The sequence below is a fragment of the Leiobunum rupestre genome, chromosome 10, assembly GCF_980474605.1.
Source record: "Leiobunum rupestre chromosome 10, qqLeiRupe1.1.hap1, whole genome shotgun sequence".
NCBI lineage: Eukaryota > Metazoa > Arthropoda > Arachnida > Opiliones > Sclerosomatidae > Leiobunum > Leiobunum rupestre.
The window spans coordinates 10,735,159-10,807,067 of NC_143393.1; the positions used below are offsets into that span (position 1 = coordinate 10,735,159).

General features: G+C 38.8%; 5 protein-coding genes across 5 annotated transcripts in view; 3 read left to right on the forward strand and 2 right to left on the reverse strand.

The window, feature by feature from the left end:
- Positions 1-3,583, forward strand: part of LOC149923635 (uncharacterized) — a 150,567-nt gene extending 146,984 nt beyond the window's left edge. Inside the window, exons 8-9 of the mRNA XM_090161012.1 lie at positions 52-155; positions 2,605-3,583. Coding sequence (XP_090017138.1) covers positions 52-155; positions 2,605-2,982 — 482 coding nt within the window. The 3' untranslated portion in view covers positions 2,983-3,583. The remainder of the gene's footprint in view (positions 1-51; positions 156-2,604) is intronic.
- A 4,824-nt stretch (positions 3,584-8,407) lies between these two features.
- On the reverse strand, positions 8,408-9,480 carry LOC149923636 (uncharacterized). Its single transcript, XM_090160684.1, has 5 exons — positions 9,299-9,480; positions 9,158-9,213; positions 9,019-9,081; positions 8,909-8,956; positions 8,408-8,838 (listed from the first exon to the last, which is right to left on the reverse strand). Exons 1-5 carry the CDS (start codon positions 9,354-9,356, stop codon positions 8,491-8,493), a joined length of 573 nt encoding a protein of 190 aa, XP_090016810.1. The 5' UTR covers positions 9,357-9,480; the 3' UTR covers positions 8,408-8,490.
- Positions 9,481-28,053: 18,573 nt separating this feature from the next.
- Positions 28,054-29,065, forward strand: LOC149923637 (uncharacterized). The gene is made up of 5 exons (XM_090161024.1): positions 28,054-28,178; positions 28,264-28,319; positions 28,396-28,458; positions 28,521-28,568; positions 28,639-29,065. Exons 1-5 carry the CDS (start codon positions 28,121-28,123, stop codon positions 28,984-28,986), a joined length of 573 nt encoding a protein of 190 aa, XP_090017150.1. The 5' UTR covers positions 28,054-28,120; the 3' UTR covers positions 28,987-29,065.
- Positions 29,066-46,217: 17,152 nt separating this feature from the next.
- Positions 46,218-47,215, forward strand: LOC149923638 (uncharacterized). The gene is made up of 5 exons (XM_090160611.1): positions 46,218-46,318; positions 46,404-46,459; positions 46,536-46,598; positions 46,662-46,709; positions 46,780-47,215. The coding sequence occupies exons 1-5, from the start codon at positions 46,261-46,263 to the stop codon at positions 47,125-47,127; spliced, it is 573 nt and encodes a 190-aa protein (XP_090016737.1). The 5' UTR covers positions 46,218-46,260; the 3' UTR covers positions 47,128-47,215.
- A 10,447-nt stretch (positions 47,216-57,662) lies between these two features.
- Positions 57,663-58,698, reverse strand: LOC149923639 (uncharacterized). Its single transcript, XM_090161026.1, has 5 exons — positions 58,548-58,698; positions 58,347-58,462; positions 58,208-58,270; positions 58,098-58,145; positions 57,663-58,027 (listed from the first exon to the last, which is right to left on the reverse strand). The coding sequence occupies exons 1-5, from the start codon at positions 58,603-58,605 to the stop codon at positions 57,680-57,682; spliced, it is 633 nt and encodes a 210-aa protein (XP_090017152.1). The 5' UTR covers positions 58,606-58,698; the 3' UTR covers positions 57,663-57,679.
- Between the last annotated feature and the right edge of the window lie 13,211 nt (positions 58,699-71,909).

Below are 71,909 nucleotides of genomic sequence, written 5' to 3' on the forward strand. Positions count from 1 at the left end.
CTCTTATTATGTGTCGGTTGATGAGATAAATATTAACGTATTATCTCTTAGTCACGTGCGTCTCGAATCCACATGCCAGCCGATCATCCCATTGCACCCCCGGAGCGGACAACATCTACTCGGACAGCAGTTTATCCTATTCTCCACATTCTGAAGTAGGATCATTATTTTTATCATCTTTTGATTGCGCCTCGTTTTTGACATATGGCACCTTAACGAGCTCTGTCGTGACATACTTTATTTAGACAATGTCGTCTTTTGTTCGCTAAGTCATACACGTCACTTTTCGTCACTTACAATTTGCCACGTTTATGACCTTCATATGTCTTTTGGTATTTTCCAAATAATTTGCTTTTTTATTGCTTGGTGATTTCTTTACTAACAATCGTTCGGATAAGTGTGTTAAATTTTCACCGAGAGCCATTTCTAGATTGCCCACCCATGTTTTTGGTGGTCTTTGAACCAGAGTTGGGAAAAAACCAGGTTTTTAAAAAATTAAAAAAATCCAGAATGTATAAAACCTGTTGTAAGCGGTGGTTTAAACCCAGGCCCGGACTGGCTCCTTTGGGGGCCCTCGGGTGGTGTAGGGGTATGGAATAAAAAATGCTCAAATTGCTTATATCTAGCCCTCATTATTTCTAAAATGCTCAAATTGCCCGATTTCAAAATTACGTTTTTGCACGTGACAGTACCTTTATATTGTGAGGTATAGCAGGCTCATTTACCCGCTTTGATACCCTAACATGGCGGCGTATTTTTACGCGTAAAATGAATTTTAAGATCCCCAATTGCTTATATCTAGCTCTCATTTTTTTAATAAAAAAAGTGGTTTTAACCATAACTTAAATGATAATCGTGAAATGAATTACTCTGTCCATCTTAGTTGTCTTGCACCTAAAAAAATCGGGGAAATAACCGTGGTAAAACCTGGAAATATCAGGGAAATCGGCTGTATGAACCCTGTCAAGGATTGTCAACCTTCCCTTCCGTCAATACTTACTCGTGACCTACAGTCTAGATCGTAGTAGAAAATTCCAGATTCCCATCCTGCTGCGAGGTTTATAGAAGCATCTATGCGAAGTATACACCAGCAGCAGGATTTTCCAACTACGTTCCCGACTGTCGCGCCAGGAGTGAGTATTGAAGGAAGCTTGGCCTTTCCTGTTATAGTAATACTCCCTTTAAGGTAATTTTTATTTTGCAGTTTGATTTTTAATGTAATTAATGGGTTTTGGTATTTGCTTATGCCTGTGGTTGGATGTGGTATTTACTTTAGAATGCTTTAAAAATCCTTTTAGCCGAAGACTAGGGTACCTTTCCCCCCACTTGGGGAAATTTGAACCGTGACATAGATTAATCGACGTCGCTTTATTTGACAGAACTGTTCAGTAAAGTATGTAAACTTAGAGCGCGTTTAGTTGACAATAACGAATTGGAAAACGGTCAACACATTTAGCGTTTCAAGTTTAATTTCGCGTTTGTTTGAAATGACGTCACCAAACGATAAGAACGTTTTCGAAGAATATTGAATGCACCGTGCAGTTACTGCAGTAACTGCCTGGCAGACTCTCATTCCACGTTGAGTTTGAAAATTAATTCCCCATCGGTTAAAGTATAATAATAATCAGCTAGGCTAATACCCAAGGCACCACCGTAGACCTAAGTCAACAAGCGACTTTTGAAGCCTTTAATTCAGGTGGCCGGGTTACAATGCGTAGGTTTCTCATTTCCAGAAAAACTTACGGAGGTCTTAACGCGATAGTTGGTGTAGGGGTTAGCTTTGTTAGGGAATCATTATTATAGTTCAATTTTAGTGAAGCTGCTTTCCTGACATCTAGGAGCAACAAACACACAAGGAGAACGCAGCTAGCCTTTAAAGGGAATATAACCTCAGGTATTTGGTGTGGAACACCAACGCTTGCAGCTCTGGCCGCTATTGCCTTTGGCTTTAAAAATGTTTGGCGCCACTGTACAGGGACATTTGAAAAATTGAAGGGGTCTTCCGTAAAGATTGCTTTGCAGGTTATATTCCCTTTAAACATGCTAACGCAGAGTTGTGTACAAATTTCATTGGACGAACCTTTACGCTGCACGTTTTCCCGAAGGGGGAAGACAATTTCCGAATTTTTCCCTTCCGACGGCAGCAGGCGCTAAAGCGTCTAACCAATGAAAATTGTACACAAGAAAATGCACGACTTTTGACGGGTTGCGTTCTCCTTGTGTGGGGTGCTGTGTTTGTTGCTCCTAGCTGACATTTAGCCATAAACATCTTGGTCGCGGTATAGTTGACCCAACTTGACTGTCGGTTACCTCTTCAATTTAGAAACGGGTTGAGCGTTCTTTTTGCGTTTCATTTGGTGAAGTAGAGAATGTAACAAAGGTAATTGCATGACGGTGATATTTTTGCATGAAGTATTTTCCGGCATCATTCCATGACACTTGCTAATGCCAAGATCGACTTGTCGCGGTTGCCAAAGTGCTAGCCCATAGAATTTAACATGTGCGATTCTAGCAAAGCAAACTATGCCAACGGGCCCTTAGAAGCCATTGGTTAGATAGTACAGGACATTGATCCAAAACTAAACGACGAATCTGAATTTTCAGATAAATCCTTTACTGGGCTGCCAGCCCTCATCGTTACTGCCGCATCACTCCTTGCAGCAGAATCATCAACCCAACTCGCACCACCATCCCCAACATCACCAACATCCGACAACTCAACAACATCACTCTCTACAACAACAACAACAACAAACGCAGCAGCATCACCAACAACAACATCACCATCAACAACCTCATCATTCCCACCATTCCGGAAGTATGACGCAGCCCTCTTCGCCAGTAATTTCCAGCGTCAATACTTCGGCTACGGCGGCCGTTGTGGGCGCCGCCCTAGCGGTAGACCACGTCCCCGAAGAAGAGGACGAATTAGACGAAGAAGAACGGTTGCAGGACGCCTTTAACTGGGACAAAATCATTTAATGGTGGCTATAGTGTTTAGGATGATTTTAGAAGAGAAGATAAATTAACAAATTGAAATATTTTTGTCCGTAACGACGACAAATCTACGATGGGACATTCCTCTTCGACAAAACGAAAGAGACGACTTAAAACAAATAAAAAGAATAATTGAAAAGTTTGCTAATGTGTATAAATATTGTTGTGATAATAATTTTGTGGGTTTTTATAGAAAAAAAGAATTTTATTCTAAAAAAACCACATTTAAGAAGATAAAAACTTATAATATATATATATTCTATTAAAAAAAAACTGGCATCAAAGCAAAAATGTTTTTTGCACGTTGTTATATAAAAAATTAACGGTTTGAGTTTCCGAAAATGGTGGAAAATAAACTGTTTTTACCGCGTCGTTAACAAATTGAATTTTGCTGCCGCGAGTGACACGAAAGTAACCAAATGGGAAAGTAGTCTTGACTGTTTATTTTCTCCGACATAGTATTCAGCGTGTTATTAGGAATTTGACTTTCGAAGTTTTTGCAAAAAACAAATGAGAAAAAATATATTTACACTATCCATTTTTTCCTATTTCGAATCATCTCTTGTCGCATGTGTTTTTAAGAAAACATTTTCATTTTTTTATCCATCAGTTCAAAAATAATTTTTAAAACAAATCTGTATTAAATAATCAAATTACGCTACTACTACTATTATTACTAATAACGATAATTAAAATGTCTACGAAAATTCTGATTGTAAATTGTGGTATATGATTTTACACTAACTATGGCGTAGACAAAAATGTATTAATTAATTGACCTTGCATAAATTTATTAAGTGTCTGCTACAATTACAATTGTCTGCTATTTCCTCGATTAAATTTCTTTCTTGAATATCAAGATTTGTTAATATATTTCTCGAACATTTTACACTTTACCGAAAAATTATCGCGATTTATTTAAATTAATTTCAAATACCACATTTTATGAATCAGTTTTTCAATCGTTTTCAAAATACGTTGATCTCCTAAGTATAATTTAAATTTGAATTTTCCAAATTTAAAAAAGAAACATTTTAGCCCGGCAGTCTATTTAAAAATTATTAGATGTTTTTGAAATTTTTAATACAATATTAAAAGAAATAAATGTTTGTACAGAATTTAAAAATCAATAACCAAGCAAATTACTAAGTTAGGTTGAGCGCGCGATTTTAGGTAAAAATATTGTAAGGGCTGTAAATTTAGTTTTTAACTATTACAAGTTGAATAATAGTTAAGGGGTTTTGTAAAAACTCTGATGATAAAAAACCTAATGCCTTAATTATATATAAAAAGTTGGTGATTTTTCTGTGATTTTTTCTAAAACAATGGTTTTTAAGAAGAGTTTTTTTCGGTGCAGTGCGGTTATTTATTTTGCACAATCGTGGTTCCTTATTTGCATTATGAAATCTAAGTGCAAAAATTCTCGAAAAATTATTTTCGTGGTTTTTACAAATTTTTTAATAACGTGAATTTTATTTAATTTGAAAAAGAAAAGAAAATATAATTTAGCTGTAAAATTTAGACGGAACGATTTTGAAATTAATTCTATTTATTTAATTTTTTTAATTTATTTAACTCCCCAAAATTTCTCAAATTTGAAACAAACAATTTAAGTACGAATAACTTGTATTCTAATTTTCACTGCCATAATTCAGCTGTTTTTTTTTCCTGTTTATTTTATATGAAAAAATGTTTCACCAACCAAAAATCTCATTTGTTAAGATAGGGATTTGACTCAAAGTACATAATATAGGCTGTATAAAGAATTTAAAAAAAGCATTTTTCGCCTTTTTTCATCGTGAAAAAGTAAATAAATAAAACACTTGCTAAAGCTTCTGTCTAAATACGAGAGAAAGCTGGCTAGTCAATGCTTTTTACATAAGCCGTCCATAATTATTATATTAAAAAGATATGAATAAAATTTGACATCTGAAGACCCTGTCTGCAGTGTGTTTAAACCACGTGAACGGTCGATTTCTATTCTCCAAATGATTATTCCACAGTTAAAACCCGTGAATAAAATTATAATTTGTAAATTTAGAAATAGATTTATCCCGAACATTTCACCTTTTATTTTCGCCAATAACTTTCACGATAAATTTGGTCAAGATGGCCGCTATGGCTCAAAGGCAAGCGTTATGGTGGAAAAGTGATTAACACTATTCTTTCACTATTGAGAGGATAACGTGACGCGAAAGTTACGTATTTCAAATAGTACGAGCGGGGAATTATATACGTAAACACTGGGAATGTATAAGGATCCTTTGGCACCATGTTACCAATGCGCCTGGAGAAATGGTCGGACTTAAAAATCATTGACAGAATATCATTATGACCACCGTAGCTTAGACATTAAAAGTGTAAACGTATGTAATTTCCTGGTAATGGAAAATTTGTAAAAAACAAATTGTTGTCTCCTACCATACTGAAAGCGCCGTCTAGTGGGTCAAATCAGTATTACAGTAAGCGATTTAAAGCAATTGTCGGCTCCTATTTTAAGGTTAGTATCATTGGCGAGCGAGAGATGTCACTAACGTAGAGTTTAGTCAAAATTCAAACAAGTTGAGCGAGTAAATTATTCCCTCAAAAGTAGGTGCCTCGACGTACCCCTTCCTTTGATTGGCTTTGCGGCATCACGTGCGCAGTCAACTTAGCTCGGATTGGCTTCTCCGCAATCACGTGTTTCAATCACGTAATCGTCGACTTTCAAATAAATGGCAATACGTTTCTGAAAGTCGATAATAGATGGAAGCACCTTCCCGGCGATCTAAGCAATCATAGCCATCTTCGTTACATAGACCCTATCAAAAATACAGAGGGCAACGATGGAGCCGACACTTGCTTTAATGAATCAATAATTTTCCAAATAGTCATTTGCGAAAGTAAAAATCGTCCTATTTTTCGGTGAAGAGAAAAAAAATTGATGACGTGATATAAGTAAATAAAATCATTGAGATCTTTGTTACTGTTTTACCCCTTTAAGAAACAAATTAAGAAAAATTTGATGTTGTCGGAACTGTGATAGTCGTGGTAAAATTGTTATTATTATATAAATGTAAAACTAAGGCTAAGAAACTTTATATATTATACAAAAAAAAATATTTGCCAATTCTATCGTCTTTTTTAAAAAGAGACTTACTCTGAAATTAGTTTACTTTTTCTTTTAAAGAAAAATGAAATCACTGTATGTGAAAATTAACTTTCCTTTCCGTTATAGTTTGCATGATTTTTTTTGGTATACGCGAAATGGAAAAAACGAAGAATATTTTGGGGTCGATATTGTTACGTTTCTGACACTGAACAGGGTATTATAAGCACTTTATCAGGCCTGATAATTAAATATTATATAAAAAATGACCGATACAAAAATTCACCATTTTTCCCTCCTTTTTTCTGTATAAAAAATAAAATGAAAAAGTTAATACGAAAGTTTATGATTTTTGATTAGCGTCGTTGCAACCGTTCTCAGATTATACCACGTTTTAAGGCAAATAAGTTGAACCATCAAACCAGTGGTGTAGTCCTAAAATAAAAAGATCCGGGGTGCTACCTGGGTACAGCCAACTTCGCTTACGCGCGAAATCGAAGTTGGCTGTACCGGCCGCTATAAATGTACGCCCAACTTCGATTTTTAGCGTGATCGAAGCTGGCCGTAACTAGGTAACGATTTGAAATTGTTATGGTATTTTTCTGCGGGCAAAATTTATCATAAATTCACACACCCTTTATTCCAGAAAAATTATATACGAAATAGAAGCAAGGCGCGCCCTGGCAAGTTGAAAAAAAGAGGCAGTAGCTAGGTCCATAATAAATATCTACAGGCATCTAATCAACTTCAATAACACAATGTTTCCAGTAGTGTCTTATTTAAAATGGCTACGAATAATTTCAGCGTTTCAACAGTTATAATTTAACCTAATAAACCCGATCGTCTAGACAATCTACGACCGCAAAAGGTACATAAAGTCTTATCTTCCATTTAAAAGCAATTTAAAACTATAGTCAGTTGCAGGCTAAGAAAGACAAAATATATAGTACAATCGGCGCAAGGATGCCTCAGATCGTTTCCGGTCATTCCACCGCGAAATTTGAATTTGGCCATTTTACGGTCAAATTCGAATTTTGCTCTTTTCGTCGTCTTTTAGCGCCATCTAGAGACCAAAATTTGAATCTTTATTTGTTAATTTCATAATTGTGGTGGCGAGCAAATTTAAAAGATAAGGCATTCCTATCAGTCTTAAATTTAAAATAGTATGTATAATTATTTAATTTTGTAAATTTATTTCTACGTCTTACCAGTTAAATCAGCAGTTTCTTTTAAAATAGTTACCACGCTTTCTTGGGGGTAACGTTGTCTTAAAAGGAATATAACCTCAGGTTTTTTGGTGTGGAACACCAACACTTCGACCATTTCCCGCTCCCTCCTATGGCTTCAGATATTTTTGGCGCTGGTTAGTGATTTCCCGCCAAAATTGTTAACATAAAAAACATAAAAAACCCTTAAAAAAGACTTATTCCCTTTAATGAGCTATAGACGTTTAAAATTATGTTTTTCTCTTTACTTGTTAACAATAAACCTTTATCATGCTTTTTATAGTAACCTCTTGGGCTATTTAAAATATTTGGAGCTTCCATTATCGAACCTTCTTTAGCAAAATAATTCGGCTGTATTCAGTAATTCAACTCATGACAACATGAAATTAAATAACCCCTCCTAGGGGACTTTGTCCCCTCGGAGAGGTAAAAATAGATTCCAATTTCGGTTCCTAGATGGCGTGAAAATACGATGAAAATCACGAAATTTGAAAATGACCGTAAAGTGGTCGAATTCAAATTTCGCGCGGTTGACTGGCTGGAAATGGTCTGAGGTATCCTTGCGCCGACTGTACTATATATTGTGTCTTTCTTAGCCTGCAACTGACTATAGACGCGAGAGATGCCAAAATTAGTTAAGATTTGCAATACCACTGATATCTCAATAAGTAGAAGCTCGAACTCCCCACGGCCAGATGGCACCACCGTCGGTGATATAAAAGCGTTGCTGGAAAGTATAGCACGTTTCGCATTTCTTCTAGTGTAGCCTCTCCCAGGAAAGTTTGAAATTCAGACATTGGGCTTGAAAAATAAAGTAGTGGGATCTGCAGAGCAGCTATCCCCCAGGGGAGGAGATCCCTGAATTTCCAAAAAAAAATATCTGTGGCTATTTAACTCGAGATTAAATTTAAATATTTTTACCAAAAACTAGTTTTTAAAAGTACATTAAATTGGGAAATTTGTGCACTTTGAAATTTATTTTTCCAAAAATTGTTTTCGTCGCGAAGTGTTCAAATTTTACTAAATCTAGTTCAGTTCAGTTTTATGGAAAAATGTTCTACTAATTGATAAAAATAACTTGGGACAACACTGACAATTAGCCTATAATATCTTTATTGTTTTTAACGTATTTATATAAATATATATTCGATATCCGTCTGAGAGATAGTATCGGTGTGATTACGAACGTTTGGTGAAACGTCCGAAAATATCCTTGGCGATTTTGGAGGCTTCGTCGACGGCGTCCTTGGCAGTGTTGGCGGCTTTGTGGGCCATGTCTCCGGCGGTGTTGACAGCGTCGTTGGCGATCTGTCCGGCGCTGTTGATGGCGTCATTGGCGATCTGCCCGGCGGCGATGGCGGCGTCATTGGCGATCTTACCAGCCTTGGCGGCGGCTTCGAAGGCGACGTCCATGGCGGCATTGACCACCTTTTGGGCGGTGCTGCCGGCAACGCGGGCGGCATCTCCGGCGGTGGCGGCTACCTTCTTGATGATGTCGTAAGCGGTTTGCAGGGCCTTCTTGTCGCACTGTCACGGTCAAAATTAAATTATAACGCTTCACTCGGGTGAACCAAATGACTCAATTCTTTCTACTTACGTCGGCGAAGTCAATGTGGCATTTCTTGATGAGACTTTCCAAACCACCCTACAGAGAAATAGTACTCCAATTAGCATTGTCCGTATTAGCGATTATCAACGACAACTTACGTCGAGGGCCAATTTGCTGGCGGAGCTGTATTGCCAGTAGCAAGCTCTCAAGTTGTTGTAGCACTGTAATGACACGCCAGACAAACGAGGATTATTTGTTGGCCAGCAGCCGCACACTTTAAATACCGTCTGTACTTACGGTGGTGACGTCCAGGTTCTTGATAGTTTCCTTAGTTTCTTCATTGATTGTTTGACCTAAACACGATCGAAGCTCAATTTCTAACGGGTTACTTTCGCGAGAGGTGTCCTTAAACTAAGACACAGTTTCAGTCACACTTACCGAAAGCTCGGTTGATGGTGAGGGCCATCAGGCAAAGGGCGGCGACCAAGTACTTCATGCTGGAGAGGTTGAGGGTCTAGCTGGCAGACAACTGTTGAGAGAGCGAAGAGTGATTTTGCTCTGGTCGGGAACTCTCTTTTATACCCCGAATCGAAGACACTCGGGCGCTTCAATTTGACTTTAATTGATTGATCAAATTGTTCACTAACTATTTTGCGTTCTTTCGTTTTGAAAAGTATTTCATCTTAATCACTTGGACTTTTTCTTTGTGCCATTTTCACCGCTTATTATATTTCCGCAGCAGGTGGTTAAGATTGAGATATTTGTTAAATGATTGCTCTAGAGCGGATTATTCGGTTTTTACGTTAAATTTCCAAAAGAGTTCAAGGTGGATACCATCCAACGATGCACCAATTTATATGAAATATCAAACAATCGCTACCGCAGTATCGACTACTGGTGGTTTTATTTTGGCAAATAAGATTTTTCGCTGACAGTCAAATGCTTTGCCCCAAAAATTGGTATTGTAAATTAGGATGACCTTGATCTATATTTTCAAGGTCATTCAAAAATTATCTCGATCAGCGTAAAATGGACATAACTTGATGGCAAACAACGTTTTATTTATAACCGAGAGTGAAAACATCCCGTTCTTAAAGGTCACTCAAAGGTTACCCAAAATTGCCTGTCGCAGTGTCCTTTTTTTTTAAGGAATGTCTCCTGAAAAGTTCAACTTTCGGCCCGAGTATTTTCTTAATTATTTTCCCTCTGTGCCTATTTATTTTGTAAGAGACGTTGATGACCCACGTATACCGTGCCGGATTTAGGCACTCGCGCTTCAAAGTAGGTAGTCTGTGGCCTACTCATTAAAAATTTCGAAACAAGTTGTGTAGCAACAAAGACCACCTACGCGAAGAGGGACATGTATTGCTGGTTGTAATTTAAATTTTTTATGTCTGTTTGCTATAAAAAAAAGCCGCATCATTTTTGAGACACCTTTTTTCCGAGGTTCATGCGAGTCCTTCTTGGGGTAGGTGGTCTTTGGTAGCAACGGAAAGCCAATAGTTTTGGCCGAATCGGTTGTTTGGCTAAACACGTTTCTAATCAGTTTTTACAAGACGATTCTTTAAGCTAGAAGGTATAAATAAACCGTATCCGGCAAAGGGTAAGAAAGAACGACTTCATCTTGGAGAGGTATGTATACAATGTTGTTGAAACGTGGTTAAAATTGAACGGTCAAATTGAGAACCCTTTATGTTTCAATTCCGCACCATGTTTCAACTCCAAAAAGCGAAATTCTGAAACCTATAAAAATTGGATTATATGCTTTACGGATTTACGGGCTTATTTTTGACCTTCTGTGGTTAAAAATTCGCCTACCCGAACATAAATATATGAACTTTATCGATAAATAAGAATTTAAATAACATATTAAATAACATAATAAATTGTTTCAATTTTATTTTGTTAGACCGGACCTTTTCACGGTTTTGCTCGTCTAAATTCCGTGACGTGGAAATCAGATTTTAATACTTCTACAATGTGTTACTGAAATCTTAAATGGTATTCTCAAACAGGGGACATCCGGATCATCGTGTAATTTCTGGAGTTCAGGTCAAATTACGGGAAACGTTAGAGATCAAGGTTTGGACGAGTCCTCACACGGTCGCTTGGAATAACTTACACGCCCTATTGCACCATTACCATTATCAAAGAGTTCTACAATCGCGACTACGGGTACGGGACTTTCCACGACGAGGGGCCTAAGCCATAAATGTATTTCCAAACATTGGAAATGCATTTAAAAAGGTTTTTCGAATATTATATAAGGTGCTTCAGTAATGTTTCACTGATGACAATGATCCTAGCTTTCTTGGTAACGGTTGTAAATTTACTCGGTATGTATGTACTCTGCACTAGTCGTCATCGACGAACTCAGACTATTGCTACGCGGTTCAAAACCACTCTTTTAAGCTACTCCCTAAAGTTCCGGCATAGGTCGATTTCTTACCGTAAACGTTGCTACTATAGCGAGTAAACCAAGGAGCGGAATCACTATTTATAAGGCATTGTTATTTAGTATCAGCAAGAACCCATAGACGTACTAAGAACACGTAATCATAGCTTTAGCCCGTCGTGGAGCCTCCTAATCTATATTTTCAAAATAAGCCCCGCCTTTTTATATTTTCCGCCTGTAGTAACTTAAGTAACCAAAAAAATAAGCGGTCTAAGAACTACTTAAACTAACTAAAAACCTACTTAAAAACCACTCTAATTTCGCTTAATGGAGGACGCTTAGAGCCAACTTAAAGCCAACTTAGAGCCAACATAAAGCCAACTTAGATCAACTTGAAACTTAATAACGACAACTTAAAGCCAACTTGAAGCCAACTTGAAACCAACTTAAAAATAATACGTAATTTTCTGTATATGTAAGGGTTCGCGCCTTCTGCTTAGAAAGTAACAATAGTGGAAGAAGACTCAATAGCTCCGCCTCTTTAAAAAAAAATCGATTAGGAGGCGATCCAGAAAAATTTCCTTTCCTATGTTCTTGGTACGTCTATGGGTTCTTGGTATCAGGCATAGCTCTTTTTGTCGAGATTCGTAGGGATAGAATACATTCCACGCCCGACTTTACCTGGTGCGTAAGGCTTGGTGCTGTCCTCTAGGTTGCGTTATAGATGGCCCATACCATTTTTTAGTATGGGGCGAGTCCGGCGAATCCAAACGACCATGTTTCTCGTTGGTTGAGTTTAGGGAGCTATGCCAGAGAATTCATATATAAAGATACATAATACGAAAAGTTATTTCAGAGCAATGCCGACCTGCAAAAAGAGCTATGCCTGATACAAAACAACAACGCCTTATAAATAGTGATTCCGCTCCTTGGTTTACTTGCTATAGTAGCAACGTTTACGGTAGAAAATCAACCTATGGACTGTGAGAAGGATGATAAAATACGCGAAAAAGTCCATAATTAAAAGGGATAATATAGCTAAATCCTAAACAAATTTGAAGAAATTAAAAAACTTACTAATATCTCGTACCAATAGGTCTTCGAGCAAACAAAAAACGCGAAACTCGGATCAAATAGATCTTCGAGCAATAAACTAAATTAAAAATAAGTAAAATAACCAGAAATTCCAACGGTAGACCGGTTTCGTTCTATTTGGAACTCATCAGTACCGTGCGGGATATCTGGCTGGCGACTGTCAAATCTAAAAGAGAAACTAAGCCTAAACATTAAGCAACGGAAAGCCGAAAAGGGGGGAGTGTGGTGGAACTATGCCAACTATGCATTTTAGGGAGTATCCTATTTGAACAACATTTCCCGTCCGTCCAAACAGTTGCTTTTGAAGTTTGAAGAGGCGCTTTCATCGACGTTTTATCCCCCTTTATTTGTGAAGCAAACTCGGAAATATGCTTTCGCATTAAACCGTATATATTACTAAGAATATCGCTTGATGACTTAGACCTAAGGTGGTGCCTTGGGTATTAGCCAAGCTGATATATTATTAATATATTTTCTTGTTTCAAATGCTCATCCGACCTCGTACTCTAGCCTCATATTGTAGTCCGATTTATTATCCCAGGTAACCGATCTAAGTCGATTAGGGCTGGGCGATTACTCGATTATCATCAAGTACCCGACTTTTTTTAGAAGTCGGGTACCCGAACTCGAATAAGAAATTTGAAAATACTCTTAAGCCACGCTCACACTAGAGCTAAAAACCCAGTTTAGGTCGGTTTGAAGGCCAGTTTTGACCGCCGACGATAATTCTTGGTTCACACGTGCGAAATCGCTTCACCCCGGTTCGCTTATAGCCAAGGCTTATGACTATAATTTTGAAAATAATAAAATATATTCCAAAACAATTAGTTAATCATGTTTACTATACAAACAGCAATATTATTTGACATTATTTAGAATTTTATTCCCATTATTTTGGAAAATACGAGCAATTTTACTTTCCCGCCTTGTCGTTTTGAAAGCGATTCAAAGCGAACCAACTTGGACTAGTTGCTTCCCGAACCAACACGAAGCGATTTCTCACGCTGGTTTTGAAAACTAGTTCTCTAAAACGAAGCGATTTTAGGGGTTAGTGTGAACCTGGCTTTAGAGTATCGAAAAATCGCTTACTGGATTAAGCAGCATGCTGACCTCGTCGACAAATTATTTGCCACTTCTGTACTCGTCGGGTACTCGACTACTCATATATATTCGGAAGTCGAAGCAGATCGCCTATCGACATGCTCTAGGAAAAGAAGTAATGAAAATGATTAAATGTGATAGAAGTTGCAAGTGGAAACTATTAAGGCTGAATTAAAAATAAATGCATGTATAATAATAATCAGCTAAGCTAATACAGAAGGCAGCACCTTAGTCCCAAGTCATCGAGCGACTTTTAATGCCTTTAAACAGATGGCTGGGTTACGATGCATAGGAGGGTGGTGGCCAGCCCTTCATGCCACGCGAGCCAATAGCTCCCTACACTCACTATTACCGTTAACCTCTACGAGTTTTTATGGAAAGGGAAAACCGAAGAACTCTGGGGAAAACTCCTTAACCAGTGGGGGAGAGAACTTGCAAACTCAACGCGGAAGGAGTTGTTCCGAGTTTTCACCCAGTGCCACAAGCTGCGATCGAACCCGGCTCCTCTTGCTGCGAGGCAAAAGTACGGGTGGTAATATCATAACTTGATCTGAAGAATATCAGTTATAATTTTGAACAAGTGACTATGTATATCAATAAACATTTATATTTTTATAATATGATATTGATTATCACTCTATCAATAAATACTTATAATTAATTACTAGAATAAGCATAATTTATTAGTAAAGTATTCGGGTGTTTTCTTAACTAATCGATTAGTACAAAATACCCTAGAAAGAGTGGACGAACGTTTTTGTAAAAAACTCAATTACGCGAATAACGAAATAAATTTTAATACTCGATCCGCTGTAAATCAAAATAAATAGTAATTAGACCCTTATATTAAGACCCTTATATTTTTAAATATATTATTTTTGTGCACTATTGAGTCTCGTTATCCCATAATTTTTATTTAGTATGGTTAGTAAAAACCTTTTTAAATATTTTATGTAATATCTAGTATATTTATAATTTATAATGTATAATATTTTATTATGTTATGTATAACATATTTATAAAAATTTATATTTTAAAAAATAGATAAAATTAATCTTGGGAATTATTTTTGCAGTGTGTGGAAATTTTATCTTTACAATTTAATTTAATTTATTTATTTCAATACATCCTGTTCACTTTTATGAATTCGCCCCTAGTACCTCTTGATGATTGCTTTCTATCCGAATAAATTTGCCCTTGGTACCTTTCGTTACCACAGATCTTTCAATCTATCTTGATGAATTTATTTCTGGTACATCTCAAGGGTTTGTCACACGTCAGGGAAAAGTCAGTGTATTTAAAAATGGGCTTAATAAGTCAGGGAATTTTAAGCATTTGTAGAAAGTCAAGGAATTCAATTTTATCTTGACACTTTTTGAAGGTAATTTTACTTTACATCTATGACAAATTGTGTAATTATTATTTAGTTCTTTGAAAAATTTGCTAATTTTTTTAACGTTGCAATATCTTTTGTACTGAAATAAAAGTTGTCTAAATGTATTAACTTCTGATAAAAGTCAATAGGTGATTCCGAAAAAGATCGGTGGTCACGTGATTTGGTTACTTTCTGTTGTATGGTTAAAGTATTTGAGCGCGCGCTTTATTTTTCATTTTCAACGCGCGTGCACAATCGCGCGAGCCACAATCTACTAATAAATCAAGAGCGCGCGCCCATAAAATTAACTCTTTTGTACATGTATTTGTCGATATTATATTTCAGAATCAACTATTATAAAGCTCAAAATTATCGAATTTTGACCTTAAAAAGTCAGGGAAAATTATCAGGGAAAAGTCAGGGATTTCGAATCTGAAAATATGGTGGCAACCCTGATCTCGCTACGTCCAATTTACCTTCATATATTGCAGCAGGATATAAATTCATTTTAAAATGCAACGTTTCGGAAGAACAGTTCCTCTTTCTTCAGAGCCGGTACTTGTCTGTCGATTCAGTGGTAATACATTGCAACGATGCCTTTAAAAGATTGAACATAGCTACGTGGGTTTGACCTTTCTCTCGAAGACGTTCCGAGGGTCGGAGTGCTAGAGTATTTCTTTTGGAAGAGAGCGAACCTGGAGGCCTATTCTACAGAAATCGGTCAGCGAGCGATAAAATTTTTGTCGACGGACTGAGCGACCACTACCTAACTACAATCGTTCTGAATTTTGGAAATGGGTATTCTACTCCTCTTATTCGGCGATGTAGTTACTAGATCAGTCGTTCAATGGTATGAACGACGGAGATTTTAAACCAAAAATTCCTCCTATGAATTTAGCCGATCACGACGTCCGTTGCAAAGGGTTTAGCAATCAGCTGCTGCCGGTCAGCTGGGGGAAAAACCCAAACAGCACACTCCGCGTCACACGTGGTTATTGCTGGCTTCATATTGTCGTGTTTTAGGGTTAATTTCATAATTTAAATTAAAATGGCAACTAACAATGGGAAATGGTCGGGGAAAATATCGGATATACAAAGAGAAATAATGGTGAATTAAATTAGTATAGTAATCCGGAGTTTTTATCATCAAAACAATCGCAAACGTTCACAAAAAAAGGCTTAATGTGGGAAACATTAGCTAACATGCTAAACAGTGATGGAAGTGGTCCACAAAAAAGTGTCATTTAATTCGAAAGCTTGTGATTCAACTTCAACTTCAACTTCAACTTTTTTTTTTATTTCAGATATAAAATTTTTTTTCAAATACATTTATTGTAGTAAGCCGAGGCTAAGTTAGCTTGCGACTTGTAAGCCTCGCAACTTATATTATTAACACATATTTAAAACATTCAATCAAATTTGTTTGAGATAAAACATTAAAACAAAAAAATAATTGAAACATATCGAAAGGTACTATCAGTTACTACAGATCTAAAGAATTAGCATTTTAACATGTCAAATACCGTATAATTTATATCTACAACTATACATAAGTTTTTTAACCATATCTTAAGAGCTTTCTAAAATTTATACAAATTCACATTAAAAAAAACCAAAAAAAAACCTAATCTATATATATCCTATCGCTTTAGTTTGTACATATCACTTCAGTAGTTAAAAGGAGGTTAATACAGAAATAAATAAAAATCACATTGGATAAAATCATATTTTTCCCAGCCTAATTTATTTTCTTATAAATTTTTTAAACTGCTGGAAACTTTCAAATTTTATTTTAGTTGTATCTAGCAAATTATATATCTTAGCACCGTAGTAAAAAATTTAATTAAGTTTTTTAGTTGTTTTGCATCTAGGTAAGTCTAAGGTGCTTGTAGTTCGCAGCCTTTTGGATAAGATATTTTTTAGTTTAAACATTGGATGATGGGCTTTTAAGTCTTTACATATATATTGCAACGATTTAAATTTATATAACTCTTCAACCCTTAGAACATTACCTCTCTCAAATAACTCCGCGGTATTGCTTCGAAATGGTTTGTTAAAAATGATTCGTAACGCCCTCTTTTGTAATACCAATAGCTTATTCAGGTTTTGATGAGAAGTGTTACCCCATATCTCAATTCCATACGATATCACGGAGTTAAAGAGAGAGTTGTAGATTTCAAGAAGAATATTTCTAGGAATAGTGTTTTTGCAATGATAAATTATGCCACACACTCTTATATTTATAAGAGGAAACTTCTTTAAGTTCAAACCCATCCACTTCTACTTTAATTTTAATTTTCTTCGCATTAGTGTTAGAGAATATTATATATTGTGATTTGTCTACATTCAGGGTCAGTCCATTTGTTTTCAACCACTTACTAACATTTGACAATAGATAGTTAATATTTTTAGCTAATTCTATTAAATTTTTGGCCGCGCATATAATTATTGCATCATCAGCGAACATAAAAAGTAGCCCTTCCGGTACGACATTTAAAATGTCATTTATGTAGAGGTTGAACAGAAGGGGTGAAATGACCGACCCCTGAGGAACCCCTGCAGTTAGATTCTTTGGAGATGAGATTTTATCATTTAACTTGGTTCTACAGGATCTATTTTCCAAGTAGCTTTTAAGCCAATCTCCCGCTATCCCTCTTATACCTACACGCGCTAATTTTTTCGTTCAGCGAGTGTCTTCTTATATCTCGACGACAGCTAATCTTAATATTTGCAATTCGATTACTGCTTCCGCCATTTATTGAGAATATTGGTCGGTGAGATCTTAACTACACCATCAGACCATGTCGTTCACTGAATGATAAATTCTGGTAGTTACCTAACGAGAAAAAATTTAACGACCGAGTAGAATTCCATTTTTATCTTTTAGCGGCAAATTTTTTTTAAACGATTTTTTTTTTTGGGCGTTCAAAAGCTTAACGAGTCGAGTAGAATAGGCCTCGGTGCGGGGTCGTACGGGAGCCATATAAATATTTAAAATATACTCTGCTGCGGCATAATTAACACAGAGGTCAGTTCAAGGTACATCAAGTTGACCAGATTTCTTGAAAAAAAATGCCAGATTGATATCACAGAAAATATATTGAACGTGTTTTTCAAAAATGAACCGCTGATCCAAATTAAGCTGTGAAGAATTTGCATAAAAATTTGTTTTTCAAAATGATATAAGCAATAGAGTGTTGTCGTCTGAAACCCTGCGACGTCACCATTGAAATTTGCCTATTGATAAAAAACGGTAACTGTCATGGCGGCCACTATTAACACTACAGCTGTGACGTTACGAGTTTTCAAAATCGTATCAGACGTCAACACTATATTCATATACACACAATTTATACAAAGCTATTTGAATAAACAATATAATATTTTTATCTCAATATAAGTTCAAGTTCAGTTTATTTGTAATTTTAGTTATATAAATACATGAAGTTTTTGTACCAATAAAATGTTTCTTATATCTAAGGTCTACCTTTCACAGCGCACGGATGCCAGTAGTTAAACGCTCATACGGCGGCTACACACAATATTTTTCTACATCCCACGAAGAGTAACATGTGGTAAAGCTCCGCCCCCTAAATTACGTACACACACAACCCACCTGAATAAATATAATAAACTATAAGTACTAAAGTTTTATATAATTATATTACATTTCTGTTAGCCCACTATTCCCCCGTGTAACATTTAGAAACGCTAACCACCCAGTTTAATTAGTTTAACTAGTTTAATTTGCGAATGGGCCCTGTAAGGTGTCCGTCCTGAAGGGCACTCGAACTTCATCAATTACTCGACATTTTTTGAGGTCGAGTACTCGAAATCGACCTCGAATTGGAAAATATTCGTCGATTATCGAGTACCAAAAAAATGCATAGTCGATTACTCGAATAAGCTGCTAGTTCGAAGAGGGGTTTCTGCAACTTTTTAGAGTTGCAATAATAAACGGTACATACAAGACGTACAAACAACAAATGCTTTGAATGTTCTTGGGGGTGGATCACGGTTTTCAATACGTAGTGCGCCTGCGTGGTTTTTCTCAGAACAATATTATTAAGTTTTGGTTTTCGTTTGGAGCGTCACTTTGATGTCTGTTCGCGAGTTTGGATGTCGACCGCCGTTATGATTCAGGAGTCTTAACTTCCCAAGCAGTATACGGACAGACTGTACAATAATAATAAAAAAAATGCATTTTGTATTATTTTACTATACTAGTCTCTTAACCTCTCCGAGGTGACTATGTCCCCTAGGAGGGGTTATACAATCACCGTGTCTGTGGGGTGTGTGTCTGTCTGGGTTGCGAACGCGTACGCATTTTCGGGGCGTACGCAGTTTCTTAGAATTAGGGAAAAGCGCCCTCTTTTTGTCATTGGGTGTAGTATAATTTTCTTTGGCGAATTGTGATTGTACGTGAAGAATCTTCGCCTTCGTCCACGCACTTGTAAACCAAACTACCTTTGTTAAACCTAAGACCATTTACACCTGGACTGCAATGAAGGTAGGCGTAATTGTTAGGCTAGTGTCGCCGCTACCCCAACGCCACCATCGTTATTTAGAGGCAACTCTCGTCCACAAGGGAATTCGAGCTGAAAAAACGGCTTCACTTCGCGCTCCTCTCCCAACATCTTAAGGCTAGTTCCCACTTGGCGAATTTTCCGAATAAAATTTTCGCACAACGAAAAAAGACGCGTTTTTTCGGTCGCTGGGGAAGCGGTTCTCACTTTAGCGCGAAAATTTAAAAACGCTGAAAACAACTCGTGCGGGTTTTTAGTAATGTTTTAGGCCTAACATCAAACATCAGTTCAAAATGAACCAAATGGATGTTCCTGTTGATAATTTCAATAAATAAACGATTCTATTCGTGAGATAATTACTTTTACTTCAGTATCTTGGTCAAGTTGGCTGAGCTGCTTTTCTAAAGACCTAGGCTTAATATGTGATGGACGGGAGCGGAATATATCGAGGGAACGCGTTTTCTGATTGGCTGAAGCTTTTTATCGCCAAGGTGTAGACGTTAAATAATAGAACATTCGCTAGATACCGCGGAGACGCGACTTTAGCGGCGAATTTGAAAAAAATAGCAAATTTTACTCGCGAGCGTTAATTTTCAGCGCGAAAAGTGTTTTTTTTTCGCTAAGTGGGAACTAGGCTTTACTCGGTCGCCCCGCGAGTCGTGACCAATTTTCGCCCGTTATTTACGCCGCGTCAAGAGAGAGAGAGAGAGCGCGAACCGTTCGCCTCCTAAAGAAGGGGGATCAAAAAAGGGGGCGTTGCTGCATGTTTGTGGATTACTATCGCGGATTTTCTCCACTTGGTGGTGTTTTGTAGCGGACACTCTGAAATCGGAGTTATAACGTTGGCATTGTAGTCCAGGTGTCTTTGTTATAATACCTGTTTATAATTTTTTTGTCTGTTAAAATTTCTGAAAAGGTTTGTTTTTTTTAACATTCTTCATCAGATGAATGGTTGCAGGGCGAAACACTTCGATCTTAGCATCGGTTCCAATGACCAAATCTAACGTATTTACTGCGCACCCTTTATATACTTAGTTAAATGTAAGAAAATTTTAATTTACAAAAGAATAATAGTGGAATGAGTTATAAGTATCGATAGAAGTGATCGCCATATTCAGAGCGTCCTTCTAAAAACGTAATCCCGACCGGTAGAATATTTTTTATTATAATTAAAATAAATATTACCAATGCTTTTGCCGTAAACAAATTGACCCTTAATCGGTTAGTGTGTGCAATAACTGGTGGCTTTACCAGGGAGTCGGGGTCCGGCTCTTGTAATCCATAAGGGTGGTGCCGCACTGGGAGATGTTAGCTCTGATCAAATGGTCAGATTTGGGCTATAAACTGAGAGTCGGCTCAGGCTAACGGAGAGGGTCCGTGCAAATTGGCGGATTGGGTAGCCTGCTGTGGGGCAGCGGTCCTCCGTATGAGGGCACGGTGGTCCTGTCTCCCGGTCTTTTGGAGCCCACCGAGATCTCCGGTGCCAGCTGTGCCAGGTTATGTAGACCACAATGTGCCCGCCGTTCCCCTTAAGGAGCTCTCTCCAAAGGGTATGACTCTTTACCTACGTAGGTAGGATGTCGGCTGGAGTTACTGCAGCATCCACTCTTAATCCCACTGCTGTGTGCGAGGTGGGAGTTGATCCACCCATTGCGGCACCTTCTGCTGGGTTGAGTGGCTTGCGTTAAAGGTGCGACCATCAGTAGTAGGGTACTAAACGCGAAACAAATGCATTTACGTTCAAGCATAGGTTTCGTGGAGGGCTATTACCTCTTTTTACCCTTACCTACACCTCTCATTCTAACCGTTATCGCTGTCTTAACGATTTAGTACCCGATGTTCTTTTAAATCGCTTATAACTACATCGTTCCAGGGTATACAAAATCCGCGGAGGTAATGCGGCTACCATTCAAACATTTCCCTCGAGTTTGGTGGATTCGCTTTGCCCTAAAAAAAACTTCGTCGGTTTTTTTTTCAACAAATAAAAAATATTAATTTTTTATTTTAGGTAATTGGTACGTTTTCGTTGCTTTGAAAAATGACGGATCCTCAATAAAATCTTTCGTGAAGCGAAACTCGGGTTTATTTTTCATTGAGTCTCTTTTGAATGGTTCATCTTTTCGGTTGTGGAAAAAGGAGCGGTTTAAATTATTTTATTTGTTGTTAAAGTTAGTGAAAATGTTAACCGCTTCTAAGAAAATTATCGATCCCAAAACAAAGAAAACGTATTTAAAAGGAGCATTCTTGGAACAGGTGAGCTGTATTAATTTTCAAATTTAAAAAAGGCTAAACCTTATTTTTCAACGGTAACGGGTAGCGCAGTTAAAATTAATGCTTATTCGCACGAGCCAACGCTTTTGAGAAACAGTGTGGTCTTGTGTGGACCAAATTGGTCCGTGTAAATAAAGAAAATGTTTCCCATTGTTTTGGCCAAGCAAACGTAGTTTTGTAAATTTTTGCCGGTTTTTTGTGATCGAGGCTTAGCTACAAGCATTTGAACCTAATAATTTCCGTAAGCATCCTTTTGATTAAAAATAAGTTATATTATTTAATAACTTTTTATTGATAATTGACATTTTGTAGTAAGTTAGGTGCATTTTTAAAATTACGAGAAATACATAAAAACTTTCGCTCGTTTTGAAAACATTTTACAACTATTTAAATCTAATAATTTTTCGTACACGTCCTTTTATAACACAATACGAACCGATATTATTTATACAAAATATATATTAGTGTAAATTGCCATAGTTTTTAGTAGTTTATCTTTAAATTATTTTCATCGTTCACCCGTATTCTGCGCTTAACGTAAGTTGAACGTCATCGTGACTAAGAGCTTTCATTGGGCGGAATGCTGACGACCCCCGCGTTTCACCCCTCTTGACTAAGTGACCTGATTAGCGGGATCAGAGTGAGTCAAAGTCACATGTTACGCGGTTGCCGGTTGAAATATTTCATTGCCATCTATTTGAGCATAACTCAAAGCTCATAATTAAGTGCCATATATTTGGAGAAAAAAACCTAAAAACAAATACTGCCATCTATTTGGAGAAAAAAACCCAAAAACAAATACTGCCATCTATTTGGAGAAAAAAAACCCAAAAACAAATACTGCCATCTATTTGGAGAAAAAAACCCAAAAACAAATACTGCCATCTATTTGGAGAAAAAACCCAAAAACAAATACTGCCATCTATTTGGAGAAAAAAAACCCAAAAACAAATACTGCCATCTATTTGGAGAAAAAAACCCAAAAACAAATACTGCCATCTATTTGGAGAAAAAACCCAAAAACAAATACTGCCATCTATTTGGAGAAAAAAAACCCAAAAACAAATACTGCCATCTATTTGGAGAAAAAAACCCAAAAACAAATACTGCCATCTATTTGGAGAAAAAAACCCCAAAAACAAATACTGCCATATATTTGGAGAAAAAAACCCAAAAACAAATACTGCCATCTATTTGGAGAAAAAAACCCAAAAACAAATACTGCCATATATTTGGAGAAAAAAAACCCAAAAACAAATACTGCCATCTATTTGGAGAAAAAAACCCTAAAAACAAATACTGCCATCTATTTGGAGAAAAAAACCCCAAAAACAAATACTGCCATATATTTGGAGAAAAAAACCCAAAAACAAATACTGCCATCTATTTGGAGAAAAAACCCCAAAAACAAATACTGCCATATATTTGGAGAAAAAAACCCAAAAACAAATACTGCCATCTATTTGGAGAAAAAAACCCCAAAAACAAATACTGCCATATATTTGGAGAAAAAAACCCAAAAACAAATACTGCCATCTATTTGGAGAAAAAACCCCAAAAACAAATACTGCCATATATTTGGAGAAAAAAACCCAAAAACAAATACTGCCATCTATTTGGAGAAAAAACCCCAAAAACAAATACTGCCATATATTTGGAGAAAAAAACCCAAAAACAAATACTGCCATCTATTTGGAGAAAAAAAACCCAAAAACAAATACTGCCATCTATTTGGAGAAAAAAACCCCAAAAACAAATACTGCCATCTATTTGGAGAAAAAAACCCAAAAACAAATACTGCCATCTATTTGGAGAAAAAAAACCCAAAAACAAATACTGCCATCTATTTGGAGAAAAAAACCCCAAAAACAAATACTGCCATATATTTGGAGAAAAAAACCCAAAAACAAATACTGCCATCTATTTGGAGAAAAAACCCCAAAAACAAATACTGCCATATATTTGGAGAAAAAAACCCAAAAACAAATACTGCCATCTATTTGGAGAAAAAAACCCCAAAAACAAATACTGCCATATATTTGGAGAAAAAAACCCAAAAACAAATACTGCCATCTATTTGGAGAAAAAAACCCAAAAACAAATACTGCCATCTATTTGGAGAAAAAAAACCCAAAAACAAATACTGCCATCTATTTGGAGAAAAAAAAACCCAAAAACAAATACTGCCATCTATAGCGTGACCTCAAACGTAATTTGACCTTGATTTGACTGCCAGCTGCAGCGTGACCTCCAAATGTAATTTGACTGCCATCTATGCAAAGCATCTGTTATTTTCTTTACTTTCAAATTGCGCGACTGGTGTGAAGCCCCCCCCCCCCGCTATACACCAAAAACTGGTAAAAATCTATTTCGACCCCCCCCCCCCCTGTTACGTAAATATTGAAACACTAGAAATTACACGTGTTGCAGCACGATTTAGAATTTATATTCAATAATGGTGCTAATATTCATCCAATTGCCATTAATTTAATCGAATGACATCATAGGAATACAACTAAAACAGCATGAAATACACAATTTTTAAAATGAAACAATGGTTCTTCTTTCTATTTATGGTGTTATATTTTGAATATAAAGCAGCTGTGATAATAAAGAAATTTTGTTTTTCTATTAGCTATGGGGCCTAATACAAGAAATAAAACATACAGTAATGAAGAAATTGAAGTACTTTTATCGAAGATGGTGGAAGATAGGTTTTCTGCATTAAGAAACCATAAAGGAGGGACTCTGTCATCCGCTCAATCTGAATTATCAGATACCCTCACCAACTGTGTTAATGAAGTTGGTCATAACAGCAGACAGCCCGAAGAAATTAGGAGGAAATGAAGCACCCTTAAAAAAGAATTCAGAACCAAAGCTGCTAATGTTACAGCGAAGTTGCGGGAAACTGGTGGATGATCTTCATCCGATGTGCCTAAATTGACTCCAACGGAGGAGCACATTAGCCCTTTTGTAGCTAAGGCCACGTACAAAGGGATACCAGGGAGTATCGATTCCGCTTCCCCAAGAGACACCAGTTCCTTCAGGAAGTAACGAGTACGACAATAAAAATACCAAATATACTATTTAACAATAGGTTACCAACATGCAATTCGTGCTTAGCAATACATAGTTCCAATGAAAAAGCTAACTACTTAGGTAGCCCAAAATGTAGGAATGAGTACCGAAATTAAAAGATATGTTAAAAACAATAAGTTAAGTCATTGAAAAAAAAAGCAGAGTACATGCATAATATTCCAGAATCAAAATACATGCAAAAATTAAATCGAATAAATGAAAGAAAATAATAAACATGCGAGAAATTAATATAGAAACATTATTTAACACATACCCCCACAAAACCCATTCTTTCAATGAATAACGCACAGCAATGACTAGTAATATCTTTCTCCAAAAGATCTGAACACCTTGTAATATTTGAATGTCTTCCACAGGAGTACCATCGTCACTACGCATTTTGGGGATTTGGCAACTCAGTACGTATTCAAGTTGAAGTTTTTCCCTGCCCTTCGAATGTACAGTACTTAATTGACAAAACATCTTTATCCAGGGACAGCACTGGTTATGCAGTCACCAACTTCCTGGATTGGTTTAATGCGGTGCCCAATGACATAAGTTGCCAATCCGGGTCCAGTGAGGTAGTTCATTCTGCTGACACGACTTTCAATGAACAAGGGGAAAGAAGTCATCTCAGCTCCAGTGCATCTGCTGTCTTTGAGCACGATGGAGACATGATTCCAACCAACAAAGTAGCAGCATCCACTGGTAAGCTAAAATCCATTAGTAACAAATATCTATTGCCATTTGTTCATGAGAACTACCTGCTGAGATGAAACGATATTGATATCCACTACAAGACTGATTTGAGAACACTTTCCTCAAATCAGTTTCTGGCTGCTTGGCCTTCATCAGTTGTAGGTAGGGAAACTTCCGCTTGAAGCTTAACCTTTTCCTACTTCCAAAGTCACTATCAAAGAAACGTACCCTAAAACAAATGCTGGGTAGTGCGAGGGACGACTTCGTGGAAGCCAAGAAGCAGATTTGTCGAGATGTTGGCGATATCAAGGATTCGCTTGCTACGATGGCATAAACAGTGGCGCATTAATATATTTTTAATTTGTTTGAATTGTAAAAATCAAGATTACTTTCTGTTAAGGTATTTTAATATTTATTACTTATTTTATAAAAATTTTATTGTACAGCCTAAAATTTGCTTTTATTCAATTTAATAAATTTAAAAAAAATAAGTTATATTATTTCATATGGTGAAATACTTTTACGCTCTCAGAGCGCCGTTTATTTTAATTATATACTCGGAGCATGATGTATCTTGGATCCATTCGCAAAACTGCTCATGAATCTAGTATGATATTATGCCCTTAAAGTCTCATTACAGAGATTTAAAGTAATGTAAACTATAGTATTTCTATTTTGGATCAAAGGCCAAAACGAACAAGAAACATTTAACATTTTTACGCTATCATCCACAAAAGAACTAGCCATTTTTTATTTCTGGTAAAAATATTCGAGTATGAAAAGTTAATAATGCCGCGTTTATTAACAGAACACCCGCTTTTGAAGGTTTTGTAGGAGAATGTTTATGACATTTCAATTAAGTAGTAAACTGGCGACATTAATAAAAAAAATAAAAACGCTTATTTGGAGTGCTTAGACCACCTTCGCCTTGCCGCGATCTTTGATCCCAATTTGTAATCCTGGATGACAACGTATAACTACGTGTATTTAACAATAAACATGGTATTAACATTAATAGTCTCTGAAATTATAACTTCTATGTACAATAAAACATCCTGTACAGAGGTGTGCGTAAAATTATCTTTAGAATAAAGAATACATTTTTTTAATTAGTTTTATTAATACACATTGAAATTATTTCAAATTATCTATTTGGCAGATAAACAAATATTAAATATTTTTTTTGATAATTAGTTAGTCAAAAAGGTTTTTCAATATTTGCTAGTCGTCAACCATAAATGATTAGATAGGTTGGACAGCAATAAAAGGCAAAATATATTTCCAAATGCTACGGCTACATCTTTGAGGCGTATTATTTAGAAATACATTGGCGTCCATAAGAAAGAGTTGAGCCCAGTTCACACTTAACCAACTAATTGTAAGCAAGAAAATTGAATAGTGTGAACAGAAAAATTGTAACCATTGTTCCAACTTTTTCTGTTCACACTGTACAATTTTCTTGCCTACAATTAGTTGGTTTTATAGTTAAGTTAATGCTCAAAAATATTTAAATAACATGGTTTTTAATGTTAGTTTAGATTTAGGGTTGATAAGGGGTCACGTACCCGAAAGCTCTCAAATTTTAACGTTTATATAAATTATAATATTAAAATTATGTTTTCAAAACCATTTAAATATTGTTATAATTTTTACTATGGACATCAAACTCAATTTAAACAAGCTAACGCTTAATTACAGTTACTTTTTTACCTACTTCTGATATAACTTTGCTTAAGTTTCCTTTGTTATTAGTAATTTAAGTTTTTGATTACTTTGCAGAAGAAATTTTTATGTTGTTGCCCCAAATCTATAAAGGGAGAAATAAATATATACCGCAAGTACTAACAAGGAGAGTACCCGAGGTGTTTATGGCCGATTTGGTTCAAAGTCGGGCGTAATGTAGACCTATATGAGGTATGAAATTTCCCAAAAGACGACGTTGCACTACCCATTCGATTTTACCATGGCAACCGAAAATCGTTTTGACCACTTAAAACCAAAATAAGATTTTTTACTTATTTTACCCAAAACGTTTTACAATTTTAGCCAAAAAATGTTCTTGATGAAATTTACCTAAATGAGGTCCAAATTAACCATTTCATGGTTTTCAAATTTAAAAAAAAATTCTTACAGGAACCCTGTGAAACCGAGAAAATCCCATGCTTTTTTTAAATGGAGATTTTTTAGTTTTAAGTTGTCAAAAATATTTTCTGTTGCCATGGCAAATCAATTGGTTAGTACAACATCTCATATAGGTCTACATTACCCCCGAATTTGAACAAAATTGGCATTTCACACTTCGGGTACTCTCCTTGCGAGTGGTACCAGGGGATAATTCATCCCGGTACATAGAAATCATTGGACAGTAGGGTAACTTCCCCCTTGAACTCTTTTGGAGATTTAACGTAAGACGCGAATCATCCGCTCTATAGCAATGGTTTAACAAATATCTCAATCTTAACCACCTGCTGCGGAATTATAATAAGCGGTGAAAATGGCACAAATTAAAAGAGTCCAAGTGATTAAGATGAAATACTTTTCAAAACGAAAGAACGCAAAATAGTTAGTGAACAATTTGATCAATCAATTAAAGTCAAATTGAAGCGCCCGAGTGTCTTCGATTCCGGGTATAAAAGAGAGTTCCCGACCAGAGCAAAATCACTCTTCGCTCTCTCAACAGTTGTCTGCCCGCTAGACCCGCACTCTTAAGCCTCTCCAGCATGAAGTACTTGGTCGCCGCCCTTTGCCTGATGGCCCTCACCATCAACCGAGCTTTCGGTAAGTGTGACTGAAACTGTGCCTTAGTTTAAGGACGCCTCTCGCGAAAGTAACCCGTTAGAAATTGAGTTTTGATCGTGTTTAGGTCAAACAATCAATGAAGAAACTAAGGAAACTATCAAGAACCTGGACGTCACCACCGTAAGTACAGACGGTATTTAAAGTGTGCGGCTGCTGGCCAACAAATAATCCTCGTTTGTCTGGCGTTTCATTACAGTGCTACAACAACTTGAGAGCTTGCTACTGGCAATACAGCTCCGCCAGCAAATTGGCCCTCGACGTAAGTTGTCGTTGATAATCGCTAATACGGACAATGCTAATTGGAGTACTATTTCTCTGTAGGGTGGTTTGGAAAGTCTCATCAAGAAATGCCACATTGACTTTGCCCACGTAAGTAGAAAGAATTGAGTCATTTGGTTCACCCGAGTGAAGCGTTATAATTTCATTTTGACCGTGACAGTGCGACAAGAAGGCCCTGCAAACCGCTTACGACATCATCAAGAAGGTAGCTGCTACCGCCGGAGATTCCGCCCGCGTGGCCGGCAGCGCCGCCCAGGAGATGGTCAATGCCGTCATGGACGCCGCCTTCGAAGCCGCCGCCAAGGCTGGTAAGATCGCCAATGACGCAGCCATCGCCGCCGGGCAGATCGCCAATGACGCCATCAACAGCGCCGGACAGATCGCCAATGACGCTGTCAACACCGCCGGAGACATGGCCCACAAAGCCGCCAACACCGCCAAGGACGCCGTCGACGAAGCCTCCAAAATCGCCAAGGATATTTTCGGACGTTTCACCAAACGTTCGTAATCACACCGATACTAACTCCCACACGGATACCAAATATTTGTATAAATGCGTTAAAAATAATAAAGATATTATAGGATAATTTTTAGTGTCGTCTCAAGATACCATTTTTAATTTAAGTATAAAGTTATTTTTATCAATTTTTCCATAAACTACAAAATTTCTATGACTGAACTAGATTCCGTCAAATTTTAACACTAAGGAGCGACAACAATTTTTGGAAAAATAAAAATTGAAGTGCACAAATTTTGCATTTTAATGAACTCCTTTAGTTTTGGATAAAATATCCTAATAGATCAAATTTATCTAAATTTAATCTCGAGATAAAGGGGCCACAGTTTTTTTTTAATTTAACCCGAAATTCAAGGTTCTCCTCCCCTCGTGATAGCTGATCCCACTAACCCAATTGTTTTTTTTAAGCCGTATTTCTGAATTTATAACTTTCCCGAGAGAGGCTAGACTAACGGTGGTGCCATCTGGCCGTGGGGAGTTCAAGCTTCTACTAATTGAGATTTCAGTGGTATAGGTCTTGCGAGAAAAACCAGTTCTTCCACCATGCACTGAAAGCGTTAGCAACCACTGTTATAATGCAGCCTTTTTATAAAAAAAAAATTATAAAAATAATAATCAGCTAGGCTAATACCCAAGGCACCACCTTAGGCCTAAGTCATCATGCGACTTTTGAAGCCCTTAATTCAGGTGGCCGGGTTACAATGCGTAGGAGGGTGGTGGCAAGCCCTGCATGCCACGAGATCGAGATAGTCCGTAACGCTTAATGGTCGAGGCCCCACTCAACCTTTGCAAAACAAGCAATGTTGTGCACAAGCTTTGTCACCCGGACACTGACTTCCCCGAGATGAGGAAGAAATATAAGCTTGTTGTCGATGGTAACACTGACTACCGTCAGTTTGTCAACATTAGCAATGTCGACCACTCCCAACTTATAGATTGGGAGTCTTTTCATGACACTCTTTGCGGCGAAGGTGATTGCCGCCGACGTCTTAATGGAAAATCTCAGCTTAAAGACTTGGCTCCACCCAATCAACTTATCCACGATCACCTTACCCGTGGTTGCGAGAGCACGTCTGGACGTGCCCCAAAAAAAGTGATTTCAAGTCTTCCGCGGAAGTCTGGATTTAAGAATCCTCTGAATACTCAATTATCAGTGGGCTATCCAATAACACATTGAATAGCAAAGGTCAACTGCATGAATCCTGAGGGCAGCTGCGGGTCAGTACTCTCCATATGCAGGTACTGCCTTGCCCTCACCACGGCCAGCCTATCCTTCAGATAGTTAACATACGTCCGTATATGTTTTTTGGACACTTTAAGTTCCTTAAACCGTGTAAGATTCCCGGAATCCACACATTGTCAAAAGCACCCTCGATATCTAAAGATATCAGACTGGTGTGACAATTATTCGCCTTGTTATCCCTGATGCGGTTCACCATATTGGGAAGACAGTGAGTCGTTGACCGACTATGTCTAAATCCATATTGCTTCTCACTAAGCAATCTGTTGGTGTGTAAGAAGTAGTACAACCTTCTTGGCAAAGTAACAGCTAATCAACCACCTTCTCTACCACTGGAAGTAGCGAGATTGACCTATAGGCCTTAGCGTCCTGCCTGTCTCTGCCTTCTTTTTACAGAGAGCCTAGCTTAGCAATCTTCCAAAGCTTTGGGAAGTATCCCACACTCTAAGAAATTGGGGTGTTGATTCAAACCTTTTTAACACTATTTGTACACTTTTTCATGAGTCGAAATTTGACACTGCTAGGGGCGTTTTATTACACAAATCAAACCCCGTATTAACACCTTCAAGATTTTGTCGGAAAAATACGGTGTAAAAAATGAGATTTAAAACTCCTTTTCAACACTATTTAAACACTTTTTTATCATTCTTTGTTTATGACACAAAATATTTCCAATAACCGTGTAATAACACACCTTTAAATAGTTATTTTGCAACTTGAAAGCTTTAAATCACACCCATTTCAAGAGTAAAATCACACCCGTGAAGGAGTTAAAAGTAACCTTTAAAGGTGTAAATAAGCCATTTTAAAGAATAAAACAACACTCTTAAAGGTGTAAATTCGCACTTTAAAAGATAAAAATTGTACCTGATGAGAGTTAAATCACACTTTTAAAGGTGAAAAATAACACCTATAACGGTGTTAAAATCCCTTTTTGAAAGGTACATTCCACCTACAAGAGCTCAATAACAATTTTAATGGTGTTACTATGCCATTTTTGTAATATTCTAAAAACCTTTTATTAGTTAAAAAACCATAGAAAAAAGTGTTGCAGTTTACAACACGACAAACCGGGCGCAGCGGTAAAATTATGCAGACAATTTACAAAAACGTTAAGTATAACTTAAGCAACGCCACAACGAACATGCTTTGCCTAAGACGTAATTTTAACTGCGACCAAGAGCAATAATGACCGGGTGTTTTATACCGAAAACCAAGCGTGACAAAAAGTATTCTTATCTGCTAAAAAACAGAAGGACAGAGAGATAAAATATGCATAAAAAACTACTGATTATTGATAGCTTAAGAACAAAAAATGCCTTCATCTAATTTTCTTAAGTGATCACCCTCGATGAAAATATTACTTAAGGCGTAATGGCTGATCGTCTCGGACCAGGTCTGTTGTATAGAATTCACGGATGTTGATATGCTTTGCGCGATGGTGAAATTCGGGGTTATGGATCATTTCATTGGCCCAGGCGTTGTAGATTTAATATTGTTATTTAACTATTAAAAATGGCGTATTAACACTTTTAAAGGTGTGATTTAACTCTTAATAAAGGGCTTATTAACACTTTTAAAGGTGTGATTTAACTCTAACCAAAGGGCGCATTAAGGTGTGATTTAACTCTAACCAAAGGGCGTATTAAGGTGTGATTTAACTCTTAATAAAGGGCTTATTAACACTTTTAAAGTTGTGATTTAACTCTAACCAAAGGGCGTATTAAGGTGTGATTTCACTCTAACATAAGGGCGTATTAACACTTTTAAAGGTGTGATTTCACTCTAACAAAAGGGCGTATTAACACTTTTAAAGGTGTGATTTCACTCTTAATAAAGGGCGTATTAACGCTTAAAAGGTGTGATTTCACTCTTAATAAAGGGCGTATTAACGCTTAAAAGGTGTGATTTCACTCTTAATAAAGGGCGTATTAACGCTTAAAAGGTGTGATTTCACTCTTAATAAAGGGCGTATTAACGCTTAAAAGATGCGTCATAACTGATTAAAAGTGCGTTTACATGTTATTGGATTTATTGTTTCACAAACTGTGGAGAGTGTTTAAAACCGATTTAATTGTTTGGTTAAGGTGTTGAATCTGGGTTGGACTTATCAAATTGAGTGTAAATGGTGTTAGAACGGTGTGAAATGAATCCCAATTTCTTGGAATGTTTATCATATTTATACATTTGTATAGTGTTGTCACACTCTTTTTACACCTTTAAAACGTTGCTCCGTTTTGGAAGTGTTAAAACGGTGCGAACGAGGTGTAACACTTTCTTAACACCTTTTAAACACCCCTATTTCTTAGAGTGCATGCTGAGGCAAGCGTTGAGAAGCCTGACAAACACCGATGAGCAAGCTAAGAAAACGGTCTTGAAAAGCTCGATGGTAATACCATACTGACCTGGAGACTTGCCCTTTTTGAAAGAGTTGATGGTCTCCAAAACCTCATCACTCGTAAACGGTTCATCGTTCTGATTCATGTCTTCGTGCAATGACACCCTTATTGTTGATTGAGCCTACTTATCATCCGTGGAGTCCTCTCTAAAAAGAGTGTCCAACAGAATAGACCACGTCTCCTCAATACCTGTGGTTAGAGAACCATCAGGTTTTTTGATACAATTAATTGTATTTTTGAACTTGACCTTCTTAGTAGCCAAAATTTATAAGGTAGGGAGAGAGTAATGGTCCTGCCAGAACATAAGCTTTGAGTCAGTAAGTGCTTTATAGCTTTCGACTTCCGACAGTACTCGACCTTTAGCGCCTCCCGGGCAGCTTGTTCTCTGGTGCTCTGGAACCTCCTCCTGAGTGATCATAACTCCTTCCTCTTCTCACTGAGTGGACTTTTGGCCCTTACATCCACGCAGCTTTGAGCATTCCGTCGAACGCTCAATAATGAGATTATTAATCTCAACTGCGCAACCTCTCCAAGTCAAACCTAATATTGTCTTGCAACCTCTCAAGATCAATATCCTTGATACGAATTGCATTCGGATCATTCTCCAGGACAAGATCACTAATTTCAAAGAAAATGTATTTGTGAACCCTGCAGCAGCTCTCTTCGTTGCTGACACGCCATTAAATTACTTTACTCGCAATTGCCATACTGGAGACCGTGAGATCCACCCAACTCTCCCCATTAACGGTCCAGAACGTTGGGCCGCTACCCGGACCGTTCTTGACGTTCAAATCAAACGAGTTGAACAAATCAACTAGCAACGTGCCCCTCTCATAGTGGTGCTTTGATCCCCAAAGCGTGATGGGCATTAAAGTCGCCACACAAGATAATCTTTTTTTCATTCTGTACTGTACTCGTAACAGATCCGCAATCTTATCAATATGGAATTCAATGTCATCGCCCGGCGGTATGCAAATGTAGAACAGGCATAAGCTCAGATCTCCCAAAAATCACATCCACCACCACCGTGTATTAGTCGTCATAGAGAACGATCACTTGAGCCGGAGTTGAAGACAGCTACAGCGACCTTTGGATTGTCTTGGGACCAGACATTCCTTGTTCCCACATGTGAGTAAATCAATTACCTGGCCGTTAATTGCATATGATGCCTGTAGTAAGGCAATGTATATAGAGTCTTCCTGGCAGCACTGTCTTAGCGCAGAGGTTGCAGTTTTGCCCTTGCTTAAGTTGACCTGCAGACATCTTAGGTTCCTACTCACCTCCTCCATAGTTGGTCTTACTCTTTAGGGACTCCAACTCCTTCTTATACACAGGACCCTGGCCATCCAGAGCCGAATGTGCAGTGTTGTGTTTCGTATTTTTGTCCCTATTACTCAGGGCGTAGTTTCTGCAAGTCTTGAGATCACTCTTACAATCCTTGTAGCTGTCATCTTCTGAGCATAGAGAACAATACTTTCGATTTTCAATGCACCCACCTTCTATGAGTCCAATCTTCATGCACTTAAAGCACCTTAGAAGATACACATATTCTCTTACCACTGAATAGCCCAAATTCAGCTTTTTCTTCGCCCTAAACGTGTTAAGCCGGGCTGGGGACCTCTCTAGCACCCAGTTAACACCACCCTTTCGGTTCTTAAGGGAAAATTTTTAAAGAATGTCCGTCTCCTTGTAAGAGAGCTTATTGTTGCTTAAAAGCTTCACAAATATTTCTTCCTTTACGATGTCATCATCCAAGGGGGTCTCGATCGAGAATCGGTTTGAAAGAATTTTTGGATTGCCTCCAAAATTCGTCTGTTGCTGACGTCACCCAGATGAGATCCCATTGATTTTCAATAGGATCTCATCTCAGTGACGTCATGATGTTCGTTAGCAACGAAGATACCAACCTTAGCCCTTAGCAACGACAGCGTATCGAGGCAACCTTTTATAGCCTAAAATTTACTAACCTTGGTCCTCATCCACACCGTAAAGGAAAACCGTTAGGTTATTGAGCTTTGGAGCTCTCACATTGACTTTGTCTGCCAAAGCAGCGCCATCGCTGATTCCCTTCTTCAACTTCTCCATATCTTCTGCGGTTAGAACCTTAACAATCAGACCCTCTTTCCTACAGGCTAAAGACTTCGAACACCTATTAGTACGGGTAAAAGAGGGTGGCTCACCGGCAAAATTCGTCCCAACTTGCGATGTGGCCTAAAAATTCAATTTTGATGTCTACTTTGAGGATCCGATGAGTCCGCAGCGATGCGGGGTGGACAAAACAGTTTTTAGGAGGGGGCAAGGGGGGCAGGAGGGGGTAGTTGCCCCCTAAATTTGCTTTCACCGAATTGAGCCGTATTTGGTGTTGTTCCCCATGGTACATTTCACCCTGCGTCGAATGCGACCAACCACATGCCCGTAAGATGAACCGTTTCCGAGTTATGGCCGAATTTGTACTGAATCAAGTGGTTTTTTCTCTAATATGAAAAAAAAATCCCCAAATGTTAGATTTAGCAATCCGGTCAATTTGGGTTTCGTTGCTGTAGTATGTTTTAACGTTGAGTCGAATGAGACACGCCGCGGATCGCTGGGACTAATAGTTTCGGAGGTATGACCAAAGGTACACTAAACAAAGGTTGTTTTTCGGAATCTCACTAAATGTTGAAAAGGTATATCAACCATTTGGCCAGGACCAACCATACCTTTGGGTCGTACGTATTATTGTGTGCCGAATCGAATGAGACCAACCGCAATTCCGTAGGATGAATAGTTTCCGAGCTATAACGAAATATGTGCGAACCATAAATGGTGTTTTTTTCAAAAGTTCGAAAATATTCATTTAAACCACCACCCGTGTCTACAAATTTCTCCCCGGACGACCACAATGTATTCATCTTACATACTACTAAGTGCCATAACTCGGAAACGGTTCCTCTTACGGGCATGTGGTTGGTCGCATTCGACTAAGGGTGAAATGTACCATCGGGAACAACACCAAACACGGCTCAATTCGGTGAAAGCAAATTTAGGGGGTAACTGCCCCCTCCTGCCCCCCTTGCCCCCCCAAAAACTGTGTTGTCCACCCCGCATCGCTGCGGACTCATCGGATCCTCAAAGTAGACATCAAAATAGAATTTTTAGGCCACATTGCAAGTTGGGACGAATTTTGCCACTGGAGAGCTCTTTTTGGGCCTCTTTTACCCGTACTATATTTGCAGTTTGGAGGGATCCACCTCCTTCTCTAGTCTCTTCTTGAGATAACTAGAGGTCTCACCTTGCTCCGTGGGATAGAGCAACACCCCATTCTTACCCCTTGGTTGGACTCTCGGGGCCCCTTTTTTGACGGTGGACTTTTTCCTGACCTTGGAATTTTCAGGCGCATTTGAGTTTGCGCTCCTGGCAGCGGCAGCAGCAGCAGCGAAACTCATTTTCTGCTTTTGGAGATTTATTTGCTCGAAAGCACCCTGCACCCTAGGACGTTTGAGGTGATTGGCATATACCATAGTCTCCACCGCTTTGAAGATCGTCGTAATATTTTTTTATCCTTGTTGCAAAGGATTCTATCTAGGTCAATAAATTGTCTAGCGAGTGTAGCTTCGACACTCCTTCTTGACCTCCTCTACATCTGGAACATCGTTTCGAATGCGCTTGGTCCTCTGGAAGACTGCGTCTTCCGAGTCGGAAAGTTCTTCAAACTGGAGGAATCCAGATTGAAGATAGTTGTTTTCGGTATCCATGAGTAAAACAAAAAGTTTCAACAACCCCACTCACTACCCACCAGGGTGCCCAACAACGGTATCTTGCAAGCAATATAAGTGATATGGGAGAAGATATACCCAGGCAAGGTTAACTAGCTGTATCACGATGTCCAGTTAGTCCTCCCTACCGGGAAAAGAAGCCCCCATATAGGAGCCGATGGATCTACCTCGGACCAGAGTAGACCTCCTTTCTTACCACACTCAAGGACCAAAGAGGCGTGTTGCCGGAAGACTAACCACAGTATGTCAACCGGCTCAACCTCCAGGACTCCCTTCGCATGGCTTAAAGGTCGTCATCCACGGAAAACGGATGGGTTGCTATTTAGTCAGGCACCTCCAGCGTGATCAGTTTGCCATAAAATAATCAATGATAATAAATTCCCGACAGTATATCTCATACTATCTATGGAGCACGCAAGCAAAACGAAGGACCAGTGAAAACTTCTGCACGGTTCTGGGGGGTGTCCCAAAACATTGCCGCCCCGGGGACCCAGCCTTCTTAAGCCACCACTGAACATAATTACTGTAAAACATTCGGTAAACATTGCAGATTAACACCGTGTCATGAGCCTATCGCTAATTGCTGTATACTTGTATGAATGAGCCCTTGGTACCTCTTAATACTTGCAACCTACTTTAAGTAATTCATCGAGGTACTTTACGCTACTTGCCGTCTAGTTTATTGAATTCGCCTCTAGAACCTATTGTCACTTGTCATTTTCTTCGATTGTTTGCAACTGATAGCTGTCGCTATTTGGTCCATTCGCCTCTAAAACCTCTGACTCCTGATACCTTTCAGTTTGCATTGGCCACTATAGTCATTGTTTTCGTTTGACGACTGCCTGCACTTTGCTGGTGGCATCCAACTTTCCAGAAATTACTTTAATATCGTTATTGCACCTTCCGAGTGATCTTCTTCGACCGAAATGGTTGTTTGACCTAAACACGTTCGAATCTTTTACGAGAGCTTTTCATTAAATCTGCTCTTCATCAGCTAGGTTAATACCCAAGGCACCACAACAATTTTCACTTAACTTACCGGAAGCTTGGTTGATGGCGAGACCATGAAGCAGAGTGTGGCGAGAAAGCACTTCATCCTGGAGGGCTTCAAGATGATACACTGAGAGAAACTTTTCACATAAATATTTTAGTTTTGAAATGTACAAAACTTATACACCCTTTTTCTGTAATCACGCAAAATAGTTAGGTCATACACTGAGATAAATATCTGTATATCCTACAGATAATTTTTACAGCATTGAAATGTACATAGCTTTTACAGTGTTTTTCTGAAAAAAGAAAAGCAGTAAAGTCGTTTTTAATATAATACAAATCACGACAGTAAATATTACTAATGAAACTGTAAATTTGACTGTTTCTGTAATAATTACAGCATTGTGTTCGTAACCTGTGATATACAGTTTTATTCTGTTAATTTCCCAGAAATTCTTTAAGGACAATCTGTTTTTTAAGAAAAACTTAAAATTTACAGATCAACAACACAGATTAGCATACGTAAAAAATAATTTAACGAATGAAAATATTTCCCAAAGGTGGTTTGAAATATTTATACCAATAATATATTGTTGTATATTTATAATATTATTGGCTACTACTAGTTCACTTTAATATAACAACGTTTAATGGTTGTAATAACTAATACAACATCTACATTTAAAATACATAATTACATCACGTTTCGTAAACGAGTGACTGCAAACGACTGCCCGCCCTGGTGTGCGAGTTGTTTTTCCTTTCTTCGTCACCGTATTTAGCGCCCCTATATACAATATGATCAAGTACATCGATTTTTGTTTTCTCATACGCAACATATATTTAAATTGATTAATCTATACTTGTTTAGCGATAACTAATTTCACAATCCTCGTTGCGCGTGAGAAACTCCCTACAAGCAGCGTCAAGTGTTCAATGTTAATTTGATAAAGTAAAATTTCATATTGGAAGAATATCAACACGCTATGCAATAATTGTGAAGAATTTCACTATAAATTGAAATGGACCGCTTACATATAGATCAACATTGTTATATATTTGTTCTACAAATAGTAAAAATATTTATATTGCCAAAGCGATATATCGGTTTACTTTATAGTGAAATTCTCAGTATTACCTGTAATCGTTCTGAAATTTTCAGGAATCATGTGCTGCCTGAAAATTTGTTATTTCCCAATGATCTTCCGGAATTACATCTGTTGCTGCGGCAATGTTATAAGGCTGCAACGCCCCTTACCTACGGGGAAGAACTCATTGCAATCCATTAGGTTTTTTCCTTCTTGTTAAGAAAGTGGCTCTTCGTACGAAATCGGAATTAAATACTTGATACCTGGATAATTCGACTTTGGGTTCCGTTCTTAAAGTCGTTTTAACAGATGTATTAATTCTTCGGGGAAAAATTTTCCATGTTTTTCGAATATTGCTTCCGGTGATCGAGATAAAGCCCGGCTTTTCTCTGTTAGCACTAAAGAATCCCACTTAGACGATGACTCTTTTCGGGGTTAGCTGGTCTACGATTTTGTGCCCCCACTATGGTTATTAAGTCAATTATTTCCATACTCATGGTAGGGCCTATTTTAAGGATGCGTTTCTACTTTTCGTACGCAACGTCTTTTTTAGAGGCGTGAAATAAACAAATTGGACTAAAGATGTACAATATCTGGATACTCTAAAAAATGTAAAAACAACACCATAGCTCTTCGGACTATATTTATTCACGCCTGGAAAAAAAGTTTGTCGTTTAGGATTAATGTTTCATGCGCTTCCATTGGGCCTTCCACTCTATGCGAGTGGATTACTCTATGGCTACACCTCTCGTTGTAACCCTTGTTCTTTTAATCGCTTATAATTACACCGTTCCAGGGTATACATAATCCGCGGAGAAAATGCGGCTCCCTTTACCCCAGATGGTCTTTCCCCGAGTTCCGTGGATTCGCTTTCACCTAAAAAATAAACTTCGTTGTTACTGTCGGTTTTTTCAACAAATAAAAAAACATTATTTTTTTTGTAGGTGATTGGTACGTTTACGGCCACCGTGCTTTGAAAAATGACGAAATCACAGGAACCGAATCCTATATAAAATCTTTCGCGAAGCCAAAGCAGAGAGAATTTAGATAGGGAGCGGCAAGTGGTTGTTAAATTGTCGCTCTTAAAACCACGTGATCGAAACAACAGGCCAGGTCGGTTTCCGGTATAATGCTAGCCTCCCTAAAGAGGCGGAGTTAAATGATAGACGTTAGAAGCACCAAATTTGAAATTCCGCTCTCTGGCCTAAGCAAACTTGAACAGCCATGTGTTTCATCTTGAAAGGTAATTATTTTGTTTCTTATTTTAAAATATTTCGTAATGCTTTTTTTTATGATATTACTTATTTAGGTGATGTATACAATTGTCCACAGTATACGTTCAAGAAGCTAAATGAACCAAAATTATTTTTGGATGCATTTGTAAATACTAGAGGAAAATGTTTAGTCTGGGACATATTAGAGCAGTATCAGAATGAAACCAAAGAAGCCCTCAAAGCTAATTAAGCGTTACGAAAGAGTATCATGGAAAAGTCCAAAGAGTCTACGAAACTCATCTCTCCAAAGAAAAAGCCTGTAGTGGAAAATTTTGGAAAGAAAAATCGCAAAAGGAAAAGCTAGAATCTCCTCTGAAGAAAAATGTAACAATTTTTTCGGAAATTCTGGTATTGCCATTAACCGCTTCTATGACTAGTCCTGATAAGGTTATAAGTTTATCCATGTTGGCTTCAAATAACGCAACGAAAGGATTATTGTTTCGACCACCTGAGCATCGCTGCTTCCCAAAGTATTGCTCAAGAGAATCTTGATATAAGTGCTGCATCAACACTTATTTTGCACCTTTTCTAACAAGGAATTTAACAGCTGTAATTGAGAAATAAGAATCTATAACGTTTTTAAGGAAATTTAAGGACTTCGTCATGTGATGGTTGACTGACAGAAGTATTCCTAGCCCTTACTCAAAGATATTAATTCACCAAGGCGGGGGGAAGATGGCGACAAAATGCGAGTCGTGGCCTTTCGTGGAGTGAATTAAATCCGAGAGAGGGGGTTACATACAGGGGAAAGAAAAAAATTAAAAAAAGAGGGGGAGATTCGAATTCAGAATGGAAACACTTTGTCGTTAATCAATCACAAAATCTTTATTTGACACTGATTTTTATAAAATACTAAATACAGAAATGAACAAAATTCGGGGAGAACTGGCGGGGTAATTTTACTTTGCTTCTAGTGATGGTTAGGCCATCTCTAATATGGTTCTTTTATCTTTTTCATATACACTTACACTAAATAATAAACACTACAATTGAGATACTACACTTTGAGATTCGACATTTAAACAATGGCACTGTTAACTGAAAAACAAACAAAACAAAAATGGCTACAACGAGGGTACAATGCGAACGAAAAAAATATAATCCAAACTGCATAAATTCAAGAAGCAGAATGAACTCTCAACCTCGAGGGGGGCTGTTTTAAACCTTGTTCTCGAACAATAGCGAGGGATTAAACCTTCTTTCCAAAAATAATTATCTACGTTTTCACCGGCTATTTCGTATTTCGACCCTGGGTACTCTACAAGGGGGGGGGGGGGGGGTTTATGATAAATTTCTACTTATCACTTGATTCGTGGCTGCTCTTCGATTTACGGGATTCCGGGTTACGGGAGCTTCCGGATTACGGGGTTCCGAATAACGCAAGATACCCGCCCACGCGTTTTCTTGGAGGGACTCGACGGGGGACTTCTTGTTTCGCGGTGACAGTTCTAAACTGTCCGTTCGTCTCGCTTACGGCACGGATGCCCGGATTACGGTAACTAACGAGCCGGATTACGGTTGGGATGTCCGGATGACGACGACGAACTTCTTACAAGCGGCGTAGGTACTTCGGGTTTCGATCTAGAACATCTGGCTAGGCGAGGGAATCGGTCTCGGTCATCTGGTTTTCTTCTCTCGGAACGTCTAGATTTTGGGTGATCAACAGGTGATTTGAGGGTGTTGAGGGCATTACACTTCTCAGATTCATGGCTGCTCGGACTATGCTCTTCCGGTCGGAATGCCCTGGATGTAGGTCATCTAGGTAGTCTGTGATGGTTGTTTCGGTCATGAGGGCTGCATTGAGGGTTAATTCATATCTAAGCGCGACTTCATCGCGCATTAGTCTATATTTATCTCGACATGGTCTTTCTCTCACCCGGGAAACAAGAGTTCTCCCGGTAATGAAGGCGGACTTCCTTCCTTCCTGGTACAAGTTGAGTTCTCTCAAGTTCTCTACAGTTCTTTCAAGTTCTCTACAGTTCTCTACAGTTCTGTCCAGAATCAGGATTCTCTCGAGTTCTGTCTTTTTGTTTTGTTCCAGGGATTCCAGGGCGGAGTTGAAAATGAAAAGCGATTGGTGACCTCCCAGTTTATTTGGGTCATTGGTGCACCCAAGACTCGTGTCCTGTCATGGGATGTATGACGTTGTCCGACCCGCGAAAGGTCCCTTGGGGTTGGTTCCGCGTGATTGCGGGGGTCTCAGTGTTTTAGGGGGAGAAGATGCCAGGAAATCACGAGGTTATATTTATTTTGTTGTCAAGTGAAAATTTCCAGGCACACTTTTGACCTATGACCTGGCCTTGGAAATCGTGCGCTTTTTGTTAGATTCGTGTTACCTGATAATGGGCTAAAGGCCCGCTAACATGACAAAGGTTCCATGGGATCGCTGTGAGTTGAGGGAATATTACTGGTTTAGTTCGGCAAAGTTTCTGAGAAAAATGCGGGTGGGGTCGGTTCCGAGAGTATTGTAACACGGTAATAAACGAGGAAAAAGACACCAATTATCTCCAGATGCTAAGGGCTCTTAATTTTAACATTGCTGAAGGTAGGGATTTAGTTTATAATATATATTAAGTACCCTGTTTAATTAATTCTCTCAAATTTATAATTTATAGTGGGGGTTCATTGAGTTCTATCAGATTTATAAACTATATTTAATTTGTTTGTATGGTTCAAAAGTTATTTAAGTTTTTATTTTATCATTAAATTTAATTTATATTTAACACTGTGATTAGTTTCATTAAATAGAGCTCGGAATTCTAAGAAATTTGACATATGGGGCTTTACGAATACTTAACAATTACTATAGATGGCCGAGAGTAAAGGGAATAAAGTAATAGCAAAAGTAAATAAACAAAAAAAAAATAAAAAAAATAAGTATGCGGGGAAAAATGAACCTGAAGGGTTACAAATCTTACTATCACTAAAATAATAAATGCTTATTATAGCTGTACCAGTCATTCCTAGACCCTCAACTGTTGCTGCGCTCAAAAGCATTTTGTTCCTTTCGCTGTTGGCAAAATCTCCAGGCCGATTGGTAACATCTTTCTCCCAATCTTCTAAATATTTCATTAAGTCTTTTTCTAGCCATTCAAATTAAAGAATGACATTTATTCTCTTGAAGCATCCAAAAAATGGTTTAATTTACCTTCAAGTTCAAACGTTCGTCGTTTTCATTTTCATAGATAAACATCGGATAAAGTAAAGTCTTCTCGACCACATGCCTGAACCCACCGTTGACATTTTTCGGTTTCCTTTTTTGCTGATGGAAACTTTATGAAAAAGACTCCGGGGGCTCCATTGACCTGTCTATTAGTCGAGTTTTGTTTCGAACTACAAGACCCATATTTGCAGACAATTCGCCGAGGCTTTTTTTAAGCCGTGGATGGTTTAATAAATTTGACTCGCCTATAAGATACAACCATTTAATAATGTTATTAAAATTTTAAAAAGTTGAAATATATTTAAAAGCAATGAATATTTACCTTTAGAAAATAAACCTTCCAATTCGTAAGCAAATTTTAATAAATTTCAGAGAAAATTTAAATACGCTCGCTCGATAGAATGCATATGAAAATGATCAAACGTTCTCTCTACCGCTGCCAGGTGGCGCTGCAGTTATGCGCGTAAAATCAAAATAAAAGCAACCAATAAGAATCTAGGAGAAAACGTAGCGGTCACATGACAGGAAGTTAACCTGCCAGATAATCCCGACGGGACCGTTTGTTTGGGCACGGCCGTCTCGAGATCTGCTACGCGCTCATAGCGGCCCGGGCAAAGATTTCCTCTCCTATGTATTTTCGCGAATACCTTTTTTTAACACTAGGAGCGCTGTCCGAGCCCCCCCCCCCCCCCTTAAATGTAAAAAATCAGCGGGATATTTAATAGTTTTCTATGGCGGTAAATTCAACTAGTTAATGCATTGTTTTTCAAAAACTTCTGGAAAGTTTGGAATGTACAACTTATGATTTGATCTTTATCTAATAAGTTTTCATTTAAAACATTTATTTAATTAAAGTAATATGCTTATATTGAGTTTTATTAGTTCATTGCTAAGCCTAACCAAATTTTTTCACAGGATTCAAGTTTTTAAGTTTTCAAACCAGTATTTGCATTTATTTTATCAGAATTTTAAATAAACAACCACAATATTGTTCATATTATTTAAAAAAATAGCTTTATTATTCTTTAAATTAAGGTCACATTTCTCAAACTTTAGTTTTAAATTATTGCCAATTTTTAAAATGCAAAAATGCCCACCACAAAAATTTGTTGTGTTCCATTCTGTGAATCTAAGAAGAATATCTATATATCATTTCAGCAGTTTCCAGTTGATGAAAATTTATGCAAATTATGGACTAAGAACATATCTAGAAAAGTTGAGTGTAAGGCGAGCAATAGATATATTTTCAACTCCTGTCATAGCGGCTTTGGAATACCTAATGAACTACCAAGGAAGTCATCCACAAGTGCACAGTTTAAAACAGCGGGTTCAACTATCAAGTACTTATATGAAAGTTATTCAAAAGTGGTATGACATTCACAATGTAGCCACTATGAGTCTTGGATACAGGTCCAGAAATCAGAACAAGTGTCCATTCTTCTCTGTTAATGATGAGAGACTGGCTTGGCTAGAAAATGATTTTCCTCAATATCTTTAAAAAGTTCAAACCAACTGCGAGAAGAAAATATTGAAAAGGAAACACATGAATCTATTAGAATAACTTCATTGTCTACAATGGATATAAAAGAAATGAAACTTTATTATCTCAACGCTGAGCCCTATAAAATTTACAGATGTTTCTGTAAAAATTATTTTATATAAATAATGGCAACTGTAGAATTTACAGAAATGGGTTGGAAGTACCGACAGACAGATTCGTCTGTAAAATATGTTTTCAGTCATCAGGGCTTGTCAGAATCTTTCTGTAATCGTTGCATAACATTTTTCTCACAAGCAGGTAGACAGCAACAAGAAAGAGGTTTCAGGGGCGAATTTCTTCAGGTAGAATGCAAGGTGTGCGAATCAATTTTGCTTTGAGGCCAGTTGCTTTGGAACTTAGGGCCGAACCTATTGGGGTGATAGGGGTTAAATTGAGAAAACAAATTTAACGGCATTTTTAAAGATCTGTACTGGCCAGCCAGGACGTCCCCGTTGAGTGAAGACGCGTAAATGATCCGCCATCAAGGGTTGAGTAAGTGAAAAGTTTGACCGCGAGGGTACTGTGCCAATTGAGAAAACGTTGCGAGTGCCCCTGTGCTCTCAGACCAGACGCTCAGCTTTCTCAGACCAGATGACCCACTTCTAATCGCCTTCTACATCTGACATCTGCTAATTGGTATTGGCTGTCCAGTATGCTTTAACCAGTCTTTTCGCTAACGATCATACCCACCACCCCATAACACACTCCAAGAGGGCTGCTGACTGCGGGTTTACCATTAACGCTTCAAAATCAAATGTTCTTCAGCTCCGCAAAATAGGTCCACGTGGTCTTTGTAAGGCTTGCGACTATTGAGCGCTTTATTGTTTAAGATACGCCCTAGAAACCTTAATATATAATGGCCTGATCTCCCTAATGCTTTTCCGCGAGAACATAAATTAAATTTAACTTTAAATTCGTCTAATATAAAAACTATAGTTAAGTTAACGCTAAACAATATTTAAATAACACTGATACTTCATGGATTTAAATCAAAGTTTCGATCAAGTGCTTGACAAGGGGTCACGTACCCGAAAGCTCACAAATTTTACTGTTTTTAAAAATTTTAACATTCAAATAATGTTTTAAAAACCATGTGTTATTTAAATATTGTAAAAAAATTTACCATGGACATCAAATTCAATTTATACAAGCTAACGGTTAATTCCATTAACTTTTTTACATACTAATAATATTACTTTGCTTTGTAATTAAAAATTGAAGTTTTCATTACTATGCAGACAAAAACTCTGATACCCCCCAAATATTTAAAGGGAAAATATATTTATTTATACTGCAAGTACTGAGAGGTACCAGGTAGATAATTCATCCAGGTATACAGAAATCAGCGAAAGATAACCAATTCATCAAGGTAGATTGGAGGTAGCGAGATTTACCAGGTGCAAATTTATCCAGACAGAAAACAATTAGCGAGATATACAAGGAACGATACTGCGGTAGTGACGGTTTGACATTTTATATTGATTGGTGCATCGTTGGACAGTAGGGTAGCATTCACCTTGAACTCTTTTGGAGATTTAACGTAAAAACAAATCATTGATTTAAAAATGTCTCAATCTTAACCACCTGCTGCGGAAATGGCACAAAGAAAAAGTGATTAAGATTAAATACTTTTCAAAACGAAAGAACGCAAAATAGTTAGTGAAAAATTTGATCAATCAATTAAAGTCAAATTGAAGCGCCCAAGTGTCTTCGATTCCGGGTATAAAAGAGAGTTCCCGACCAGAGCAAAATCACTCTTCGCTCCCTCAACAGTTGTCTGCCAGCTAGACCCGCATTCCTCAACCTCTCCAGCATGAAGTACTTGGTCGCCGCCCTTTGCCTGATGGCCCTCGCCATCAACCGAGCTTTCGGTAAGTGTGACTGAAGTTGTGCCTTAGTTTAAGGACGGCTCTCGCGAAAGTAACCCGTTAGAAATTGAGTTTCGATCGTGTTTAGGTCAAACAATCAATGACGAAACTAAGGAAACTATCAAGAACCTGGACGTCACCACCGTAAGTACAAACGGTATTTAAAGTGTGCGGCTGCTGGCCAACAAATAATCCACGTTTGTCTGGCGTTTCATTACAGTGCTACAACAACTTGAGAGCTTGCTACTGGCAATACAGCTCCGCCAGCAAATTGGCCCTCGACGTAAGTTGTCGTTGATAATCGCTAATACGGACAATGCTAATTGGAGGCGCTATTTTTCTGTAGGGTGGTTTGGAAAGTCTCATCAAGAAATGCCACATTGACTTCGCCGACGTAAGTAGAAAGAATTGAGTCATTTGGTTCATTCAGGTGAAGTGTTATAATTGAATTTTGACCATGACAGTGCGACAAGAAGGCCCTGCAAACCGCTTACGACATCATCAAGAAGGTAGCCGCCACCGCCGGAGATGCCGCCCGCGTTGCCGGCAGCACCGCCCAAAAGGTGGTCAATGCCGCCATGGACGCCGCCTTCGAAGCCGCCGCCCAGGCTGGACAGTTCGCCAATGACGCCGCCATCGCCGCCGGGCAGATCGCCAATGACGCCATCAACAGCGCCGGACAGATCGCCAACGACGCTGTCAACACCGCCGGAGACATGGCCCACAAAGCCGCCAACACCGCCAAGGACGCCGTCGACGAAGCCACCAAAATCGCCAAGGATATTTTCGGACGTTTCACCAAAAGATCGTAATCACACCGATACTAGCTTCGAGACAGATATGAAATATATATTTGTACAGCAAAGTTTATGTGTTAAAAATAAAGATACCGTATTATAATGGTTAAGTAAATTTTTCGTAATAACTATTAAAGTAGAATTAAGAACTTTTTCAGGTATTCAGTTAAGTACCAGAGGTATTAGAAGCATTACGGCATTCAACGAACACCAAGAGGCATCAGTGGCAAACTATTCAAGATGTTGTACTACCATTAAACAATATACAATTTAATCTATTCTAAAATACGCCGACACTTAAAGTAATCAACAGTCCCAACGAACCCTATAGATAGTAATCAAACAGCTTTTAGAACAATAACGAAGACATTCAAATCCCCTGCCTATAAAACTGTGAAGGAACTATCCAAACAGATAAGCGGCTCTAAGCCGGTTGATGGCGTTTTCCTTTGATCTGCTCCGAACCGGCTCTCAACTCGCTCCCGGAGCATGTGTTATCGATATTTCAGACAGACATCATAGTCAAGTCTCATAAGCTCCCCTCTATTTCTTTGCCTATTTTATTGTTCTTCCCGCTAGGGGTAAAAACCCAGTTTGGACTACCTCTGTGGTATTAACGACGACGGGGTCTTCACTCGCGTACCGTTGGCCTAAACGTATCATGTACCCTATTGATTAAACATTAAACCTTTTTAATCACCTTAAACGAGTTATTATTATGACTTAAACACGAAATATAAAACGCAGTTAACACAAATAAATAAATATTTTGAAAGTTTTCTTCCCTGACCTCCATTTACTCTGAAAAGATCCGATGGTAATACCACTTACTCTGAATTCCGTGACCCCGTCACTGACATCGGAGCATCAAGGAGGTCCTTTCTCTCGGACCACCATCCCAATGTAAGACGCCATTCACTCCTGGAACGGGTGCGGGCGTTTCAGCAGGAGTGATTCTCGGAAAACCGTGGACACCTAGGTTTAGGTTAGGTCAAGCTTAAAGTTAGGTAAGGTTTAGTTTAAAGGCCAACTACATATTTTATCGTTTTACTCCACAATCTATTCGCTGAAAGCTGACTGACTGCGAGAAATTCAATTTTTGCTGTCCATGATTTTTCGTAACAATTACTGTCAATATTTACTAGTAACTTCTATTAAGCTTAATTTTAGGCTTTTTGCTTCTGACCGTTTGCTAACAGTCACGTTGTCAGTATTTATTGTTATGGTTTTATTTGGTGAAATTCAACTTATCCTTTTCAAACCGAACTGTACAAAGACCCCTGGCCTTCGTCTTCCGTGAGTACTGTTTATACTGTGGCTGCATTTCCCGGTTGTTGTTAGGGCGGTAATTATATCCTCATTTCGTTGGCTGTGGGATTAAACGTACGAACGAGTTGATAATGGTGACGTCTCTCGTAAAGGAGGCCATTTTTATCACTCATCATTGTCACGATCGCGTCACATGATTCACGAGACTGTCGAGATCCCCCTTGAGTTCCTTTCCCCAACAAGCACACCGGAATATGTGGCTGGCCCAGTTGCGGGTGGAAGTTCCAATCTGGATGATAAGTTGTAACAAAACCGAGCTTGCCCCAATCAAAAGGTGGTCAAGTAATTGATCCTCAGTCTATTGAAATTGTTTCGAAACCCGATGCAAGTTCAGCGTCTGTTGGAGGTTCTGGGATGAACGAGGATCGTATGATAGTCGGCTGCGATCTTTCATACACCAACTTAAACAAAATCTTGAAACCAAGATTAACTTGAAAATCTCCGGATTTGCCGTGATGTAGTGACTGACAATTTTCAATACGAGGCAAAAAACCAGACCTAAATGATAAATGGAAGAAAACTCAGGCAGATATCGAGGCTCTCCCGAAAAGCGTTGAGGTGAGCAGTTTAAAACCCGCGGCACCTGAAAGACATAAACAGCGGAAATCTCTGGAGGCTGCAGTCCGAAATCTTGTTTCCGAGATGTCTTTAAAGCGGGAGAAGTTCAAGAATATTATGAATTCTGGTACTAAAAACCAGGATCTGAACTTGCCTCAAAATTACAAAGTTTGGAAAACAGTACGTCTGGAAATTCCCGAAAGGATATTGAAGCTTCTATCAGCGAACGTCTTAAACTGTTACTGGGGAAGACTAACGACAATAAACCAGTTCGTGTGATTGTTGAAATAAAGTAATTCATTTTTGATCGTACGAGAATTTTAATTGGAAATTCAGAGGACGAAGACATTATGATACGGACTGATCTCACAAAGGAACAACGATGGTGAAGAAACCGCTACGCCCATCGTAAACGTTCAACGAGTCCTAGCCAAAATAATGATGGATGGGGCAAAGGATCAACATTTGTCGTCTAATTCTAAACAGCATTGACAGAATTCGAGGAGACCCAGCATGAGGACCATAAAAATTCAATCAAACTTTCAGGATTTGGATCTGGGCTTTCTAAATATTGAGGGGGGTCGTCGTAGGGAAGCTTGGATTGAATTAAAGACTGTTCTGAATGAATATGATATCCCCGTTTTCTGTACAGCGGAAAGTCTCGATCTTCTCCTAGTTTTTCATTGGTATGGTGTCAGCCGCGAGAGTTCTTAGAAGCACGGTGGGTGTCAATTTCACGGGCTATATTGTTTGCCAAACACATACGACATTTCCATGTGCATTTTTGTATATCTATTCGAACCGCCCATAGATTTATTCTTGTGGCCGTCGAAAGGTTACATGGTGTGCTAGGCGTTTATGTTTAAGTATCGATTTTGAACTGTGCAATGACTCCACGCGTACCGAAGTAAAACCATTGAACATGGTCCAACCGATAATGATGTCACTACGAAGCGTATCTAACGAGGAAAATCGCTTAATTCAAGCTCCTTTTAATTGTCACCATCAGTAGTAGGGTACTACTATTCATGCTGGATTTGTCACCCGTCCGGGCTTGGGGACGCTGGCGTAGGGCACTATGATGATAGGCCTCCGGTGGTATGGTCTCTGTTACTAGGTACACCGGGCTATAAAATCTGACACACTGTTACTCAAGATAGGATCTCTTTACCCGAAAGTTTACCTACGATTGACTCGAAGACCACATTATGACACCAATATATTTCATGGAGTTAAATGCTGCCATTAATTCCCTTCATCTTGAAGTCGAAGCTTGGCTTTCGTCTTCAGCACCCATCTCGCACTGACATCGCGCATACTATCCCGGGTCAATTCTTCGCAGGCGACTTGAAACTCTCCACGATCTTCAATGTCTCTTGAACATATGTAGCAAGTTCTCAAGTGACCATGGTCTTGAGTTTGGTAATTATAAATGCCAGATCCTTCTCCGGCCAAAATACTGTTGACGAAATACCGTTGGGTCTTCATGGTTCGTGGATCCATTTCGCCGCTTACAATAATTGTATACCTTGGAGTTTTATTCAGAACTGAATCTAATAACCTAGAGCCACATGAAGACAGTATTCGATGTAAATTTAGTCGCCTTCAGGGTGCGATAATTTATGAAGGCTCCTATACCACGTACACTGTTATTCGCACAATTTGGAAATTGGTTGCTGTATCCAGTCTCACTTACGCCAACGAAGTCCTTGTTTTAAAGCGCCTACCATTCGGAAGCTGGAAAGGCGTCAGTAGGAAGAAATATCCTTCGAGAAAAAGCTGCTATCAAGGGTGAGTTGGAATGGTCCACCTTCACTGAACGTGAGGCTCGTAGCAAGCCTATTGACCGTATCGCGGTGAAAGGGCTTCGTTACCCGAGAGTTATGGACCACCAGTCCACCACACCCGTTGGGTCAAAGGCGTCGAAACCTTACATAGTTCGAACTGCTCCTTCCCCCTAAAACAATAATCCAACCCAGTTTATCATTCAAACTTTGATATTTAATTGTTCTACAGTGGTTTATTTGAAAATAAATTTTATAAAATTTATTAACTGCGAAAATAAAAAATACAGTTAAAGATGATTACCGAGATTGTTATATTTGAGAAATTAACAGCGATGGCTTTAGATAAAATATTACTTTATTGTTTAGAATGACCTGTAGCTTGTAGCACGTTTCAGTAAGTGAGCTCACTTTCTCTCATGCACCTACTCCCCAGTCCCTATACTGTAGCGCCCTCTAGGGAGAATAACATATAACATCTTTTCCTTTCGCAATTGTTAAGGCAAAATACATTTTCTAGTCTATTGTTTAAGTTTAAAGTTTTAGTTACAGTTAACAAGGAGATCTCTATTAATAGTCATTATAGTTAGCCAGGTAATGTTTTCTATTGTTTAAGTTTACAAGTAATAGTTGTTACAGATTACAAGTGCAATTTTCTCTATTGTTTAAGTTTACAAGTAATAGTTGTAACAGATTACAAGTGCAATTTTCTCTATTGTTTAAGTTTACAAGTGATAGTTGTTACAGTTAAAACCAGAAAAGTCTCTTCATCTCTTCTCTCTCATCTTCATAAAACCTTGTCACTGATAACGCAATGGAGGGATAATGTAACGACCTGACCGAGTAGTTGAGCAGGCAAGCACGTAGGTATAGAAAGTCTAAGGGGGGGGGGACGGGTTATAACACAACCAGATGAAATCGCAAGCGTAGCGAGCGCGAAATTTTTCGTTAGCAATAACGCAAATTTAAAGTACTGGCTAGACTCGGGACGAGTGACAATGACATTTCCGCACGTGTATCAAACGAAGTTTTTTAATACATTTAATGTTGCGCTCCTTTCGTAAGAAGGGAATCGAGTCCTAAGGGGGGGGGGTTTAAACCCCCTAAACCCCCCCTTATATACGTGCTTGTGAGCAGGTTTTGACTGTAGAGGCAGCACCGGTTGGAGGGAAGGCACGAATTGTAGGAGGACCCGACCGGATAGGCGTGGACGATCGAGCAGGGAATGGTTCCGAAAGGGTGTTGTGAATTGGAGTGCATGGCGAATTACCGGATACTGTGGTGGGAGTATAGTTGCGCATGATATTTTGTGGTAGAGTGTTGCTATTCGGAGAACCTTGCGGCCGCTCATGAACATGGAGCAAAGATCGAGTAGTGGGTGGCAGCACCACTAATGGTGGTGGGCTGTTGGTATGTTGAGGAAGCACTGGCGGATGTGGAGTTGAAGGAGATTGATGTTTATGAGCAACCGTGGCAACATGTTCATTCGTTCGTAGATACGGGCGCCCGATATTGGTGGTTGCCGTACGTGGAGGCTGTTTAATCATTGGCGAAGTGTCAGCCCGAGGAGGCCCAATGTTGGCTTGAGCAAGAAGACTTTGAGTCGCGGAATTGTGAGGATCAAAATTTGTCACCGCTTTCAGATGTAGTCGAGTGCGTCTTAGTACTTGATTGGTATCTATGAGAATGACATAAGATCGGGGCTCTGGGCCCACGGAGACAACTGTGGCAAGTAACCAGTTCCTATGATCTTGAAGGTAGCGGACCCGTTGTCCAACTTGTAACGGCAATAATGTTAGTGGGTTTGTTCGATTTGCCCTATCGACCATGATATCTTGTTGTTGTTGTAACGTTTGCCGCTCTTGGGTTGTAGGGAAATGAGGTTGTAACGTATCTCTTGTGGTCGTGATTGGTGTTCGTATGCGCCTACCCATGCACATTTCTGCCGGTGATGGAAGGGGCCCCTTAGGCGTTGATCGGTACTCCATCAAGACGTATGATAAATCCTTACCATTTTGTTGGGCTTTGACCAGTGAATTTTTTATTGTCTGAATTGTGCGTTCAGTCAGACCATTAGATTGAGGATAATAGGGTGAGGAGGTTACATGTGTAACACCCCACTGTTCAAGGAATGCTTTGAATCCAGCTGAATTAAAGGGTGGCCCGTTGTCGGAGATAAGCCGTTGTGGAGGGCCGTGGCGTGCAAAATGTGGAGCTAAGAAGTTTGTTACACTGTTAGTAGTCGTGTTATTGAGTTCCCGTGCCTCAACGAATTTCGAGTAGTAATCAACGAGAAGGATAAAGTTCTGGGATTTCACATGGAACAAGTCAGTTCCGGCGGTTTCCCACGGTAGTTGTGGTACTGGATGGGGGTGCAACGGCATTGGAAAGTTGGCTCTTGCTCTATTAGAACACACGTCACAGGCCAAAATAAACTGTGTGATATGGTCTGTCATCCCTGGCCAAAATAAGTGAAGTTTGGCTTTATCCAAGCAAGAGCTTACCCCTTGATGGGATCCGTGTATGGTCTTAAGAGCTGCAGGTTGTAAAGCTCGTGGAACGACAAGACGAGAACCCCGGTATAATAAGCCATCTTGAAAGTGTAATTCGTCTTGGTGAGGCCAATAAGGTTTCAAGTCCGGATTTAATTGTTTTACAGATCGTGGCCCGCCACATTGGCCAAACTGAATGATAGTTTGGAGTGTCTGATCTTGAACGGTCGCCTGGCGATACAGCTCTTGTTTATCCACTGGAAGTGTGGACAGGGAATATACCGCGGTGTAGGGCCATCTAAAAGATCAGTGTCGATCGTCATATGTGGCTGTGGGGCCCGTGATAACATGTCAGCAATATAAAATTTGTTACCTGGTACATAGACTAGGTCAATTTGATAGCGGAATAGCCTCATTAGTAGGCGTTGTAGTCGGGGTGATAGTAGGTGAATCGGTTTCTTAATCACACCTAGAAGAGGGTTATGATCGGTTTCCACTGTGATTTTGCATCCGGCGATATAAAAGTGGAAATGTTCGCAAGCATAGACAATTGCTAACAGTTCCTTTTCAATTTGGGCATATCGGGATTGTGCTGGTGTCAATGTAGTAGAAGCGAATTCCACCGGTTGGCCACCTTGCAGCAATGTTGCGCCAATACCATACTGAGAGGAATCTACCGAGAGTGTGATTGTCCGTTGGGGGTCGAAGAAAGCCAGAACTGGAGTGGATGATGCAAGCTGTTTGAGCGAGTCATAATGTGCCTGGTGATCAGGCTCCCATTGGAATAAGGTGTCTTTTTTGAGCAGGCTACGAAGCGGGCTGGTATCGACATTCACGCCTGGAATAAAACGTGTGATATAATTAATCATGCCCAGGAAGCTTTGTAGAGCGGCTTTGTCTTTCGGTGGTGGTAAAGATCATATGGCAGAGACTCTGTCTGGGTTAACCTCAACACCAGCAGCCGTGATAACATGGCCGACATATTTGGCACGATCAGTGGCCAGGGACCTCTTTTTACGTCCAAAGCAAAGGCCAACATCGTGAGCACGCTGCAAAACACGATGGAGCAGTAGCACGTGAGAGTTCATTTCTTCAGAAGCCAATAAGAAGTCATCGGTCGAAATGTGGACATCTGGAAATTATTTCTCCGGAAATAACTGCCTTAGGGTCTGTTGGCAGATCTCAGACCCAGTGACAAGGCCGTTTGGGTACCGCAAATAGCGGAACCGGTCATAAGGCGTGGAAAAAGTGCACAAACGAGAACTCTCATCCGTAAGCTCAATATGCCAAAAAGCGCTTTGAACATCTAAAACAGTAAAGATTTTCTTACCGCTAAGAGTAGCAAATATTTCCTGGGTAGGTGGGACATGGTAGCCATGACGCATTATGGAGCCATTCAATTTTCGGGGATCCATACAGATCCGCACAGTGTCGTCCGGCTTAGGAGTTACCACCATCGGATGGACCCATTCAGAAGGGCCGGTGACTGGGACAATGATGCCAAGCCGCTGCATACGTTCCAACTCCAGACGTACAGGTTCTCTGAAAGCATGGGGGACCTGATGTGCGGCACTGATGCTTGGTGTAGGATGAGTCTTGAGGCGTATCTGATGTTTACCTGGTAGTTTACCCACTCTGTCAAATACAGTATGGTACTGCATCACAATGTCATCAGGGGTATGTGGCAGGATCTGTGAGGATGTAGATGTCAGAGTAGAAATGAGTTTGCTAGGGAGAGGTCCCAATGGGTGGCTATGGTGTTGTATGAGGCCAAGTTGCAAGGCAGCAGATGCACCCAATATGGGGACCCTGTTTTCTTCGGTAACGTAAAAGGGGAAATCCCTGGAAGCGGCGTACAGGGAATATCGAGAACTCCCAGCATAGGAACTGGGTGACCGGAATATGCCATGACTTGAAAAGGAGGAGCCTTCAAGGGACAACTTGAAAGTGAAGTTTCATAAATGTGACGCGGAATGATGTTGACTTGTGCACCAGTGTCGATTTTAAATTGCACAGAAATGTCATAGAGATAAATATGATCATAAAGTTCATCTACCATAGGTGCCATTTGTAGTTGATCAACGGTACGAGCCAGAAAGAGAGAGTAGCAGAGATACCCAGCAGAGGGATCATCGTAGGCATAGTCTGGAGAAGGATCAGGAACGTAGTCATCCGTATCTGGAGAGAAGAAAGATTCAGCATACTCCAAAGGGGGTTGAATAAAGTCCGATGTGTGTAGTTCATGAGCGGAACGACAGACGACACCCCAATGTCCACGTTGATGACACTTTATGCAAAGTGAGAAACGAGCCGGACACGAGGTAAGGTTGTGAGGCGGATGCCCGCAGTTAGGACAGCGCGAGCCACGCACGGCCGGTTGTGAGCTGCGGTCGGAAGCGTAAGAGGAACGGTGTCCCGTTGAATTGTAATGAGGCGGTCGAGGGTGCGAGGGATGCGGGCAATGAGTTTCAGCTGACGGGCGAGAAGTAGGGTAGTTGGTGTAGCCTTGTAGAGGGAAAGAAGGGTACCGGGGTGGGCGATGAGCCATAGAGCCCATGGCAGGGTACTGGAACTGCCGGTTGAACGGTGGACGCGAGGGACGGTGGTGGGCAGGAGGCCGCTGGCGATGTAAGCCGTCAAGGGAAGGGATTGCAGATCCATCCATGGAACTGGGAAGACCACGAGGAGCAGCAACAGCACCCATAGTGCCAGCGTGCAGAGTGGAGATTTCATCAGCTTGGCAGCGACGCACAGCGTCATCGAGGGTCAATGTAGGGATAGCCAAGAGATCCTTGCGGAGTTTATCATTGGAGATACCGCATACAATTTGTGTAGCGATAAGAGAGTTCATCAAAGTAGTAAACTCACACTTTTGCGCCTTAAGTTTCAACTCGGTGAAAAACTGATCAAAGGTGTGGGAAGGCAGCTGCTTAGTCTGAAAAAACGCATAACGAAGATACGTGAGATTCTTATATGGTTGATAGTATGCATCAAAAGCGGCGTAGATAACGTCCAGAGTGCGGTCATCGTCAACTTGCGCAATCGGGAGAGTCTTGTAAATGCGGAGCCCAGCTGGGCCTAGGATATGCAGAAACTGGGCACGTTGATGAGCGACAGATCCAGCAGTCAAATTAGCAGCAGTCGCGTAAATTTCAAAAAGTTCTTTATATTCAGCCCATGCGGAGGCCGGATCATCGCCGGGAATAAAGTTCGGCGGGCTCTTGAAGGACGTCGCGGGATTCGCCGCCATAATGACGGGCCGAGCGTGGGAAAAGAAAAACGCGACCGTAAAAGGGAAAACGGAAAGTTAATACGAACGAAAAAGGCAAAACAAAAAATAAATACACCGAAGCGAAGAGGAGAAGCTAGGGATCATCCCATCGTTGTCACCATGTTATATTTGAGAAATTACAAGCGATCGCTTTAGATAAAATATTACTTTATTGTTTAGAAGGTCATTCGAATGACCTGTAGCACGTTTCAGTAAGTGAGCTCACTTTCTCTCATGCACCTACTCCCCAGTCCCTATACTGTAGCGCCCTCTAGGGAGAATAACATATAACAGAGATGACGAGAGATAGAGGTATTTTTGGCCATAACTATAGGTCCAAAATAAATATATACTGACATCTTATCAACTACAATAACACAGTGTTGCCAGTAATGTCTTATTTAAAAAAATCACGAATAATTTCACCATTTCAACAGCTCTAATTTTACCTAATAGACCCGATAGTCTAGACACCACGATCAGTAAAATGTACGTAAAGTCATATCTTTAATTTAAGAGCAATTTTAAATTAGACGGAGAGCCGCCAAAATTAGTTAAGCCTTGCTCATACCACTGATATTTCAATGAGTACTCCCCACGGCCAGATGGCACCACCGTCAGCGATAAAAAAGCTTAGAGTGAAGCGTTGCTGGGAAGTATCTCATTTCTATAAGTGTAGCCTCTCCCAGGAAAGTTTCAAATTCAGAAATTGGGCTTAATAAGTAAAATAGTGCGATCTGCTATCTCGAGGGGAGGAGATCCCTGAATTTCGGGTTGTATTTAAAAATTATGTGGCCCTTTATCTAGAGATTAAATTTAGATATATTCGATCTATTGGGATATTTTGTTCAAAAACTAGAGTTTTTAAGAGAAGTACATTAAATTGGGAAATTTGTGCACTTAAAGATTTATTTTTCCAAAAAATTGTTTTCGTCGTGAACGGTTCAAATTTTACCGAATATTGTAGTTTATGGAAAAAAAATGTTCTACTAATTAATAAAAATACTTTTATATTTAAATTAAAATAGGTAACTTGAGACAACACTGACAATTAACCTATATTATCTTTATTGTTTTAACGCATTTATACAAATATATTTTTGATATCTATCTGGGAGTTGTTTTGGGTGTGATTACGATCTTTTGGTGAAACGTCCGAAAATATCTTTGGCGATTTTGGTGGCTTCGTCGACGGCGTCCTTGGCGGTGTTGGCGGCTTTGTGGGCCATGTCTCCGGCGGTGTTGACAGCGTCGTTGGCGATCTTTCCGGCGCTGTTGATGGCGTCATTGGCGATCTGTCCGGCGGCGATGGCGGCGTCATTGGCGATCTTACCAGCCTTGGCAGCGGCTTCGAAGGCGGCGTCCATGGCGGCATTGACCACCTTCTGGGCGCTACTGCCGGCAACGCGGGCGGCATCTCCGGCGGTAGCAGCTACCTTCTTGATGATGTCGTAAGCGGTTTGCAGGGCCTTCTTGTCGCACTGTCACGGCCAAAATGAGATTTTAACACGGTGCCACAGTGAATCAAATATCTCAATTCTTTCTACTTACGCCGGCGAAGTCAATGTGGCATTTCTGGATGAGACTTTCCAAACCACCCTACAGAGAAATAGTACTCCAATTAGCATTGGCCGTATTAGCGATTTACAACGACAACTTACGTCGAGGGCCAATTTGCTGGCGGAGCTGTATTGCCAGTAGCAAGCTCTCAAGTTGTGGTAGCACTGTAATTACACACCAGACACACGTGGATTATTTGTGACCCAGCAGTCACACACATCAAATAACGTCTGAACTTACGGTGGTGACATCCAAATTTTTGATTGTATCCTTAGTATCGTCATTGGGACTGACGGAGGTAACCTTGACTCTTCGGGGATTGGATTCTTCGAATTCGGCTGAGTTGGTTGTTTGACCTAAACACGATCGAAACTCAATTTCTAACGGGTTACTTTCGCGAGAGGCGTCCTTAAACTAAGGCACAGTTTCAGTCACACTTACCGAAAGCTCGGTTGATGGTGAGGGCCATCAGGCAAAGGGCGGCGACCAAGTACTTCATGCTGGAGAGGTTGAGGAATGCGGGTCTAGCTGGCAGACAACTGTTGAGGGAGCGAAGAGTGATTTTGCTCTGGTCGGGAACTCTCTTTTATACCCCGAATCGACGACACGCGGGCGCTTCAATTTGACGTTAATTGATTGATCAAATTGTTAACTAATTATTTAACTGTCTTTCGTTTTGAAAAGTATTTCATCTTAATCACCTGAATTCTTTTACTGTGTGGCTTTCCACCTTTTAATATTTTTCTGCAGCTGGTGATTTCGATTGAAACATTTGTTACTTTGTAATTTGTCCATTAGCCCATAGGAGAAACTAACGGTTCTAGTTATTTGAAATCTAAGAAAAGAAGCCACCGACTGTCAGCAAATTGACATATAACGTCAAAACAGTAAAAAAGATCGTGTAAAATGTAATTATAAAATCGCTGTACTTCGGAAAATTTGCCGAAGTACTGCGATTTTATTATTAAATTATACACGCTCTTTTTTCGGAATGTGGTTTTAGCTATTCGCGTCTAAACGATACCGTACTGAAGAAGGTAAATATTTTTTAAAAGGTAGTTTATGAAGTAGGCCTTGACCTATTGCTCACATTTTTACGCGTGTTTTTGTTTTTGAAATATATAGTAGAAGTCAGATTGCCATTAACGAAAATAATAGCGTATGTAGGAACCAAAGTGAATTGTATTCAACAAGGAATGGAAAACTAAGGAGTAATCATTTAATTTCCGGCAGTGTGACTGGAGTATCTGACAAACTGTAAGGTTACAAAATATAGGCTTTAGTACTTCAGTCTTCCGCATTTTCTGAAGATCTCCATCACGTAACTTTGGAACTGAACCAAACATAAGTTCCAATGACAAATACTACTAAAACTTGCAATTTTAGGCCTCTTCGTAGGGCATCTACTCATTTATTCAAAGAAAAGCAAAGACTGTTTAATAATTGAAGTTAAAATTGACAAAGAGTTTGTTGACAAGCTTTTGCTTAGATTGCAATACGTTTATTTAAAATATTTGAAACAAAATAAAATTTACTACTTTCCAAAATAGATGTTGACAAATTTATCAGCATAGGGTAATAAATCACAAAGTATTGAACGTTTTCAATCTTTGAATTATACGCTCACCATGAACCAGTGTCGTATGCTCGTACGTACAAATATTTTTATTTTTTTACTTTTTTTTCAATGGTGCCCCCCCCCCCCCCCCGAAACAAAACCTTGGCTACGCCACTGACATGAACCCTAGATGTAAGCAAAGCGTCTTCTCGGGAAAATTGTTAACTATTCTTAGTTTTTTGCCCATAGCCTGGCTTTTAAGGAAAGGTGGTCTAATTAATTTTAAAGCTCCCTCGGTACACAAATCTTCAACCGCAAAACCCTGGAATCTACATATTGTATGTACTTCTGAAGAACGCCACATTCTTCTGTAATTTGTTTATCAGATGATTTCCCCCGAATTCTTTGCTCACCATGGTAATCACACCGGATAGGGTCACGCAAATACACACTTCTACAGTATTGTTGCCTTTGTAGTGGGAGTACGTCTTGATCTAACATTTTAAACTTTTGGGCTTTTCAACTGATACCTCTATACAGTCCAGAATGGTCCTTGTATCAGCATAATCCTTAAAGCAAATTGGCATAGGTTCTACGATTTCTTCTTTTTCTAGCCACAGAACTAATGATTCTAAGACTATAGCTAACTGGCATATCGTTTGTTTAAAATAATTATAAGTTACCTGGTGGCTAAGATCAACAAGTTGGCAAGCTAAAATATACCTCTCCTCGGGAGAGTTTGCCCTTGGGCGTATTAAATATTGGGCACGGCACGCAACTATATGCCGTCATATTCAGATCATCCGCCTAAGAACTTAGTCTTGTTCCTACCAGTAATATGTTTTTTTATTATAATTAAAATAAATATTACAAATGCTATTGCCTTAAACAAAATTCAAATATCAATAGAGTCAAAAACCAACATTATGCCAAAAACGTTACTAAATTAACAAAGCAACAAAAATGAGAAATAGAAAATTTCTAATTAACAATCATTAGAACGCTCACGAAAGTGAAATATATTCGTGTGAGAAACTATTTTAATGACAAAAACCAAGCCATTGTATTCGGGCGTATTCTGCATGACCCCGCAAGTAAGAAGGGAACGCCTATCTTGCTTCGGCCCCACCATTCCCTCTTCTCTCCCAGGCCCGTCTTAAGACCTTTTGGGGCCCTGGGCTAAATTATTTCTTAAAACCTTTGCGATCCCGAACGGTCAGCCTTTGTATGTCCGTTGTCTAAATTCCACTATACAATAATCAAACCAAAACTTTTAATTTCAAAAGTATAACATAGTCCTACTGAAAATAAGATTTTTACTGACAGTGACTCGCTGTTAGGTTTAAGAAATTGTAGGTACCGTATGCTACGCGACGTAAATAAAAGATACATAATATTAAATGAGCGTAAATAATATTTAACCAACTAAAACCTTATCCCTAGATTGGAGACGGTATGGCTGGCCTTTCCGGGGCCCCAAAACTGGCTGGGGGCCCTGGGCTGTAGCCCATTTAGCCCATGCCTTAAGACGACCCTGATCTCCCCCTTTGCTTGACCAATTGAAGAGCTGCACTAGTGTGACGTATTACTTGTTTCGAATTCCCCATTTCCGGTTTAAATTTTCCGACATTTTTATTGTCATTTGCGAAGTGAATTTTGCCGAAACTACCATGGGAGTTGTTGCTGCTGTCGTGGGAATTGAAGCGATAGGTTTAGCGGAAGAAGTAGAAATTTTTATCGAAGGTAGCATAGGATTGATAATTTTTAGCTAAGGTCATCTTTTGAGAAACCGGTATGCAATATTTACGTGACAATCGTTGAACATAAGGTTTTAATTGGCGTTATTTTTTAAAGCTAAGCTAAGGCTCTTTTCAACGCGTTTTGTATAGAAACCACGAAACTTGGCTACGTTTAGTAATGCTCATCATCACTTGCGGTTTTCCGGTACAAAATGATAAAATTGAAGGCCAAAGGTACAAAACGTTTTGTAAATTATGATAACCCTATTAATTTGGAAATTGAAATATTTTTATTTGCAGATGCGAACTACCGAATGAGCTCGGGACACATCAGTAATAAACATTCCCTTGTACATTTGAGTGATATCTTTGCACGTTGGCCTGGCGTCCTAACCCACAGGGGCTGGGGCTTAAAAATACGTCAATACGAATTATATTTACCATAATGTTTTTTTTTATTTATTGACACTAACAACATTTATATTTGAGGGCCGACGTGTCGATGGAGTGGTGGAATATCATTTTATCCTGCTGTCGCTTGCATAATTTTCGGACGAAAAACATCCACCGTCCTGTTACAATTGGCAAATAATTAAAATAATAATTATTTCAACAATATTTGTAAAGCAAGAGCGCTAAACTCAGTTAATTCATTACTATTATACTTAAAAGTAATATTGATTTGCTAGCAATTGCTTTTTACTTAACAATGTTTCCCTACTCCAAAAGCTTCATTAATCTTCCGAACATCACCCTCTCTCTGTACACAGTCAGATTGTAAATGGTGAATGTAACAAATAATAATTATCTACCACTATTTTTACCGATATATTTGCAGATTTCTCACAGAAAGCCTCTATTCGAATGTACCAGCTGGGGGCTTATTCTTGTCTCTTTAACGAAATATCGCCTCCGCCTTATCACTTCGCCGTAACGACATTTAGGATAACGACCTCGGAGGTAAACCCTATTCTTGTCCCCCTATCGTTATCGGAGATATCGTTATCTCGGAAATTTCACCGAGGAAGTTTGTAAACGTATTTCCTGTCTATTTAGCCAATGAGAAGACGAGATTGGGTAACGTTTTATAGCGTTTTCCATTTGATTGCTCAAGATTCACTCTGAATCTGTCTCTGACGTCATAGATCTCGCCCCAATCGACTAGAGTAAACAGGGCCGTGCTTCGGGGGTGGCGAGCCGGGCGGTCGCCCAGGGCCGCTAAAATTTAACCATAGGGATGTATATACCGGAGGGCCGCTAAACTCACAATTGTCAGTTTCGCCCATGCATTTCGCCCGGGGCCGCGAGACCTCTAAGCACGGCCCTGAGAGTAAAAAAGCAAATGGAACATTCCATGAACATATTCTAGCGATTTGTTGTTTTTCATCTGCTTGTTATTTGAATTTTCGTGTCTTGGTATGCCTTTTTGCCAAAAAATCTAAAAGGGAACACCCGAAAATTTGCTCCGATCTCGATCTCGATCTCGATCCGTTGATCTGTCGAAATCGGCAGATCGGTTTTGGGCGATCTCGGAGCACCCGAGAGCGTGAAATGGAACGCGCGAAACTTGATCGGAGCAGAACATAAAATATTAATCAGAGCTATCTAGAGTGCTAGAGAGCAGTCAAATGGAAAACGCTATTAGTAGTCCGTTTCTACGCGTTTTTGACAGTTTCTTTGGTAAAGTCTGGTTTAGATTGGTTTATTTGTAGTTTATTTAAAAACAGCAATGAGTCCAACAGTAAAAGTTTCTCGCAAATATGACGCAGTGTTTACGAACGATATTTACACTGCGATGTGGTTAAGCCTTGTGGAAAGACTCAATGCTTGTGGTGGGGGGGGGGGGGGGGGCAAAGATGTGAAGCAATGGAAAAAAGTAAATTTTACGTTAAAAAATTTCATTATTTCTATGACGTTTATTTTTTAATTTTAGAGCTTAACTTATTGGAAATCCATATCTAGAGCCAAGGCTCTAAAATTCCAAATAGCAAGAGAGGAAGGGGTAGAAAATGCAGGACAGTTTTCTGCAATTGAGGAATTGGCCACCAAGAAGTGCCAGAAGGAGGTTTTTCGGTAAGTATTCATTTAGAAATGCATACCTTACTGTAATTTGTGGATTTTCAGGCTACACGAAACATAATAAGCCGATAAAAAGATTTCGCCTAAATTGTTCTCTTTCCCTCACTACTAGAGGATTTCGGAAAGGGGGTAGGAAAGGGAAGTAAGTCTGTGACGTATGTTCAACAGCAGCGCCATCTATGTACAGATATAAAAACTATAAAAAACGTTAAAAACAAATTTAAAACACGTTTACGTATATTTATAACAATTTGCAATTTCCTGAAGTAGTTTAGTTTTTTCAGTGGAATTATATCTGAATATTGATTACTGAAGATTAAAAATCCATTTCAGGCTCTGTAAAAACAGTTTTAAAGCAGCAACTATTTAATGGTGAGATAACCGTGTACCTGTTAGCCTTAAGTCATAAATTTTAATTTACATATTTTTTAGTGTCAAATTTCAACAAATTTCTGTGACAGAAGTTACCATTTTACCAACGCTAAACAATCGTCAATCGAGCGATGTCCCGTGTTTCTTTCCTAAGGCCAAGAATGGAAGGTCAAAATATCAAGTGCCAATGACACCATCATACAACCTTACCATACTTCACTTTAGAAGAAACCGTTTCATCTTATTATACATATACTTCTGCCAGGTGGCCCTTAAAAGGACCTTTTTCCAGGGCAGACTTATCTCGAGAATCTACTCCTAATAAGGGCTGACTGAACAGCCTGACCCTGTTCTCAGCTGTGGGTGGTTCTGTTGGTGGTGGCGGAACTTCATCTCCTCCAGGTAAAGACAAATTGGTTAACTCTTCGTCATCACCAATCGGCGGATGTTACGCAAGACACAGCAGGCATTGATAATACAACCAGCAAACTTAGGGTCATAATGCAGTGTTCGATCTTTCAGCAAACAACGAAATGTTTGCTTTAACACTCAATTGCATCGCTCAATTGCATTTCGTGCCATCTTTTGCCTCCTTGTGAATTTTTGTTCTGGTTTTCCGTGAGTTGGCTTTGAAATGGGGGTCATCAGCCAAGGTAATTGACTATCACCTATAATATTTGTGCTAAATGTTTAATAAAATTTTATTTTATAGAATATTTACAATTTCACAAATAAAATGTTTAAAGATATTTTTAAGTCTTTCTGTTACTTATAAAAACCCCATAAAATATTTTCAATAAAAATTACCCATAAAGCCCATACTTACCTTTATATTACAACAAGTTAAAGCTTACCTAGCAACCAAGAATTCTCAAGTTCATTTTTCAAGTATCTTTTTTCAAGACAACTTGAAACAATTGATGCTTTAAAAATATCAGCTAGGCTAATACCCAAGGAACCACCTTAGGCTTAAGTCATCAAGCGACTTTTAAAGCCATTAATTCAGGTGGCCGGGTTACAATTTGTATGAGCATCATGTGTACTTCCAGGAAACTTTGCATTAACATTACTTATAATTACGTCATAGTCACAGATCTTTACAAAAAATTATTTTTATATAAATGTCTACCATTTGTAGGCCAATTTAATTATAAGTTTACCAATTGTACGTTCAATGAATGATAGCCTTTCCTATTTACATACAAGCACTCCTTATAGTTGGGGTCTTTGTTTGTAGGTGCAACTATAGCAATCTGTGTACAGTCAATAGAACCAAATACCCCAGGAAATTTGACCTGCTGCATGAATCTAGTTGCATTGTTTAGTGAAAGTTTTATTCAAACATGGCTTACAAATATATATTTCAGTAATTACCTCAATTTCACAGCTTCTCTTTCTATGGTGGTTTGAGGAAATTTTATCCATTTTGGCATAAAGATAATATTTATAGCATCCGTTACTTGATGTAAGCAACGGCTGACAGTTGCTTGGCTCACATCTATGTAGAAATCTTGGCCAATAGCTTTTTGATAACACCCAACAGCGTAAAATCTGACAGCTATCAACTCCTTATGTCTCATATGTTATTTGAAACGCAGAAATTGATAAATTTGATTTATTCTACAATAATCAACTTACCTTAGAATCCACAGGGAGGTCTGTGCCTTTTGAGCCCGAAGCATTAGACACTAAAACTTCCCTTGACTCCTCAATTATTCCAATAATAAGAAATTTATCTAATTTAAACAAGCTTCTATATTGCTTCTCGGACAATTCAAAAGCTTTAGAACGGTCCCTAAAAACGCGTTCGCTCCTTAAACTCTTATTTTCATTAATCTCAGCGAGACGCAAAAACTCAAAACACCCGAGCTGTAAAGCTGCCATTTTGAAAATACCGCGATTCGAAGCGAAAAATGACGTCATAACGACAAGAAAACGCGATTCCGACAGCCCTTACCCTGTCGTTATAATTCGCTGGCGATATGGCGATGACGAAGTGAATTTTAGAGACAAGAATAAGGTTTTCTCCGGTCGATGTCGTTATGGCGATATTTTATCGATTTCGCCATAACGATATGGTTATCGCCATGACAAGAATAGGCCCCCAGGTACTCCGGCGTACGACACTTATGTAATTATCTGTACAAATGTTTTCTTTTAAGTGGTTCATTTATAAGTATGTCTGGATAGTATCCGATACCAGTATTGTTATTTCTTGCATCAGCTTTTAGGAAATTTAAGGTAAAGATGCATCTGGCTCGAGACAACCTGTGGGAAGTGGTGGACACGGTCAAAACCTCAACGAACCCACAACACATTGCTGCCATGCTCGAGGTCGGGGAACGTCTCCGGGGGATAAAAGAAACTATGAAAGCTTGCATGCTTTTATGTAGTCTTCCTGAATCGTACGACACGTTGGTCACTGCCCTTGAAGTGCGCCCAGAAGCGGATCTCACTCTTGACTTCGTGAGAGCAAAGTTGATCGACGAGTACACTCGAAGAAAGGAAAACTTGGACCAGGCAGAAGCAAGCTATGCTAAATCGGCATTAAACACGGCGGTGTACAAATCTAAGACTGAGACAACAGGCTGTTTTCATTGCGGAAAACTGGGTCATTATCGGCGAAATTGTCGACTTCTAAAAGGCCGGAGGAATCAAGGTCAATCTGGTGGTGGGAGGCAGACTCAAAGTCAGTCTAGTGGTGACAGGCATTATCAAGGTCAACCTACACTCTTAAAAAAAAGGCGTTATAAAGGTGTTTAAGGGTGTTATAATGGTTTGAAAGGGGTGTGAAAATGGTGTATAGCCTCTTGTTAAGGAATGAAAAAGTCTTCAAAGGGTGTTATAAAGGAGTGAGATAGGTTTAAACACCATTATTACACCTTTTGTGGGAGTTACACTACACCCTTTAGGGGAAAAGTAAGGTGTTAAAAGAGAATATAATAAATATGTTTTATCTTACAAAAAAGGTGTATAGGGACACCTTTAAAAGCGCCCTTGTAAAGGATTACCTCTACACCCTATACTACGAATATTAAAACATAAATGGTATTAAAAGCACCTTTTAGGAAGGTGTATTTACTCTTTTTATACTGTTAAAAACACCCTTTTGAAGATAATAATTTTTTTTTTTAATAATCAGCTAGGCTAATACTCAAGGCACCACCTTAGGCCTAAGATCGAAGTGACACCCATAAATTATTAGATTACACCGTTTATGTTCTTATTAACACCTTTTAAGATCTGAATTAACACCTCTCGGGATCCAAATTAACACCGATTTGCCAAAGTGTTAATACGCTTTTTTAAGAGTTAAATCACACCTTTAAGTGTGTAAATAAGCCCTTTTGTTAGAGTAAAATCACACGTTTAAAAGTGTTAATACGCCTTTTATAAGAGTTAAATAGCACCTTTTACGGTGTTAATAGGCCCTTTTGTTAGAGTTAAATAACACCTTTAAAAGTGTTAATACGCCCTTTTAAGAGTTAAAACACATCTTTAAAAGTGTTAATAAGCCCTTTTGATAGAGTTAAATAGCACCTTTTACGGTGTTAATGCTCGCTTTTTAAGAGTTAAATAGCATATTTAAAGGTGTTAATAGGCCCTTTTGTTAGAGTTAAACAACACCTTTAAAAGTGTTAATACACCCTTTTTAAGAATTAAATAACACATTTAGTACTATACGTTTAAGCACATCGTTAACTAGGGATTTTTCATAATTCTTTATTAACTAAAACATGGTGTAATTGTTCACCATTTGACACTGTTAGGTGTAGTTAATCCCAATAAGGGTTTTCCTAGAAAGATTATGTTTCTGTCAAAAATGGATTAAATGACAATCAAAAATCGAATAATTGCATATATAACTATCTAGTTTTATAATGTGCATATTCATTAACGCATACCGTGCCAAAATGTTTAATTGCGTGTTTAAAATACATGTATTTTATTTAAATATATATATTTTGTAAAAATATGTGAATAATTATCTGTTTTTAAATGTTATTGGAATTTCAATTTATCTTTAATTTGCTTATTGGTTTAAAGGAAAAGTTCAGGTTGGGTAAGATTTGGATTTATTTGAAAGATCATGTTTAATTTAACTCAAAAATATCAGTCGTAAAATTTTATCTTTTTTTATGACGATAAATTAATTTTTAAACGAGCCAAATTTACCCGCCAAGCGTTCTGCCCTTTTTATTTCGCATTGACGTTTTAGGACTTTAATCACGCGCTTTTCGCACTATAACAACGCTGTGTTCCCTGCGCGCGCTTGCTCCGCGTGCGGTCTGCGGAGGGAAGGCGAAAGAAAATGGCATCTCGCTTGGCGGGTAAATTTCGCTCGTTTAAAAATTAATTTCTCGTCATTAAAAAAAGATACAATTTTACGACTGATATTTTTGAGTATATTTAAACATGATCTTTCAGATAGACCCAAGTTTTACCCAACCTGGACTTTTCCTTTAAGCAAGAAGTGTTAAAATTTCTATAAAATGCGAATTAAAGAAGAAATAATGACCATTAAATATCATGTTTTTGATTGATAGCGACCCCTATTATCACGTTAAGTCGAAAGTTTCTGTCCAACCTGGACTTTAGTGTCAATTTTTGTGTTCCTGTTTTGAAAATCTACAACGCCTGAGACAATGAAATGATCCACAACCCCAAATTTCCCCATTGCGCAAAGCGTATCAACATCCGTGAATTCTATGTAAAGCTTGTTTTCCACTAGCGCGCGTCATAATGTTATTTTCTTTACGCGCGAAAAAACGTTTGAACGTTTCAAAGCTGAGAAACGCGTCGTTGCGCGCGCCAGTGGAAATCATAGTAGTCTGTTTGAGACCCTTGACTAACTATGGTTTTTTTATCTTCGGTATTCACTGGGGATGTTTACAGGTGTTTCTTCCTCTTTTTCGCTAATTTCTTTCATACTTATGCTGGTACTGACGTAATCATGGAATCCCAAAGAAACACCAAGCCGTCTTTCGTGCACTAACTTATTCGTGAATTGTTTATATTCTTCATCCTAAAGAAGTAAACTTTACACCAATAATTTAGTTAAAAAACACCAAGGCTTAAGATATTTTAAGTAGTTTATGAACTAATTGACGGCTTTTAAAATTCATTTTGCGCGTGAAAATACCTCTACATGTTATGGTCAAAAAAGCAGGCAAAGAAGGCTGTGTGCCCAAGACATGTACATGTAGTGTCGCGCGCTAAAACGTCATTTCAAAATCCGTCAATTAGAGCCATATAACTTTTGTTTACCTTAATTTGGCTTCTAATTTCGTTCCTGGTCTTCCTTTTATATGCTAATTGCAGTTTAGCTTCAGATACATTGATACTTTTGGGTAAATTTAAAGTAGGAATCCAATCAGGGTCACTGGGTTCCCAGCCTGGAAATCCCGAAACAAAATGTTCGCTGCACACTGGCGAGTTGACAGTGGGAGCGAAGTTTTTTCTATTCAATATTTTTGCCCATAGTTTAAGTCTGGCGGACGGAAATCGATGGAATTTAATATTTGGAATACCAAACCAACTTTTACAACCGACGACACTACACGAAACCATTTCTTAATTTTACTAATTTCAATTTAAAATGATTCACTACAATCTACCATAGGAATAACCTTATGAAAAGTCTATCATAGCGCCCGTTTGGAACCAGTTGTATTATCTGCGCAAGCGCGATTCCACCCCCTTTCCACCCCTGAGTTAGATCGAATAGGCTTATTACGCCTTAAGTAATATCATAGAGAAAGAAGGAAGGGGAGAGATGGTGAAGGCGCATTTCAGTGTGTTTCCCCTTTTCACGAAGTGACTCTTCGCGTCATATGGCTACCATGGTTACCGACTGAATCTTGTACAATAACGCGCATCCTTGTGCGCAACTACGACATAGTCAAGAGAGAGCTTTCTCCGTTCGTTTGCGTTTTTTGGCAAAGGCTTACCAAAGTTCGGTAGAATCGGTAAAAATTTAATATAGAACTAAAAGTAGTTATAATTTTATATGGCATAATTTAAATTTCTTGACTAGTATATCTAGTGTTGCTATTGCAATTGTTTTAGCAGCACTTTGTGTGGTAAACCATTTTAATTAAAAACTCACTACCTATAAGCACGTGGCAGAACCACAGCTGTCTCTTTCTCCTTGGATTAACAATAGTAGTGCCTACCTGGATATATGACTTGGAAAAATCCTGACAAATAAATGACTTTTGCGACAGCAGCGCCGCTTTGGCGAAATTAACGGAGAAAATTCGAAATTCCCGTAACACGAAGCCTTTTACAAGGCAGAACACGTAACAAACACTTGGAAAATGCACGCTGAACGCTCGAGTGTTATATCCAGGTAGGCACTACTATTGTTAATCCAAGCTTTCACTGTGGGAAAGTTTCAAATTCTCACATATTATGACGATGCGCAACGGCGATGCGCGTTAGTGTACGAGCTTCTCTCTACCGTCGAGTTTACGTCGCCTCCTTTCAAAATATCTCTCCCCTTCCCTCTTTCTCTATGGTAATATCTTCATCGAGGGTGATTAGTTAAATAAAATACGATAAAGATATTTTTTCGTGCTTAAGCTATCAATAAGTTTTTTATACATATTTTATCTCTCCATCATTCGGTTTTTTAACAGATAAGAATACTTTTTTTACACGTTTGGTTTTCGGTATAAAACACCTTGGCATTATTGTTCTTTGTCGCAGTTTTATGTACGTCTTAGTTGTAGCCGGTTCACTGTTGTGTTGCGTTAGTAATTCTGAAATTCCTAAACTCTCGACCCTTTGCCGTGCTGTAAACTTTAACACTTTCTTCATTGAAAAACAATTTCTTCGAATTAGTTTAATTGAAATCTTGTGAAGTGAAAATATATATATTAATTTAAAAATAAATCACAATTTGTATTCAACTACACTAGTTTTTTGTATTTTCACTGTTTCTATTGGTAAAATAGTATTTATTAGAAACACAATTATTTTAACAATCTTTCAAGGGTGTTTCTGATTTAGGTCTTACCAGGTGAAACTAAACTGTTTTAAAGTGTGCATTTACACCATTGAAAGTGTGATTTTACTCTTTAAAAAGGCGTATTTACACCTCTGTAGGTGTTATTTATCTCTTACCAAGTGCAATCTCTCTGTTTTAAAGTGAGCATTTAGACCTTTAAAAGAGTGATTTTACTTTTTAAAAGAACCTAATTACACCTCTGTAGGTGCGATTCAACTCTTATAAGGTGCAATTTTTATCTTTTAAATGCGCATCTACACCTTTAAATTGTGATTGTACACTTTAAAGGTAAGATGTAACTCTCACCAGGTGCCAATTACACCTTTAAGAGTTATTTTTATTATTTAAAGGTGTTCTTTAACTCTTTAAAAGGGTTTTGATTTCCTTCACGGGTTTGATTTTACCTTTTAATACGCGTATTGCCACCTTTAAAGGCATGATTTAATGCTTAAAGGTGCAAAATTACTCTTTAAAGGTGTAGTTACTGCCGCAAAAGGGTGCAATTGCATATATTTAAATGTGTAGTTTCTGTTGCAAACAGGAGTATTTTCGTTTCAAATGGTGTACTTTGTATCCTGAGGGTGTTGGAGATGGCAGTTTGCAATGTATCGGCCCTGAGGGAGATGTTCGAGAAATTCTTATCAAGGACGTTCATTACGTACCGTCTCTCGGTGGAAGTCTTTTATCCGTCCATAGACTGTCGAAGTCTGTACACATGGTCATCTTCGAGGGTAATAAATGCACCATCAACGAAGGAAACAGAATCGTAGCTGTTGCTGAAATGGATGGCTTACTATATCGACTGAAGTATGGGAAGTGTGCCAATGCCACCATAAATCCTACGCACGAGGATTGTCTTAACCTATGGCACCCTAGACTTGGTCATCGAGATCCGGTAGCTGTAAAGAAATTGAAGGAAAACGATCTAGCCATCGGTCTCAAATTACGAAAATGTTCGGCAACCATGACTTGCTAATGCTGTATCAAAGGAAGAATGACGGCGACACCGTGTCCAAGAGCGATCGACCTATGGACCTGATTCA

Coding starts and splice junctions, on each gene's coding strand:
- LOC149923636 (XM_090160684.1), bottom strand. CDS start 9,356: ATGAAGTACTTGGTCGCCGCCCTTTGCCTGATGGCCCTCACCATCAAC. Junction 9,214..9,298: donor CACCATCAACCGAGCTTTCG/GTAAGTGTGACT, acceptor GATCGTGTTTAG/GTCAAACAATCAATGAAGAA. Junction 8,957..9,018: donor CCAGCAAATTGGCCCTCGAC/GTAAGTTGTCGT, acceptor ATTTCTCTGTAG/GGTGGTTTGGAAAGTCTCAT.
- LOC149923639 (XM_090161026.1), bottom strand. CDS start 58,605: ATGAAGTACTTGGTCGCCGCCCTTTGCCTGATGGCCCTCACCATCAAC. Junction 58,463..58,547: donor CACCATCAACCGAGCTTTCG/GTAAGTGTGACT, acceptor GATCGTGTTTAG/GTCAAACAACCAACTCAGCC. Junction 58,146..58,207: donor CCAGCAAATTGGCCCTCGAC/GTAAGTTGTCGT, acceptor ATTTCTCTGTAG/GGTGGTTTGGAAAGTCTCAT.
- LOC149923638 (XM_090160611.1), top strand. CDS start 46,261: ATGAAGTACTTGGTCGCCGCCCTTTGCCTGATGGCCCTCGCCATCAAC. Junction 46,460..46,535: donor AGAACCTGGACGTCACCACC/GTAAGTACAAAC, acceptor GTTTCATTACAG/TGCTACAACAACTTGAGAGC. Junction 46,599..46,661: donor CCAGCAAATTGGCCCTCGAC/GTAAGTTGTCGT, acceptor ATTTTTCTGTAG/GGTGGTTTGGAAAGTCTCAT.
- LOC149923637 (XM_090161024.1), top strand. CDS start 28,121: ATGAAGTACTTGGTCGCCGCCCTTTGCCTGATGGCCCTCACCATCAAC. Junction 28,459..28,520: donor CCAGCAAATTGGCCCTCGAC/GTAAGTTGTCGT, acceptor ATTTCTCTGTAG/GGTGGTTTGGAAAGTCTCAT. Junction 28,569..28,638: donor GCCACATTGACTTTGCCCAC/GTAAGTAGAAAG, acceptor TGACCGTGACAG/TGCGACAAGAAGGCCCTGCA.